This window comes from Thermobia domestica, chromosome 16 (assembly GCF_964235325.1).
Source record: "Thermobia domestica chromosome 16, izTheDome1.hap1.1, whole genome shotgun sequence".
NCBI classification, from domain to species: domain Eukaryota; kingdom Metazoa; phylum Arthropoda; class Insecta; order Zygentoma; family Lepismatidae; genus Thermobia; species Thermobia domestica.
Window position 1 is genome coordinate 36,155,970 of NC_137469.1, and position 72,089 is coordinate 36,228,058.

General features: G+C 36.9%; 2 protein-coding genes across 3 annotated transcripts in view; both read left to right on the plus strand.

Annotated features, from left to right (window-relative positions):
• Positions 1 to 520: 520 nt before the first annotated feature.
• LOC145673006 (uncharacterized) lies at positions 521 to 23,383 on the plus strand. Of its 2 annotated transcripts, none has more exons than XM_081742306.1 (5): positions 521 to 933; positions 5,741 to 6,013; positions 8,472 to 8,614; positions 13,078 to 13,317; positions 20,912 to 23,383. In XM_081742306.1, the coding sequence occupies exons 2-5, from the start codon at positions 5,741 to 5,743 to the stop codon at positions 22,503 to 22,505; spliced, it is 2,250 nt and encodes a 749-aa protein (XP_081598432.1). In that variant the 5' UTR covers positions 521 to 933; the 3' UTR covers positions 22,506 to 23,383. The 2 variants fall into 2 exon arrangements, with proteins under 2 accessions (XP_081598432.1, XP_081598433.1); XM_081742307.1 differs by having other exon boundaries at positions 521 to 812.
• Positions 23,384 to 46,007: 22,624 nt separating this feature from the next.
• Positions 46,008 to 72,089, plus strand: part of LOC145673007 (tax1-binding protein 3 homolog) — a 26,841-nt gene continuing 759 nt past the window's right edge. The window contains exons 1-4 of the mRNA XM_081742308.1: positions 46,008 to 46,230; positions 57,372 to 57,500; positions 60,289 to 60,366; positions 67,834 to 72,089. The exon at positions 67,834 to 72,089 is cut by the window's right edge and continues 759 nt beyond it. Of these exons, the coding sequence (XP_081598434.1) occupies positions 46,174 to 46,230; positions 57,372 to 57,500; positions 60,289 to 60,366; positions 67,834 to 67,944 (375 nt within the window). The 5' untranslated portion in view covers positions 46,008 to 46,173 and the 3' untranslated portion in view covers positions 67,945 to 72,089. The remainder of the gene's footprint in view (positions 46,231 to 57,371; positions 57,501 to 60,288; positions 60,367 to 67,833) is intronic.

Genomic DNA, 72,089 nt, shown 5'->3' on the forward strand with positions numbered 1-72,089 from the left:
GCAAAATTAGTAAAATACGTTGAATTGGATTTAATTTGGTAAATAAAATTGTAAGAATTTAATATTTGATTTTTCAGTAAATTTAAAAATTTATATAGAGAAGCAAATAATAATTTAGAGCGGACATTGTCGGCTCTAGTCGCTCCCTGGCTGAAGCATTCCAGGAGCGTCATTCTGTACCAACCTTTGCAAAAATGTCCGGCGTAACAAACGAAAATAATGCAAAATTCGATGAGTAACAAGTTCTGCGTGACGTTGACGCAAACCGTTAACGAAAGAGATACCTGGTATGTAGGTGGGTATGCATTGACAGGTGATTTAGGCTCTTTGTTTCAAACCTCATTTTGTTTCTTTTAATTATATGTTACTATATAAACTGATTGATTTGTTTCAGCGCTCTGAAGTATAGTTTAAAGCAAATAATGGCTCCTTTTAGCTTTCAATTTTAGTCACTTTTTTTCGTTGGAGTTTGGCAACTCTACAACGATGTTCCAATTATTGGTTTTGCGATTTAGCAACACTTTTACCTGATTTACATGGAGGAAGACAGGAGGAGGGTTGCTGTCGGTTGACGTGATTCTTATTATTAATTTCTGGAGGAAAAGGCAGAAATACATAGATATATATTTGATCATTAATAATAAAAGCTTGTACTTGGTGTTGTGCACATAATATTTTTTGTAACGTTAACGAAATAGAAATTGTGAATAGTGCTCTGTTTATAGAAGGAGGTGTTCTGAGAGTGTTGTGTATGAATGAAACTGCTAAACAATATCAGATATTAGTATGAAAGGATTTTTAGATGAAGTGACGTAAGTTTAATGTGTATTGTGCTCATGCAACAATGTGAGTGAAAATAATTTAGTGACAAATTTAAACATTCATAACGTTTTAGTGATGGGACTGTTTAAGTTGTGATAATATCTGTTGAAGGTTAGTTTTAAATTCAGTTATATGTGGATTGGTAACAAAATTGGGGAATTGTGTTTTTATAATGTTGCAAAGGAAGTAAACCAATTTTTATATTTCCGGCATATTTTATATACATGTGCTCTGTTTCGGGATGTACATAGCAAATTTTATTTATATATTGTTAAGAACAGCATTTCCTCCCTATCGACTTCACAGAAGCAGTGAAGTTTCGTCATTTCATGTTGATTTTTATCGTATTACTGTAGTAGATTAGTTACTGTCTTCATAGTTGCTTGTAAAATTTTGAGGTAGGCTTCGTCTTGAGATGTTAAGGAGTTTCCAAAGTTGAAAGACTCATGGAGATTTATACATGAAATTCGAAAGAAATTTTTAATTAACATTTGTTGATTTAAATTACCCCAAAGATATTCTTTCTTATTTTATTTGCCTTATTATTGGCATTTATTCCGAAGTTGGGCGTCCGCATTCGCCACGTTTTTTCACTGTTATCTCCTTTCCACACTTTCTGCAATTTGTTCTTCGGTTCATTAATCCGTGATCTTCACAAACTTTTAAAAAATGTTCCTCGTTATCAACGTATTGCTTCACAAATGTTAAAACTGTTAGTTCATTGCCCTTGTACATTCGCCATGTTGATAACATAAATGCTCGTTTCTTTCCCACAATGCAGCTGTTCGGTTACCTTGCGCCAAGTAGTTCCCTCCGCTCGCCGTATAGTCCCATGTTTATAACCGCTTATATATAACAAATAAACAGATTTTTCGATACTCTTATACATTATCAAGCACACAAACGATCAAATTATCTATATCTTTCCTATAAATTTTAAAAAAATTGCTGGAAACGGACGCCCAACTTTGGAATTTAACCCTGAGGTAGGCTTCGTCTTGAGATGTTAAGGAGTTTCCAAAGTTGAAAGACTCATGGAGATTTATACATGAAATTCGAAAGAAATTTTTAATTAACATTTGTTGATTTAAATTACCCCAAAGATATTCTTTCTTATTTTATTTGCCTTATTATTTTCTGGCGCATGCTCTAATGACTGCGTACAGTTTGATAATCTGCATCCTGGCAAAAACACATCCTGTAATTTCTTCGGTGCATATTTAATGTACAGATCCGCATATTTATAAAATTTGCAGAACAAATTAGGGATAATTTTGGAACTGGTAGGTCAAAATCAGGTTAAAAACCACCATATTTACAGGGGAAATGAGTTGATTTTGCGTAAGAGTAATTACTACGTACCGGTACTAACATAACCTAACCTAACCTAGCCTAAACCATCAACACAAGAAAATATGCAGGAACTATGAATTTTAAGCAAAGAATTCTGGTCCCCCAAATACCATGATCCCAACTTAACGTAGCCTAAACTGACCCAACTAATCTAAACCACCAAAAAATACAGAAAATATAGTAAGAAAGTGCGAATTTTAAGCAAATGTTCTGGCCCCCCAATTCCAAAAATATGCCTAATATTTTAATAATCCAGTATGTAAATGATCTAGATATGTTGTGTTGTTAACTGTGGGACGCGTATGTACGCAGATATAAATTAGTGAAAGTCAATCTTTCTAAGCACTGTTTCCCTTAATGGAATCATTAATGAAGTGAGGTAAAATTGATTATATCAAGGCAACGTGCTAACTCACAATGCGCAACTATAGAAGTGTCCGACAGTTAAGGGATAAACATATTTATGATATCTAAGTACCGGTAAGTAATATGTTGCAGTATTTTGGAACACCAGTGTGTAAGCAATCGAAACATCAAGATATTACCTCTAATGTCGATAATAACGGAAAAAAATAATCCAAGACGTACAGTACTTGTCTTTATGCCACACACTGTGTTTTGTCCTATCTTGTTTATGTGTATACCCACCATTGTTGACGCATCTTTTTATTAGGGACACCCGCACACTACCGCGCGGCCCCCTGCTTTTCATCTGCCCAGACTTGGTTAGATAGAATTGATGCTTTTGAGTGCCCACCTAGGATAAATTGGTTTGTTTCTTGCACAATGGGTTTTATTGCATGCGTACACTGAAGCTCTCCTAAAGTGAATCTGTACCAGGGAGTGCAAGTTCATACCCCTAGAATGATTGATTAAGATATAGAGAGTCGATTTAATGAAAAATGACTAATATATGCAGCAAATTTATGTATGGATCCGTGCATTAAATCTGCACTGTTTCATTATTTAGCGATTCTTCAGGATGATGTACTTATTCTACAAACTTCCTGATAAAACATAGAATTCATAGTTCTTCCAATGTAAAACACTGAAATTAACAGTTCCGTTTGACTGCTTGAAACCCTAGTGTGCAGTATTCACTGCCTAAGTAGAATAAGTGAAGTTCATTTGTCAATACCAAGGATAAAAAGGAAATCCGAATGAAAAAAAGCCGAAACTAATATGACTAAGTGGTCATAATCTCAAGATTGGTGCCGAAGAATGGCTAAATTCAGGCCGGTCTTGAGATAGCGTCAAAATATTTCTAAGTTGGGTCGCCTAACCTCCACCAAGTTCGAAGTAATTCCGCGCGCGGAAACTAACTCTCTTCTACATTTACTTCTGTAGTGAATATGTAGAGTTTGTCCGGAAAGTAGTAGGACTGAATTTTTTTCAAAAAGTGTATTCACAATTTTGGCACATCGACTTAATAGTTTTTCCAAATGTACTCCTTCTGCATGAGCACAGCGTTTCCAGCGACTCTGCGAAGCACTGAAGGCTCCGTGGAACGCAGAAACTGGAATGCTCTTGAGTGGTGCGGTCCTTTCATGACCCTTTTCGGTTGAGGGAAGAGAAGTCTGAAGGAGCGACTGTGGGCTGTAGGGGTGGCTGGGGAAGCTGTGTGATGCCATGTTGGTCAGGAAATCTATGACAGCAAAGCTGGTGTGGCTCGGCATGTCTTGACGAAGCTTGCGTGATCCAGTGATTGCTGGACGGAGGCGGACGACTCGTTTTCTTGAGTCTTTCAAGTACTTCTGCGTAGAATGCCGCAATTTCAGTCTGACCAGGCGGTACAAACAATTTGTACCACTCAAAAACACTTGATCGTCCATGGCATCACTCCCATAAGCAGTCGTGGTCATATCATGGGTCTCACTCACAGTTTTACCTAGTTTGACGGAAATCTTCAGCGGGTAACGCTGCTCTAACAAAAGATTCATTATGGAGATAACAAGGCACCCAGAAAGGGGTTCACGTTAAACTCGATCTACACTCCGTGAAGACTTGGGGACGACTATCGACTGGTGCGCTGGTACCTAATAGGGATGGCCAGAACCGGTTCTTGGTGGAACCGGTTTTCGGGTCTGAACGGATCCGGTTCTAGAAGATCCGGTTCCGGAACCGGTTCTTCGGATCCAGGTCTGGAACCGGTTCTTCGGATCCAGGTCTGGAACCGGTTCTTCGGATCCAGATCTGGAACCGGTTCTGAAAACAACCGGTTCCTCGCGGAACCGGTTCCGCTGCAACCGAAACTTTGTTACCATCCCTACCTAAACGCGAGCTGCTGGCAAGCTGTGAACAGTATGGTAGATGAAATGGTGGAAGCGACAAGCAGGCTCCCAGACGGCGGCAGCTTGTCTCATTTGGCTACATAAACTGGGTAACTGGCAAACTCATTGGCTAAACAGGCAAACTGGCCAACTCATTTGGCTAAACACCCACTGGTGGACCAAATTTTTTTTCTGGGGGCACAAGCGGGTCTGGGCGGGGAAGGCACAAGCGCATGGTCCTCTTTGCATTATTTTTGAAGGTGAACTTTGTGCCTCCTTTACGGGTCTTTGGAGGTTTTCGGATCCAGGTCTGGAACCGGTCCCTTAGATCCGGTTCTGGAACCGGGTTTTCAGATCCAGATCTGGAACCGGTTCCTAAGATCCGGTTCTGGAACCGGGTTTTCGGATCCAGGTCCGGAACCGGTTCCTAAGATCCGGTTCTGGAACCGGGTTTTCGGATCCAGGTCTGGAACCGGTTCCTAAGATCCGGTTCTGGAACCGGGTTTTCGGATCCAGGTCCGGAACCGGTTCCAGAACCGGTTCTGAAAACCGGACCTCCGAGAACCGGTTCCTCGCGGAACCGGTTCCGCCGGAACCGGAACTTTGTGGCCATCCCTAGTACCTAAGACCCCAATCACCCAACCAGCGCAGTAACATCCCCCTCCTTCACCACGTTTTGGCGGGAAGAAGTCAATCGTACAAACCCTGTATATAACGAGGTGTGCATCTCGAGAATATTTTGAATTTTGATATATCCAGCGTGTTTTCAAATGGTGGAGTGAATGGGTAGATAAAGAACTGGAATTATCAATATTAGGTATTCAGCTGTATATGGTTTCATTAACGGATGTTTATTGTTTTGTTGTTTGAAGTTTAATCTACTTTCATTACTAAATTATATAAGGCATGAACGTGTGAGCTTCCGCCGGAAAACACACCCGGGCTTCCCACGCCTAAGGCGAATATACTAAGTACATAATCACAAGTGTGCTCTAGATATTTATTTTCTTCGTCAGTTACTCTTTCTGTGATAAACGACACACACTTAGCCTCTTTATATTATGAAACCTACATCCTTCACTTTTGTTAATAATAACAGACAATAGTAAATTTATCTCCTAATAAGACTTCAACTGCGCTAAAAATGTAGATTGTGTATTTTTTCTTTCGTGTGTGTCAGGAGTGGAGTGCCGTGTTGAATATTACGTGTGTTGCAATAAAAAAATTTATTGATGATGAGTTGTGTTAGATGAAGGGTTGTAACATGTAGAAACTAATCTTTTTCCTCTTTGTAGATGGATGAAGTACAGTGCCCACCAACACCCCTTATCATTACCGACGTGCAAAGTCCGAAGACAGAACCGGCTTCTCCGCGTCCAGATTCGAGCCCAAAGCCTCCGCCTGAAGAGCAAGTAACACAACCCAAGAAAGAAGAAGAGACCAAGGATGTCAATCGTGAATCGCCGGAGCCCAACTGTGCCATATGTTTGGGGAAGCTGCAGAACAAATCGTTCACTGATAGTTGTTTTCATCAGTTCTGTTTTACGTGTCTCTTGGAGTGGTCAAAGGTAAGCATTTTTAAAAATATGTGTATATATAAGTTGAGCGAAGCTTTTGTGCATTCACTTGGACGTTTCTCTGAGTCTGACAATCGAGGCACAACTGATTTAATGGTGTATGTGTGTATGAAGGGGTATCTCAAAACAGGCTTTAGCGACTTTTACATTTTTGAGTACGAGAAAGCTACTTAGCTAGTAAGAGAAATTAGTAAGTACTGTACACGCTACTGTCTGGTATCGGTTGATTTTTTGACACTGATATTTTGAACACCATTTTTACTGTGTTATGATTTGGTTAAATGATATAGATTATGTAATATTTTGGAAGACTCCAAAATTTCCATAAGGATGGAGTACTAAGTACAGTTAGGAGATCGTTTAGGACTTCATAATGACCTTCCTGTTACTTCTTGACAATTTTGTAGAAGATGCGATAACGAAAGTTACAAATGACAACAGAAATATAGTGCTGAGTGATCTAGCCACTTGAGTACGCGGATGTGTTCATGTAATAGGAGAATATAAAGGATCAATGCATCAAAACAAGAATATCTACCTAACGGCTTATAAGTCGATCTGAAAGTAAATGTTGATAAGATGTAGTACATTCTGATAAGTCATGTCCCTATTTACGGAACGTTGTAATCAGTAATTATAATAATAATTCAGAAGGAATGAATTAAGCATAGTCGTAAGAAAACGGGAAGGAAAGCGAGGAAATAAAAGTAAGTTAGTATCAAGAAATTCTTATACTGCTCCGTACATGACTTTTTGTCACAGTGCATAACGCTGACGAAATTGGCCAATATCTTAGAAACAAATATACCTTACCTTGATACAGAAAAAACAGCTTTTTCCACAAACATAAATTTTAACTTAAGGAAACACTAATGAATTAAACGTCTGTTCATTACTTTCCATACATCATATCATCATATAAACGAATTTTCTACAAATGACCAGCTCTTTGTATTTCTATAAAAGTAATGAATTGTGCTATATAAAAAATTTCATATTTTGCTGCGTAGAGTCGGTCGTATAAAGACTAGCTTTTTGCTCACAGCAGAGATCGCCTGTAGTTCTTTGCCAACTCTAAGACTGACCAAAACGAAACATTCATTTAATTTTTTTTTTTTTTAAACGAATACGTCGAAAATTAAAACTACATCAAAAAGTATTCTTCTACCAACTTTTAAGTTTTTTTCAAGAACCTAGTTTTTCCTTCTCGTCCTCTTGCTGACTAACCTCTTCACTTCTCCCCAACTTTTCCGTTTTTTCACCCCCTTTGCCGTTCTTTTCTTGTTGCTCCTTGTGTGTTCCAGTGTAATGTCATTTACTCTATAGCTCCCTTAATGCATGATCTATTAACATTTTCGTTTTTTTAATATGGGCTTTTATTAGACGTCGGTTTGTTCTTTTCCATAGTTGTCTGTTGGTAATTATTTTCTGCAATTTTATCTTTAGAATTCTCCTTAGGCGTTGATTTGCAAATGTTTGTAGTTGTGTGTTGATAGTAGAACAGCAATACGTAGTATTAACTAAAAGATTTTACCTGCCAACAATGTAATAGTTTCACCTTTACTTTTTGTTATAACCAGAGTGTGCACAATTTAATAACAAGTTTTAGTCTTTGCCACAGCAGTTGTAGGAAAGTAAAAGGAAACAGGCTGCAACTGCTAAATCAATCTGTAGGAGTTAACATTATTGGTAATAGGAGAGGTGACTGTTATTAATTTGAGCGTGTGAAATAATTGTGGTTAGTATATGTGTTGAAGTCCTAGAAGAACATATGTAGTTGAATTCTCTAAACAGAGTAATACAGGAAGAGTTAGCGTTAATATATGTAAAACAAATATAATAATGATAATACAGTATTGATCATACAGAATTGCAGATACAGTTAAATGAAGTAATTATTTCTGGTAGTACCAGTACTGGTAATTGCACTTTCATAAATTTGCTGGTAGGTGGATAATTTGGTTGGTTGATCGTAAGGGGGGTGAGATTCTATCTTATTCTGTTTTATTTATTACATTATTCTGCATCTGACACTTGCAATCGTTTGAAAAAGAAGTCCTAAATTAAAGTTAAAGCCTAGTCTTTATTAGGTATCTCTTCCTTTATTTATGTTTGTATTATTATTATGTAGTGTACTTCGTCTACACAATATATTTATATATATCCCTTGTATTTACTCACACTAAGAAAATTGATTTCTTGGTTGTGCAGTGAGTGGGATAAGCGTCACTGTATGTGAACTAAATTGTTATTCTTATTGGAAAAATGACACTTAATAGATATTCATAAAGATATTTTATTTCAGAAAGAAGTCGAGTGTAACGAATAATATATAATTCTTTTACTGTGTGAATGCTATTTAAAAAATGTACTTTGTTGTGAAATGTGTAGATAACATGGATTTTGAATGAAAAGGTGTCCTAAGAAAATGTGTGTATTTATTTTCTAGATCAAAGCTGAGTGTCCACTGTGTAAGCAGAATTTTAAATCTATTATTCACAATGTGCGGTCCATTGAAGACTACGACCAATACCATCTTCAGGAACAGCCACCTTCATTATCTTCTAGTATAGATAGGAGGTTCCGTTACAGGTAGGTGTTGAACTTTTCTATGATTAAGTAATGAGTGATATTGTAGGGAGCATTGAATAAAAGAAGGAACCGGAATGTAGAGAACAAAAAAAAGTTTAATTAGAATTTACAGATATGAATTGATGCATGTTAATAATAATTTAGAAACTTACCTTTTTATCTACATATTTAGTGTACTGTTTCGATGTTCTCTATCATCTTTTTCAGCAGATCAGAGCAACTCATGTAATTGCTGAGGAAAGTGTCAGGGAACACCGATACATACATTAAATATTAGACATGGTAAATAAAAAAGTAGATTTACAAATTATCAGGTTTAATATTGTTCACCGACACCCAAGTAAAAGTTTGATTCCATAAGGCGATTGAGTAATTGTTTTATCCAGATAAGTAAGTGATTGATAGTGTTTCTTGAAGTTGAGGTTGACAATCTAGATGGAAAGTAGGAAATCAAAGAGCTGGGTAATACTAAGAAGATAGTAGTCTCGGATGTTCTAACATAGTAACGAGGTGTCCTGACAGTGGAAGAAGTAACATAGGTAAATTAATGAAAAGAATTATACAATTTATACATATTTCTGAAAAGAAATGAGACCATTTTTTTTCTTAAATGCATTGGATGCATTCTATGATGTTGATTGAAATTAAAATAATTATGAATTCGTTTTAGTTAGTATACTGTGATATTGGAGTTAGTCTTACTGGATATATAACAAGTAATATATTCCGGCTTCATTGTTTCTAATACTGATTTTGTATGTTATATGTATATATTTTTGTGCTTGTCTATTCAAACCAGAAATAATAGAAATTAGCCATTTCCGATTTCAACATTAGTCGCCGTAAAACAAAAACAGTAACAAATAGTGACAGGTGGTTTTTAGGATCGATTTAACGTCTCAAAAAAATGATAACATCTTCACCTGCATCTCTGTAGTAAAAGTGGAAGTGGTAGAAATTGTACTATTGTTTCCAGTTTGAGAATTAGTCTCCATAGAATAATAATAATAATTTTAATAAAATGTAAGAGATAGCAAAGCTTTTTTTCGGCATCGATTCAGCGTCCCGACAAACGACCGTTAACCATCTAGTCAAACCTGAAGTGGTAGGACTTAACCATTTCAACGTTGAGTGCTTTATAGTAGAATCAGTAAGAAGTAGCGAGAAGCGCCATCTAGAATCAATTCAACATCCCTACAATATGTGTGGTTTTCTTCTTTAACTCTCTATTCAAACCATAAGTGGTAAAAATTAACGATTTCTGGTTGCAATATTGATCGCTATAGAAGGAATACGGTAATATATAGCGATAAATGCTTGTTTTTGGAAACGAATTAGCATCACAAGCGATAGAAATTTACAACTATTTCGGGTTCAACTGAGACTTTTTTTTTTTTTAAATGGATGCAGCTTCCCAGCAACAGGTTCCATCTACTCCGTTAGCTCTCTGGTCAAACCGGAAGTGGTAAAAACTAACCCCTTCCTGTTTCGGTCGTAGATAGCAAGAAGCTGTTTTATGGAATCGATTGTGCATCCCAAGAATAACTTGGTCTCATCCGTAATCCCTTTTCAAACCGACAGTGGTAGTGATTTCTACGTTGATCATCACAGAACAAAAACGGTCACAGGTAGCAGCAAGCGGTTTCTTGGAATTGATTCAGCGTCTCAAGAAAATCACATTTCCATCTCTGACCTTAGTTTCTGTATTACAATGCGAAATTTCAGTATTGAGTTCAGTTTGCATAGTTTGGAAATTACCGTAGTTTTACAATCTGAAACGCAGCTCACTTGTTTCTCACCATTTACAGAAAGTACTACATGTATGTATGTGCTGTATGGTTCCAAAATATGGTCGCTTACTCAGGGAAGAATGCACACTGAATTTTTTTGAGGATTTGAGAAAAATCCTGAGACGAATATTCGGACGGGAATGGAGAATGGCGGAAACTTCATCACGAGGAACTGCAACTGCATAATTTGTACCATTTTACCAAACAGTGTTAGGGTCATCAAGTCTAGGAGCTCAGGTGGGCAGGTCATGTAGCCAGAATGGAAGAAAATAGGAACAATTCCGAAGATTTAACTTGAAATCCAGTTGGAAAATGGGAATTAGAAATACTTAGGAGCAGATGGGATGACAATATTAAGATGAATCTGGCAGAAATAGGAATACAAAGTAGAAATTGGATCCTTCATTGCTCCACGTACGAATTTTTATGAATCTATCCCCCAAGAGGGTATTGGTCCCAAAAAAACAACCAAAGAACACGATATTTACCCTCCTCTCGCCGCCTCGTGGTACCCCGACGTATATAAAATGCACGCCAACGGAAAGTTGCATCCTTCAGGAATAAATTGGTTCCAAAACCATCTTCCCGCCTTAATTAGGGACTGAGCCATTGAGGTTTAAATCCTGACACGGCAGTTCCGTCAATGGGCGTTTAAAGATTAAGAGTGCAGACGACCAGTAGAACGTAACACAAAGAAACTACATATTCAGTGAACGGAAATCGGGAAAATCCTGATTTCTTTCTCCGAAATTGAACATTTGGACGGATCGAGATTAGGGGAGTTCCTGAAATTTGATGTAACGGTTGAATATAGATGGCAAGCAGTACCTGTGAGCGTGTAAAAATGTAATATATATGCCTATTTAGATTATTGTTTTAAACAAAATAAACATTTTAAACGTTTTTTTAAAACAAAATACTTTATTTTAAACGTTAAAAACGTTTTAAACATAAAAAAAAACGTTCTTTTTTAAGTTTTTTTTTCCAACCTTGTCATATAGTCACTGGCAGTAATTAATCCTTTTTAGAGTAATAACAGGACATGAAATTTTGGCCGTAATAGTACATGTTGAATGATATAAGTAGTCACACACGTGCCAGAAAGAATTATACGAACTTATGGCATTCACTATATATAAACTAGGTGTTTTGAAAACAAAGAGAAAGATAACTCATCGGACCAAATTACTCTTCCAACCATCGGCAGTCCATTGTGTATGTTCTTGGCAGCACCTTTATCGTGCCGGTGAAAAAGATTTTGAAATTGTATTTCACCGCTTCTTGTTGTACTTTAATTGTAGATACAGATCGTTCCAGATATTGATTGAATTGTGTACTCAGGTGTGCACATTAATTTCTACGGTTGTTTGTAACGATTCTCATCCTTAGTTTCGTTTCTGCCTATTATTCCTCTTATTTAAAGATACCACGAGTTCTATATCCCATTGTCATTCTGTGCACAATTGCCCTCGATACACCTAATACACAGGCAATCTTGGATACAAATTCAAATTCAGAGAGATCTCTCATTTAGCACCACCAACGTTTCCGTATTGCACATACAAATCTACACTGAACTGCCTCATGGGTATATGATTAACGTTAGAGCATTTGGCGTGGAAGTCCCGAGTTCGATTCAGTGGTGTATTTTGTGGGCTACCGGGCAGATTCTTTGCACGGAGTCTTTCTCGCTCCTCTGGAGATCTTCGATTTGGCAACGTAGGAGAAACCTACTCTCTGTTTGCTTACTGCAGCAAATCGTGTAGTTCTCAAAGCGTTCTCCTCTGCTTCACTCCAACCACAGCTTACAAACAGGCTTCCAGGTAGCATCAGTTGCCTATAGAGTAATCGGTTTCTTGAGCTTGCGCGAAGGGTGAAGGGAAGTTATACGAGTAATGACAGCGCATTTTGATGGTCGCTGAGAATTTTCTTGGACATCTGTGAGCCTCGTTCGGTAGGGTTTGCGTCAACGCAGAACAAATTTTGTTTTACATTATTTTGCGATAGTGAGCATAGCTATGATAATTACCTTTCGCATTGTTTGCGTTACGTTGTGAAGTCTCTTACAAACTGAGAGCTTTCGTTGGCAAATAGCCTATTTTAGCGTTCTTTATTATTCACACGACTTCCATTTACTCTGATGTGTAGAGTTACCACCTATCCAAAGTAAAATGTAGGGACACATCACGCAGCACATAAAAGTGGAAATGTACAATTATTTTCCCATAATAACTAATAAGATAAAACAAGTCTTTCTAATAAAGAGCAAATCATATTTATCTACTTGATAAAAGGAATAATAATAATAATAATGTACATTTGTTATAAAGGTTAATGATAGCCCAAGCCATCAAACCAATATTCGCCACTTGTTCGATTCCTGATGGGAGCTCATGTGATTCGGATTCCCCGTTAAACTATAGAACCACGTGTCACATAGCCTTGATGCTGAAAGGGATGGTAAACCCTGATCCACTAGCACCACAAATTCGTATTACAATGTCTCGGATACTAATCACTATCACCCAACCAGTATTAATACATGCAGTGCACGATGTTGAAGATGTCTACAAGTGTAGTATATTAAATCTTTTTTAATTTTTTTTAAGTATTGTATATCTAAATGTCAAAGAGAGTCTGTTAATAATTGGCTGTGTATTTTGTAAATTGCAGATCAACATTGACACCAGAAAGAAGACAGGAAATCGCGTTAGAACAGTTGCTTTTATCTCATACTTATGCAAGCGATGCTATTATTCCACCACAGAGATTAAGTTCTCGTAGTTTGTGGAGGCGTCGGCGACAGGTCGCAACTAGTGAATTTCGACGCAATATCTATTTGCAGGATTTGTGGGTACAGCCCATCAGTGATGTTACAGGAAGATATAGAGAAACATCGCCAGAGTTCTTTAGGTAAACTAATAACCGTAGGATATTTTCTTTATGTGTTGGTTACTCAAATTTTAGTAATGGAGGGGGAATTTTAGTAATAGTGCAAAATATTTCAGTAGTAGTATGGGGTCCTCTAATGTGAAAGGTTCTTCTCAAAATGGGAAGTATTAGATAAATGTATGAAGGTATTTGTACCTTTCAAATTCTCTTCATCCACAACATGCAGCATCATGCAAACTTTTATTAGCGTCTCCCGTTAACGCAAGACTATGTAAGAATTACGGTAATCAGTCAGTAACACCAAAGTTCTTACGTACATTATGAACTGTCTTGCCTTGTGTCTCGAATTTGTGATTTATTCAAAGGGAAAAAGACTCCTTCTCTCCTCCCTCCCTCTTTCTCCATCTGACCTATCAAAAAAACCTTCAGGAATCGCATCACTATATTGAAAGCATTAAAATTCTACACCCGTGCTGCTCCATCACCGAAAGGAGTGTGTTCTTCGATTGTTCGTCAGTAGTAGGTAGCATCCCTCCTGCTAAATCTAGACAAAGGAAACTTACACCACAGGAGGGATGGCATTATTTCAGACTTAGAGGAACAAGACAAGTCTAGGTAATAACACTAATGTTATTACATATTAAGTTACAAAAATTGATATACAACAACTCAAATTCTTTTTCGTTCACAGCTCGAAAAACGTAACTGCAGGATAAAAACGCTCGTTATGGATGTCTCTTTTCGTTTGTTCATATCACATTGTTGCCATCTGTAAATATAGAAAAGAATATATATCGCTAACGTACTCTTCACAAATTAGTTTATATCTATAACCAACACAAATGAATTTGTAGTTATCTAGAGATTCATTGCATTTCAGCTCACAGGATCGACAAAGTTTTTAACTTCAGTTGCTGTCTTTTAATTTGTGCATCATACTTGTTCTAAAGAAACAAAATAAAATCTCTCAGTTTAACGTCTCACGTTTATGCCCTCTAGCCAAGGGAGACTATGATTAAGGCAAATGAATGATGATGGAACTATTGGTGAAATGAGAAAGTGGGAGAAAACGAGAATGCATGGACACGATGTTGTCCACCCCAAACTTTGCTGGGGATCGAACCAGCACCCCACGCACCAGAGGTAAGGCTCTATCACTGAACCACCATTCCACCTTCTTGTTCTAAAAAAGTCTGTTTCGTTTATGCAGTGGAAAGTAATCAACATTTGTCTGGAATTCCGAAACTATTTTACTCACAGGAAGGATGGAAGGATGGAACTAGTAATAACTGCATGAAACATGTTTGGTCAAAAATTAAAAATTTTCTTATAAATTTTTAGAAGTGAGGTTACCTATTTTTTCTCATAAGAGTTACAACGAAACGAGGAGCTAAATAATGCGTCTGTTTTAGCAATCGTCTCTGAAAAAAAGGTGTGAGAGAATACTGAAACCATATGAGTAAATCAAAATAAATTTTTAAAAAAATTAAAAATCCGACATACAAGGTAAGACTGTTCTTTCTGAATTATTTATCTGGCACTTATCAGCAAATATTCTTACCCCTACGTCATTTTTCAAACTCTTGGACAGCTTTTTTCAATATATCGACTTCGTTTGTAACTTCTTGGGCGGACCTTTGTAATTCTCACTTACATCGATTCTCAAAAGGATTTGAAACGTAATTTATAATGAAATTATATTAACTGAAGCACCCAACTGGTAACGGGAAATTAATTTTACGTTTCAGTGATTCCTTGACGTCCTCATCGAAAAAATTTGCATTTGTCAAGGACACTCGAGAAGGAGTTTATTTTTTTAAAAGAAAATATGTTCGTTGTAGATTTTAATCTGTTTCGTCAACTGTAGAGACAATTTAACCTTTAATCATCTCTAAAAATTCTTTTTCAAGAATCACTCCTTTCTTTTCTAACGTTTTTCAACAACTTATCGTAGTGTTAGTAAATACAGATGTTACTTTTCCTCAATTTTTTTCAAACTGTTATTTAACCAAATCGTTTACTGAACCGTGAATAGATTTTTCCCTTATAACTTAATTTTAAAATGGTAACATAGTTATCTCCACTTTTAATTAGCCTTTAATTCAGTGTGCCATTAAAAAAAAAAGAAAGAAAAAAAAACTGTTCCTTTTGTGCAAATTATTTAACTGTAAAACTAATATCTACGTGATATAATATGATCAGATCAATGCCTGTAAAACCCGTTGCAGAGGAATGGTATTCGACAAGGAATATTTACAGCTGTGATTCAAGGAATTCAGCTGTGATTCAAGCACTGAATAGTCTCTATAGTGGAAAAACTTGTTCAAATATGTAGTTCTTCTCAAAAGGCGTAACTTTGTAAAAATACACGCATTAAATTGATGATAAGGGGTCATTAAAACGTAGCGATAATTTGTCATCAATATTGAGATGCTTTAGTTAGTATAATTTCCACTTTAAGATATAAATATGCATTCTATTACATCAATAATATATTTTAAACGTAATTTTCTTGTATGCCAACCTCTTCTAAACAATTTCTACATTTTTTTTTATCTATTAAGCGGCTCATTTCTACAAATGTGTATCATAAATATAAGGTGGATTTTCGATTTACTGAAAAACGTGCAGAAATATATATCTGAAATTATATTATGTTTCGCACATAGTATCATACTAACATTCGACATAGGAACCATTGTGGTCTAAACATGGATTCCAACGTGACACAAAATCGTCCATGCTCTTTGCAAAGAAATGTTGCTCCAGGCTCCCTAACTAGGTAACTGTAGCTTGTTGTGCCTCTTCCAGTGTATTGAAACGCCACACACTTCTTTATGGGTTCAAACAAATGGTAGTCGAAAGGGACTAACTGCACTGTCAGTTCGTCACTGCAGTGTCAAGTACTTTGATTAGTTAATTATTCCAAGAACTAGACTTTTGTGCAGAGCATGACCCAAATTATCAGCAAATTTACAAAATGCTGCATGTGTCTGTCGGCATATCACAAATGCGTAAGAGCTGCTTCTCTTATTATGTGTGAAATATCTCTTCTCTCTCAGCACTGGTGTTTGTTTCTCACAATACTGTCATAACATATATTTAATAATACTTAAATGCCTAGACTGACTGCTGTCTTCCGAAAGTTAGGAAGATGAAATTGGGTATAATTAGAAATTTCTTACTAAAGACAAGTGGGCACGTATCCCAGCGCTTCCGGAAATACCTTTTAAATGGGGATGCTTTTTTAAATGTAAAAATTTCGTCGAGGTTATCTGTCTTATCGTGGGAAACATGGGTGACCCTCTTGAAACGAATTTCCGAACATAGGGAACACTTGACTCCGGCGAGCTTTTATCATGGTATTTTCATTAAAATGCATAGCGTGAGGTGTGAAAGGAGGATTGAAAGTGTACATCAAAATTAGAGTATCTCATGAACCGTCAAATAAACTTCTAATCAAATATGTGTAGCCACGTATTTCATTGTTTCCGAGAATTCTGTTTCTGAAGAGCTGGGGGAAATAATTCTAAATTTGGTTTCCTATGTTGTATTCATGAAATATCCAAAGCGAGGAAATGTTTCAGCTGTTTAAAGGGAATGTTTGAACATAGGGCCGACCTGGGTTTGGCATTTCATTTTGATTGAAATATGTTTTTTGAGAGGGGCAGAAGGAGATTTAAATTGTTTGCAAGTAATTCCATAAATTTGTTTTTCTTTTGGGACGAGCAGGCATTTCAGCCAGTAGTTAATAAATATGTGTACTCAAATTTTCAGTACAGAATGCAAAATGGAGGTGGAAACATTTATAAATAACTGATTTCTGATTGGAGCAATACACTATTTATTAAAACTGAAATAAAGTTAAAACATTCAACAGCTTAACGCTGCATCCCTCAGACATTCAATCAATTATTGGATTGAGTGTCTGACGAATGTGTAGTGTTAAGTTGCTGAAACTCTAACATTAGTATATTTTGGTATATTAATAAAGAACTTAAAAAGACAATACAGAATACCAATATATATATATATATATATATATATATATATATATATATATATATATATATCTCAAGAAGTAAACAGTATGGTATCTACAAAATGTTATTAAAGAAAATACGGAGGGTGATCAGAAAGTAAGGTTACAAAGACTGCAGTGAAGCATATATATATATTATTTCATACAACCAATACAGCCAACAAGTAGTACATACATTAGGATAGTTTTCAACATAGTCCTCCATTTCGGTTGAGGCACTTTTACTCGCATCGTGGGATGGGTTTAAAGATTCCCTCCTGGTAAAAATCCTGCCCGTGCGTGTTTAGCCATGTTGTCATTTTACGGTACTTCAGAATATCGTGCACAATATGACGAACGCTTTCGAACGACATTCCCAATTCTGCCATCAGTGATCTTCCTGTTGTTCTCGGTCAATCAGTTCCTCCACGCGAGCTTTGTTCAAATCTGTTTATGCTTGCTGGGTCGGCCACTGCACTCCTCGTCGGTGACGTTTTCTCTACCAGCCGCAAAACTTCAACATCATTTTATTATATGCTGACGAGACATTACAGTCTCTCCGTAATTGCCGGTGAATTTCAGCCGCGATTATATGTTTCGCCCACAGAAATCGAATAACTGAGCGAACTTCTTCGCGAGACCAGTTTTCTAAACGATTCGCCGTATGTGTTTACATTCAATGAGCGCCGTAAATGGCGGGTGGCTGAAACTGTGCACAGTTCCTAATTCTATGTATTAAAATTACCCACACCTCTCATTTCTTTATATGACAGACGAGAGTCCAGAAATATTTGCCGGCCTTGTAACTTTAGTTTCTGATCCCCCTCGTAGTAACAGTTTTTCCGAGTCTTGAGTCCGGAAATGTAAATACTAAGTTTATGACGTAATAGTTTTGGGGCATTTAAATGCTATATTGTTTGTTGTTATTAGTAGAAATAAAACGTGACGAGGTCATAGTGGAGATCCATAATTAGATGAGCCTAAAGACATAAAGGCCAGAATCCCGAAGATGTTATTTGATTCAAGTTCAATAAAAAGAAGTCTAATAAAACTTTGCCGGTGAAAATTCCAAACGTGAGAACAACACCATTAAAAATTCGGTATGTCGTTGTGTGATTAAAGGAAATATCGAAGGTTAAAGATGGAATGAGTAGGGAAGGACGAAACTAATGTATATAGTTAATTTTTAACTCTAAGTAATGCGTCTAAAGCTCATTTCCTACCACTCCTGTGCAATTCAAGGCATTAATTTCGTCACTTATATATATATTAAACTTGACTAATGTCACTTGTTATCTGAAGAAACCACGATTTTTTAGGTTTATTAATCTTGATGTTAGAATTATGTCAAGACATGCAAATGGCTTCTGTGATTGAAAGAGCCACCAGCAATGGTAGAAAATGTAATTGAAAGTAAAATTACACTTTGATTCGCATCTTCATAGAAGTCAAACTGGGATTGCCTATTTCCTACAAAATGAAAGTTAGTCTCTCTAGGACACTGTTTCTCAAACTTTTTTCGAGTGAGAACCATTTTTTTTAGAATGTTTTAGAGCCCCTACTCTTGTCGTGCTCTATTTTTTTTTTTTTTTTGCATATATTTTTAAAATACTATTACGTAATTATAATTCTCTTAATTTTATATTAGTATTAGTATAATAATATAGAGCTCCTTCGTGGCTAAACGGTTAGCGTACGCGCCTTTGGCGTGGGAAATCCGACTTAGATTCCCGGCGGGAGCTCATCAGTAGGTAGGTCCGTACATCCTCGCTGCTGAACGGGACATTAAACTCAAAATCGACTCAACTCAATATAATAATATACAAATCAGTTTTTTAATATACATATATATGTATAAGATATCAGGAATATTTTGCAATAATACATCTGTGTTAGCTATTAGCATTTAACACTTAACCTTATTAAATTATATAATAAATTATACATGTAATCCACATCTATTGATCAACTACAGGGTGTCCAATATACAACGCAACCCGGAGTTTGGAATAGTAGAACTTTTGAACCTGAAGTGATACACGAATAATGGTTATACCAAAATGAAGCCTTGTTCATACATACATTTTTAAAGTAGGAAGCAACGATGGAAATACACTAGGAACCACATAGTGTTGCCAGATGTAACTTTGAAATTATCATGATCGTGTACTTACATGCACCCGGCAACACTGCTACTATCAGAAACGAGTTACCAGCTCTACAGCGGATGCTGGGAGTGTCCCCTGTTTTGATCGAAACCTGGTTCACACGTTTCATCAGGTTGGCAGCAACTTTACGAAGATTAGAAGTGTTAATGTTCTCTGTGGCACTGCGAATGTTCGTTTCCAGGTCTTGAATAGTTCGAGAATTGTTCTTGTATACCTTTTGCTTTAAATAGTCCCATAGAAATGAATAGCAGTGTTGCCGGATGCATGTATGTAAAAATTTTATCGTGATAATTTCAAAGTTTGTTTTTCATTGTTTTCAGGAATTACATAATGTAGACAGATCCTTAACATACCTTTTGATGCACTGAAACATCAGCAAAGTTGCCAATTCAGAGTGTTAATTTATGAAAACTACGATTTCTCTAGTTCCCCCTTACAGAGGCTTCATCTGATTAGTTATCGGTGGAAATGAAAAATGCTTTTTTCTGCTCCCTAGTTTCCAAGCTACTCCAACTAAACAAACTGAAAATTAACGACAGAACATCCATACGTATTATGAGTCAATTTACATGTTTTGCAAAAAAAAAAAAAAAAAATCTGGCAACACTGTGTGGTTCCTAGTGTACTTAAATCGTTGCTTCCTAGTTTAAAAATATATGCATGAACAAGGCTTCATTTTGGTATAACCATTATTTGTGTATCACTTCAGGTACAAAAGTTCTACTATCCCAAACTCCGGGTTGCATTGTATATTGGACACCCTGTATAATAATTACTATATAATTCACTTTAAAAAGTAATGCTCACTCTAAGAGAGCTACAAGGGCAGACCTCGAATACCACTTCGTGCCCGCTGACCACAGTTTGAGAAACTTTGCTCTAGAGGTTTAAAAAAATTGAGCTGTACTTCGTATGCCAAATTTCGTCATTTTCAATAAATTCTGCTAAAATTGTAAAGTGGATCACGCAAAATGTACATTTATGAAGGAATGAATTGGCCTGCGTTTATAATAAGGATTGTAATAAACCTAAATATTTTAGGAACCCATAACTCTAAAATGTTTTGAGGTTTGCATATTTGTGAGAAACGTACATTTATGAATAGGTTAGATATGGATAACCATCCCTATGGTTGCCGTTACCATAAAGACATTAATATATTAACTCTGTTAACTAACTCGGCCCAGATAATCGCTTTAGTTTTCTTCACAACAAAGGCGCTTTTGTTCGTGTTCTCGTGTGGAGTAACGGACGGACGTACTAACATTACAGTCTTATAAAGCCCATTAGCATGATCATAATAAAAATAGGACATGTCCGAAATTGAAAACCTTTAATCACTTATTGTTCAATGTAGTATAAGATGTTTTCTTTTTAAATAGAAAATATATATGACTAATGTATATTTTTCCTTATTTGTTTTCAGGAACAACCCCGCTACAACCCATCGTCTGGTGCCCTGGCTGAATCGAGAGCTTAACATTCTTCTGTACAACCATTCTACGCATGTGGCATATGTATTAGACCTTATAATGGATCTTATTACTCGATACGACATTAATAGTGCGGAATTCCGTCAACATTTAATTCCCTATTTCGGCTTACACACAAACCATTTTATCCATGAATTCTATCAGTTTGCTCGTTCTCCTTTTGATATGATAGGATACGACCAGTATGCACAGTATGGACCGAATTTAGCAACAGAAGTCCAGGGAATATCTTCTGAGGCTTCTGACAATGAAATTGATGTGATTGTTATATCTTCAGATTCATCTCCGACACGTCAAGAAACAAGAAACTCCGAATCATCCTCAACGGCTGCAAAAAAGAAGAAAGGAACTTTGTCCCGCCTCTTTGGTCAAGGCTCGTCTCAAAATAAAGATGCCAGAAAAAAGTCAAGTCAGACAACGGCGTCGACAACAAGAAGCGATCTACCACGTCCATTATCCCCAATGCCAGGACCTTCTGGTTTAAACCGACGTCCCGATTCTTCAAGTTCGAGTTCCAGTGATTCTGATGACTCTGATGACAGTAGTAGTGATCCTACAGGAAAAAGGAAAACTCGAGGATATGTCATGCCTAAGAAAGAACCAGTAGAGAAGAAAGATGATGATTCTGATGATTGTCTTATTGTTGGGTATGTGAAGCCTCGTCATGAACGAACCCCAGAGATCATCACGCTTTCTTCTGAAGTAGAATCGGATCTTGATGTGGAAAGAGAAGAGGAAGTGCCGTTTGTATACGATACGACGACGGAAGGCCATTATACTGAAACTGATAACACAGCCATTCAGAGTTCGGGAAGTGAGTGGACGCCAGTTAGCGAACTCAAGAAGAAAAAGTCCAAAAGGGCAAGAATTAGGCGACTTTTCTCGACATCGGAGAGCTCTGATGATAATGACAACCGTAGTTCAGGGAAGTCGAAATCAAAAGTGACCAATTGGGAATCCGAGGACCATACTTACTGGAAGAAGGCGCTAAGACTTAAGTTTGACAACCGGAACCGTTCATTACCTTCAAGGTCATTGTCCACATCTTCAGATGACGATAGCGAAGTGCAAAAGAGGGTGAAACACAGAAGAAAGCCTAGAAAACCACGAGAAAAGGAAACCCGAAAACACGTGAGAAGTACAGAAACTTTGCGTGATCATGATTATATTGGAAGTGAACCCCAGCCAACATATAACCCCCCGTATTCGGCATCTGAAATAATAAGTTTTATGGATGGTGACCGGCCAAAGCTACGCATTCGTAGTATAGTGTTGCCCAAAAACTCAAGTGGTAATGGTGACAATAGTTCAGTGAATTCTGACACGCTCACTACTTCTTCCCATTCGTCACGGAAGAAGAACGATCGTAGCAGTAGCCAAAGCAAAAGGCACAGGCATAGCAGTTCCCATCATAAACACAAGCATAAGAAGAAGAAGCATAAAAGGAGAAAAAGCACAGACTCTCATTCCAAACATCGGAAAAAGCGTAAAGTAAAGAAACAGCGAAGTGATGACTCCTCTTCGTGATCCAGTGAAAGTCCAGTGCGTCACACAGTTTCCCTCAAAGTACAAGAAAACACGTAAATAACCGTACACAGATCGAAATGAAGATATGTAATGGTCAGGAAAAGTGTATTCTGATTAATACAAATAGTGATATTTTTAAATATTAACTTATATATTTAGTGCTTGTTAACGTGAGAGAAGTTAATATATGGGTTTTTGATCAAAGTTGTGATTGACATCTTTTGGGTTTTTAATGAAAGTTGTTGCTGACATCTATTAGGTTGTGGATGTAATTTATTAGTTTTCTTTACCCATCGACGTAAAAGAAATGGCTTCATCACATTTTTTTTTATATGTATGTAGATATAACTATATAATGGCAGCAAGAAGACCTGTTATAATGATAATTCAGCATTAGCCGAAATAATTGTGTACTTTCCTAGAAGAGTTTTAGTAGTATCAAATCGTTAGATCCGTAATTTATATCCCTAGGGAAGTATAATGACTATATGAGTAATGAAAGAAAAAGTAATTTGGAAATCTAGAAAAGCATAATACGCATGTTTCAAAAGACAGCTCCTAACGTCTTATCGCAGCAATGTTTATGTGTGAATGTTTGATGAGTCAATATTTTAAGAACAACATAGCTGTGTAAGTGAACATTCCAAAAAAAAATCAAGTGCGACAAATACTTGTGAACTATCCTCATATTCTTTTTACGTCGTAAAAGAAAAAGACGGCACTGCTTGCAAATTAGTTCAGCTACTTATTTTGTGTCTCACTCACTATCCGTCTCTTTCAGCAAGATAAGTTTTTAGAGTATGGGGAGTTTTCATTTCTCGTAAATGTAAAGAAATTCTATTATCGATAATGCATATAAAAGCCTTAAATAAAAACAACTCGTTATTGATTATTATTTTTTCAAGTAAGAATTAAAAAAAAAAAAAATTAGCGAAAATGTGAGGTGTACAAGAAAAAAAAAAAATACAGATGCGATAACAAAAATTACAGTTGTGTATTCAGGTATCAACACCCCAAGAACGGTTAGTATGGAAAATCATTCCACGATAGCTTCGTTAATTGGAGTGCGAAGCTATATAATGAGTATATCGAAAAGTAGCTATCAACACTTATGCTGAACATAAATAAAAATGTAAGATGTACAGGAAGAAGCTACTTTTTATTACTTTACAACGCCTGTTCAATACAGAGACAAAAAAAAAAAAAAAAAAAAAAAAAAAAAAAAAAGTTACAGTGTCTGATGAATAAACGAAGCTTTCGTCTGACACCACTCATAAGCTTCTGCATATTATCTGCAGTGCGGCAGACCAGTACTTTTTGAATTCAGCTGTGTTTGGGGCAGCTTTACCACCCTGTTTGACAACATTCTTCACAATTGCCCAATATCGTTCAAGTGGTCGGAACTATGGGCATTTGGGTGGGTTCATATATTTTTCAACAAAATCAAACCTGTGTTTAAAGTACCTGTTTACCGTAGATTTTAGCGTGGCAGGCACTGCAAAACAAGGGGGAGCAGGGGAGCAACTGTGTTTTGTATGCAGAGGGAGCTATCTTTTCTGCAGACATTCCTTGTCATAAATTTCTGCATTAATAGTTCCATTTGTATAGAAAATATCCGGTTGTAGGCTACACGAACCAATTGCTTGCCATACGAACACTTTTGCTCCACAAAATTTTCCACTGATACATATTCATTTGATTCATGTACATCTTCACCTTTGTTTTTTGTATAATATTGCGAGGCAGGAAGTATTTTGAAGGCCTCTTTCACGTACATTTCATCATTCATCGAAAAACATTGCCCTTTCTTTATCTTATAATTCGTTCCATACAATTTTCGAACTCTTGATTGTGCTCTCATTTTATGAATAGATAATTTGTCTATTTTTTGCTTTTTGTAGGTCTTTAAATTGCGTCTAGTTTTGAGTTTTTGTAAAGCCAAATCGCGAACAGATGATCGATTTTATTTGATTAACCTCACCTCTTTTTGGTCTAGTTTTAGGTTACGCACATCCTTCTTTTCCCCAGAGCTCTTCCGTGGCTAAGCGGTTAGCGTACGCGCCTTTGGCGCGGGAGACCCGGGTTCGTTTCCCGGCGGGAGCTCATGTGGTTCGGATTCCACGTTAATCAGTAGGTTCACGTCTCATATAGCCTCGCTGATGAAAAGGGACGTTAAACTCAAAATCAACTCAACTCAACCTTCTTTTCCCCAGATTTCGGCAAATCTGCAAAACTGTAATGTTCACTGAATTTTTCAATAATAGACTTCTCACTTTCATAGTGAACTCTTACCTGTTTTGGTATCTGTTTGTAGATCATTTCTTTCTTGGAACACCGCATATGCACAATATCAGATCTCATCTGTGAATTCATTCCATTTGCTGTTCGACTGGCAACACAGCACTCAACACGCTACAGCCCCTACATAGGACTCGTCAACTGACCCGAGGACTGCGTGGCTTTGTCTTGAGCTGCCTGGCGCGTGCACTACAGCGCCATCAATGTTGATAGTTACTTTTCGATACACTCCTTACCTATTGAATTCGTTTTTATTTAATCAAGTTTAGTATCTTGTTAGACATGCACAATGTGAAGCAAGTGGTAATTCCGAATAGTGACCACAAGTAATCCGCGAGGTCTGCCCTTGACCTCTTAGGTTGAATATTAGTCCCAAAAAGACAGATAAAATAGAATTTATTAATGGAATTTTGTGTTATGTACACTAGTTATGAATCATAGAATTTAGAAATTAGTAAGCATTTTTTTAAACCTTTCTCTCTCAAAACTGACGATGAAATGTATTACCCTTTCTTATCAAATATTCTTCATTGGATTTAATAATGAAACTAATGTTTATTTTCTTCTATTAATACCAAAATAAAATTAAGGGCATTTAATTAGTAGTACTTTAAATACTTCAGAAATGACGTACAATATTTCAGGAATGAAAAGGGATACAGATGTGAGACAAATACCAGTAGAAAGGTTATGAAGTGGCCTTTACTGCAGTGTTGAACTTTTTTTTTCACACCAAGTTCAAATGCCTCAGAATCATAAGTGACCACAAGCCAAATTATAATTTTTAAGCCCCGAAAACTCTGAGGAGGAGTTGAGCCAAAAATTTCCTGCATGAACTTCATATTTGTCTCCACACAGTATGCAGCTGGACGAAATAGGAGATTATAGAAATGAGTAATCAAATATGTCCACAAACGGAATTTCGCCAATGCACTTTTAATAGATCTGGTGGGGGGAAGTGTGGAAATTCTGAAACTTACGCTAAATGACTTTTTTTTTTTTTCTAAAGAGTTGGAAACTATACAAACTGTTATGTAGCAAAGTTATGTATAAAATGATGTCAAGATACAGGGCACTGACATGTATTTCTTTCAGCTATAACACATACAATACATTAATGTAATTATGTAATTACATTAAACTAAATATTAATAATTAAACCAAATATTACTAAAACAGTAAAATACTATGTTATTACCAGAACATGAACAAAAAACAGGTCTTAAAAAGCACGTGTGATGGTCTAATAACGATGCATTTGTAACAGAAATTTCGTTGCACATTTTTTCTGTAATACGATAGCCTCTCCCTGTGGGTGTTATCAGTTGCAAAGGTATAAGAATTCGCAGAACATGTAACAGAGGGACCCAGGATGCATCAGACGACTTCGCAAATGATTTTCTTGGTCTCGCTGGTTTAAAGAACCTAACGTACAAATCATTATACTCCAGATTGAAATCTTCAACCATTCACGCACCAAAGTCCTGGATGTGAAAATCAGTACATGGGAATCCGTGGGTGTTGATGTTATCTGTTCATCATCATATTCACTTGGATATGATGTTCTGTAACATTGCAGTACAATGTGGTAAGCGGTACAAATCTCTGTTTTAATCTTATGTGACGTACAGGTTTGCATTTGGCAAACTTTCGAGGGAAAGAAGCATTAGCTTGTACAACTTCCGTGGACACATATATGTAGTTAATTCCTGTGATACGTTTTTCACAAAAGTCATACAAATGTTGAGCGGTCATAATCTGGTTTATGTATACTTTTTTGAAGTCTAGCTTTTGACGCTTCTCCTTTGTTTGTACCTACACCGTCGGAGGGCCTTTAAGGGGCCGCGATGGCTCAGTGGTAGAGCATTCACCTCTGGTGCATGGGGTCCCGGGTTCGATTCCGGCTCCCACCAAGTGAACTTTGTGGTGGACAAACACCGTGTGCGTGGGTTTCCTCGGGGTTCTCCCGTTTCCTCCCATTTACTTCATTCCAACAATTCATTCATTTCTCATCATCACCGACTCCTTGAACGTAGCCGGCATACTGTGGGACGTAAAACTCAAAGATTTCATTTCGCAGGCCTTTGCCGTGAGCAAACACTAAACAGAGAAACCAAAGTCAGATTCGTGACGACAGAGGTTTTGTAGATTCTTTTTGTTTTTGTACTGGGCAACTGTACCATCACTGAGATAAATCAAAGTGTTGCTTCATTCAAGTGCGTGCAGTGCGATGTCATGTACTGACTTGCAATGACGTTCATGTCATTAGACTTACCACCCGTGCTTGTTAGGACTTTTGTTCATGCTTTGTTAGTAACGTGGCGTTGTACTGTTCTAATCGTATGTAATTCCATATTTACGTATTGTGTATTATAGCTGAAAGAAATACATTTCATTGCCCTGTATCTTGATATAATTTTAAACGTAATTTTCCAATATTGCAGTTTGTGGGCGTATACCTTATAACCGTCACCAGGCTATATAAGTAATTCTTGTGGACGCTCTGTATAGTTTGGAAAGACAGAAATCATTCTTCAATTTATACTTTATTTTTGCGATGCAAATAACTTCTTTCCTTCGGTGGGAGCTGCAAGTAATTAAATTTCTTTCATACGGATCAAAAACAAAGGAGTCTTTCATCGTTCGCGAGCTCCCTCGTGGCTGAGCGGTTAGCGTATGCGCCTTTGGCGGGAGACCCGGGTTCGATTCCCAGCTCACGTGGTTCGGATTCCACGTTAATCAGTAGATCGACGTCTCATATAGCCTCGCTGCTGAAAGGGACGCTAAACTAAAATCAACTCAACTCTTTCATCGTTCTTTCATATACATATATGTGGAACGTTGTTTTGCCGTGAGAAGATTTTAGTGCGTAACACAGACCACATTCATTATCTGAATTACATATATGATAATTGTATTTTGCTTACTTGGTCCTCAGTGTTTCTTCCTTAATTATTAATATGCAAAGACTACATACTGTAGTTTTCTGGAACTAAATTAAATGCGTTCTTCAATTGTTTATGGAAATACTGCGCCAGGGGAGAGCCGACCAGCTGCAAGCTAGTCAGACCGTCGACAAGCAATGCCGTTCAGCCAGTTTTATTTAGAAGTTCTCATGCTCGGAAATGTTATTTGATGTCTTAACCGGGTAAGTTCAGATCTCCTGAAAGTACTCGTTCGTGAGACAGCAGGGGGGAAGGGGCGGAAAGCGGTTACAATCTAACCTAGAAAACTTTTTTTTTCCCTCCATAACTACGGTATGAACTAAAAGTCATTATCCAAGTTTTATAATTTTCACACACCACTAGATATATTAAAGTGCAAGTATTGGCAAAATTCCGTTTATGGTCATATTTGATGCCCTATAAAATCATTATTCATTTCTACGATCTCCTATTTCGTCCAGCTGTAGATTGTGTGGAGACAAATATGAAATCCATATAGGACATTTTAACTCCTTTCCAGAATTTTCGGGGCTTAAAAATGGTAAAATGGGTAATGCTTACTTACGATTTTGTGACATGATTTTAGACATTTGAAAATAAGATAGTAAACAGTTTTTAGAACTGCATCAAAAGCCAGTCTTTAACCTTTTGACTGGAGTTTGTCTCACATTTGTACCGTTTTTTCATTTTTAAGATATTGTATTTCGTGTGCATCCTGCGCTATCATGTTTTGCTACACGTTATATTGGAAATATAGCAGCTATGGATATACGGATTTCGATATTTCTTATCCGATTGTACGAAACGTACCGTAAGACACGGTTACTTTGCACACGATTTAAGCAATTATAAAGAAAATCGCATGTAGCTTACAAACGTAAAGATTTAGAACACTGTATTTTAAACATATAATAGCTAGATATATATAAGGAAAACATTAGTGCAAGTTCATTAGCAAACATTCAGCATGACCATAGTTATTGAAATATAAACTTTGGTGCAAAGTAACCTTATAGGTAGGGTTACTTTGCACAACGTACAAAAAGTATGTTCAACATACGAACATAACGTTTCTGTGCAATGCTTTCCCTTCAGTATTTATACATTTTACTTTCTATACAAAACTGCATGAGTCTACAAATATTGATATTAGAATGATAGTACTGGTGTCAGTACTTAGTTTGAATTATCAATATTTGTAAAGAAAATTATGTATTTTTTGGTACCGGCACAGGAGCCACATTCTAATAGTTTAGTATATGCCTCACAAAAATGCCAACTCAGGAACAGAAAAAAATCCCCGTGAACTGATTTTCCTTGGTTATTCCTTATATCCAAGAATATCATACCAACCGTAATCAGTGGAAGATTTACAGGGTTTGGAACTTTCAGGCTGAAGCCCACGCAAATTGCATGATTTCTTTTTTTTTTTTTTTTTTTTTTTTTTTTAAATCTAATGTTAGTCATTCCTATGTGTATAAGCTGCAATCCCCCCCCCCCCAAAAAAAGTTTGTGATTTCTAAAAGAAACGAAGCCCCTTTCAACCACCACTTTTCTGGATCCGCCACTGTTCATAATTTATATTCCAACAAGAAATTCATTCCGGCATCTACTTAAATAGGAAATTTACCTAAATTTAAAATGTAGAAGGTTCCAGTAGTAATAATTTCCTATCTAAGCGTTATTTTGGACCGGTGCAAAGTAACCCCGAGTATTAGCTGAAACCACCTTCTCCCAGTTTTACTTTTTCTTATGACTTTAAAACGTTTCACATTTCGATTTCAACTATTGTATCGAAGTACCATTATACACAGTAGTATTCTACCTAACCGACTTAACTTTGACGGAAATTCTTGTATGTGATATCTTTCAAATTTTGTCGGCCTTTACAGTGACTGGTTTCCATACCTCTACAACAACGAACTCTCCTGGCAATTAGAACTGATACTAACCGCCAACATTATAGCAAAAATACAGTTAGATGTTCTATCTTACGGTGGCAGTTGAAACTTCCTCTTTACTGTTCATGGTTTTGCCGATAGAGAACTGTGAAACTCTTTTCATATTTTGTGCAAAGTAACCCCGTCTTACGGTACCAATATATATGCAAATCGTCAGAATTTTAAAAATTGTCGTGGAACCAATTTGTGATAAATAATGCGATTTTCGATGGAAAAACCCAAAGAGTAAAGAATATTGTGATCTGCTGGATATATATTAAATGGTTCTCGCTTCAAAAATGTGTGAGGAAGTCTGCTCTGTGGTACTCTACATGCTAAGAAAAATCACAGTATTTTTTTTTTCCTTTTTTTGAATGTGGTTCAAATTCCAAGCATAGAGGTGAGATGAAACGGCTCCGCTGCAAACACAGGTGATTTTTTTAAAACAATCGTACACATTCAAGAAATTGAAAGCATGGATCACACAAGCCGTACCTAAAATTAGTCGTACTGTATTAACAGAAGAATTACTTTACTGGAAGCTTCGACTGAGGCACACTGTCAAACAGGTTCTTGTCGTATTGAACATATTTAAATATTATTCTTGTTATTTAAATTTGACTTTTGTTTTATCCTATAGAAATGATGTTTAAAAAATGAATAGGTATATTGTCATTTAAAAATAAATTGCATCACTTGTGGTTTTGTATGCTGTGTTTACTTCTTGTCAGAAAAATCTAGACTACCTTCCAGAGGCTAAATCCGAGGAAACGACCCTAGATCCTTATGTCTGATGTATTTTCCCTCTAGTACAGGGCCGAAATGGAAAGATAATATCATGTGCATATATAATATTTAGTTAACTATGATGTACGATCAAAACGTAGCTACTATAAAGGAAAATACTGTCATTTTAAATAGCAAATTTGATGCATGATCTGAATTTCAAATCTAGAATAATTAAAAAAAAAAAAAAAAAAAAAAGAGAGAGAGAGAGAGAGAGAGAAAGAGAGAGGGACTGAGATAGTAGCAAGGTCATAAAGAGATACGCGCGAGCACCTGGAATCTAGAGACCCCTTCCCCCAATTATGTTGAGGTGACTGAGCACCTCTAATGTTTCAGTGCCTTTTATATATATATATACAAAACAATGTTCATGAATACTATTAAAAATGACCATTCAAATACATTTTCATTTTGGGAACATACCTGTAGTTGACATATACTTCAATATAGTTGGGACTAATTAAAAATGTCAACCGTCTCATCCATAATAACAACAAATGGTGACTTTTCTACTTCCTTTACAATTTCTTTGTTCTTTGTGCAATATTTTAGCAATCGAATCGATGGGGTAATTTTGAATCGCTTTTTTTTTCAATAAATGGAAAATTTCTAGGCCATAGCCATATATACAACGACATGATTATTTAAAGGAAAAGTACCAAGATTCCTGGGAATGATGAGTGTAGCTCTTGGTTTCTGTACTTAGGACAGGAAGTTGTGGCGTGAGTCTCTGCTGTTTTGTATATCACATTTGCTGCTGTAAATATCGCCGTCCAATGTTTCTAATAGACTTTTCAGCACACAATTACCGTACGATGATCCCCCATTTCCTCCATTATAAGGTAACTGACTGTCAGTCTTTGTTCATTACACGGACAATGCTGACACAAACTACAACATATTTAAGTACAACTAATTATTATACAGAGTCGAATAAATATGAACCTCATAATCAATCATATATATTGAACAACGCAGTATACAGCATATTATGTCAGATAACTAACTGGATTCAGGATAAACGTTATAGTAGATAACGATTGCACTGGAGATGGTTGCGCATGTTATTTTTCCACCTTATCAGTTTGCTGTTGACGAGGGAAATAATGCGTGTGCAGGTAGCTTTCAACCGTTACAATTTCTACGAGTGATGTAAGTTTATTGTTTTTTAAATCGCTGTTCCTAACAAGGTGTGAGATGTAAACCGAGTGCTGTTTGTAAGTAATAAATAAATTGTAATAATAAATAGTAAAACGATATTTTTTTTTCTTTTTCAATGGAAAGTGTAAGTGATGATCGTCTCGCTACTGCTAAGAACATTGGCTTACCAAAGACATCACAACTGCCTCAAAATTATGAACAACATTCCGTAACGGTCATTTTGCAAAATTTGTGGATCGCAACACAATCCATATAATGCAATTTCTGCGATGGGAACAAGGATGTTATAAAATAGAGGTTCTGACCTTACAACAAAATCTTGAAGCCATACGTCACAGTTTCGCCACCCCTACTCTGCCCACTCCGCCCAATAAGATCGCAATGTCTTGAGCCAACAATCATGGCGGAAACGAAAGTAGCCAATCAGGACTAGCTCGGGAGAGTAATGCTCCCGGAAGTAGAAACGAGAAACACAGTTCTGATTGGTTGGCGTTATCCACTTCTTGCCACGTTGCTTTAAAATTGCAGAAATTAAACGCTTCTTGCTGTCAGCCTTCGTGACCGAGTGGGCTAGCGCTATGTGCTAGTAATAAAATTCTCTTTTGGCGTGAGTTCAAACCCGGCCCGAAGAAAGTTTTTTTTTTTTTTTTTTTTTTTTTTACATTTTTTATAACACTTATTAAATTAAAATAATATGAAAATAATACTTTAAAAAGTGATTTATTTACTTCTGTGCAGATAAGTAGTTGTAGTATTTATGCCCTTGTACTCCATGATATAGGGCTCGTTCTTTCCCCTTCTACTTCATGATAAATTGTGACCAACTTAAAACTGGCTAGGATAGGGCGTAAAACAGCTGGCTAGAGTAACGCGCGGAAAAACGTACTTCCGGGAGTATTACTCTCCCGAGCGGGTCGTAGCCAATCAGGTGCCGATGCTCAGTTGTTTTTTGGCTTCATTGATTTAATAGGATGAAGATACATATGGACAAATCTTGTATTTTATAACATCCATGGGAACTATCTAGGGTTGCCAACTCTGGAAAATAAAAAACCCGGCACACACTTAAAATTCCATATGATATATAGGTCTCTCTTCGGACCCATCCATAGAAAGGAAATGTACTATCGTGAACAAAAGTGCATTAGCACCTATATTCTGCATATCCATAATACATTCATTAACAAGCTTAATAGATACATTGGGTGATATGCATAAAAGTGAAATCTTACTCTTTGCTCAAGATTTTGAGATTATGGGGCGTTTATACTTAGTCGATTTAGTCGCACGACTAAATCGACTTGCTGCATTTGCCACTAAATCGAAGCAACTAGGCCGAATCAGATTGATGGATGTGTTCAATTATTTCAAGCACAGAAAATAGAACGTCTTTCAATTCAGTTGCCAGTCGATTAGTCGCCTTCGATCAACAAGCGATTAAGTTGAAGTCCCGTTTCACGGTCGATTAAGTTGAAAGTGACGTCAGTTCAACTGAATCGAACGCAAATCGACTAAGTGTAAACGCCCCATTAATCTCAAAGTTGTATGCATAAAAAGCGAGACAACGTGACGTCATTTGAGTTTAATCTCAGGTACCTGACTAAATGCTCAGAACTGATGAATCAAACTGTGATTTTTCACTTTTCGTATGCATAAAGTTGAGTATAATCTCAGTTAGCTGAGATTAATCTCCAAATTTTGTGAACCACCTCAGTACCTAGTTCACTTGTCTCTCAGTGTGTTAGAGTGGGTAGAAATTGCTGAATTTATGGATGCGTATCCAAGAAAAAAAGTGTACAAAGTTCGAAGAGACTATGATGTGCATAACTATAAAAGTCTATATAGATTTGAAAAACAAAATGTACAATGGATGGCACATCGTTTGCTTGGAAATTTACTGGAAACCAGAAAATGAAATGAAATCTTTAAGTTTTACGTCCCACGGTTATGCCGATTAGGCTAAACGAGACGGTGATTATGAGAGATGAGTGAAATGGTGGAATGAAGAAAGTGGGAGGAAACGGGAGAACCCCGAGAAAACCTACGAGCACAGTGTTTGTCCACCACAAAGTCCACACGGGGCGAGCTGGGATCGAACCAGAGACCCCAAGCACCGGATACTGAAACCGCTTCAAGACACTACTAAGATGACATACCACTGGAATGTCATAGTTTTTGTATTGCAAGGATCCCCACATCATAACAGAAGCACATGTCAATACAACACGTGTTATTGATTGTAAACAGTGTAGCAGACAAGAAACCGACACTGAAGACACCGAGGGAAGCCGAAAGAAGACGGACCTCACGAAAGGACCCGAAGAGGACAAATAAAACCCCAACCAACGAGGGACCTGGCATCAGTCGACCAACTGATCAACTAACCAACACCTACCCTGAGGTCGCATTGGTCTAGGGGTACACCTATCCTTATTCGAGGTGGCATTGGACCAGGGATCCTCACTACAACTAAGCCTCGCGAAGCTGCCTTGGGCTGAGGGGGCTTTCCTACAAAGACTCACCAGAACCTGCAGGCGCCTTGGAGACTGCCTTGAGAGAAGGGGCACCGTGCAAAACACCTATTTCCTCTCATCAGGTCAATAACAAGATAGACACTATTTTATTCTTTGTAATCAAAGACATTTGTAATTATCAATTTTTATAATAAATTGGTGAAGGGGAAAAGACTAGCTCGGACCGTCATTTAGCCTCTACCTATAAAATCATTACAGTATTCATGTTAAAGCAGAAATGAATTAACTTGAAATAGTGTTAAGATATATAAATAAGATTGGAAACCTCTACGAAAGAGGAATGAAGCCGGCAATGGAAATATTCTTGTAGTACTAAATTCATTTCACAAAACTGTTTTTCGGGCTGCGGTGGCTTGGTGGTTGTACGTTCACCTCTGGTGCGTATGGTTCCTGGTTCGATCCCAGCTTACGCCAAGTGAGTTTTTTGGTGGATAAATACCGTGTTCATGGGTTTTCTCGCATTTCTTTTCATTTCATTCCACCATCTCATCATCAACGCCTGCCTTAGCCTTGATTCATAACCGTGGGGCGTTAAACTAAGAAGCTCTTTCTCAATATCGCCATTTTTCGCTGTGGCGATCAGTGCTGAAACTAGAAAGTAGATTTCCATTGCTTCTGATTTCCATGGTGGGAGAAAGATTGAAATGAAAGTTATTCTTAGGACGCTCAGTCCAAATCAAACTGTTTTTGATCTATGGAGACCAACAATAAAACAAGAAATAGTTTATTTCTACCATGACCATGACTCGATTTTTTTTTTTCGAGCACTCTTCTGAATTGCCCTTTGCTTATTTTGTCTAAGCCTAAATTGTAAGTTTTCCTCAGCGGAGAACTGGGCAAATTACTTTAATATATATATATATATACAGTGGCGTATTTACGATTTTGTTTCGGGAGGGGCTTCGCTAACTTTCGGGGGGGGGCTTTGCCTGGAAATGTGAAAATTCTGCAAGATATTTCATTTACTTTACTATACTAAGTAAGATTTCGGGGGGGGGCTTAAGCCCGGAAGCCCCCCCCCCTAAATACGCCAAGGAGTGATGATATAGAATTCAGTATAGGGTTAACAGAGAAGATTTAACCTCTCTGGATCGATAGATCGATGGATAGTGAATCGATTCCAAAAGGCCGCCTCTCGTTATCTCTTACCACTGTTGCCCTATTGAGATTAATCTATAAATCGGACCTAGTAGAGACAAGGGACGCTTCCGTTTTAGTAGAGAGATGCTACCTTTTCTTGACACTCGAAAATTATTAAAAACGTTTGTAGCTATCTTTTACCGTTTTTATTATATGGCGATCAACGTTTTGAAAACGAGAATGGTTGTTTTCTACCACTTTCGGTTTGAATAGAGTTAACGAATTAGATGATAGCCAGCCTCGGAGTGAGGGATATAGTAGAGACCTGCACGGGCCGAATTTTTCGGCCCGAGCCCAATCCGGCCCGAACGTACCTAGGCCCGGCCCAGCCCGGGCCCGAAAAGTTTTGGAGATTTTCGGCCCGGCCCGGCCCGATAAGTTTTTTAAAATTCTTGGGCCAAGCCCGGCCCGGGCCCGATAAATTTTAAAAGTTTTGGGCCCGGCCCGATAAATTTTTTAAAAAATTAGCTCGAGCCCCAATCTTTCTCAAAATTTAGTACTAAATTTGACCTAACCCTCAGAAACATTTTCTAAACTCTGGTTCACAACCTGACGCTTGCCTCCCGAATGGTACCATTGCCTCCTAGAACTTTGCCTGTCATAGAGAGAACAAAAACTCCATTCCCTGTAACAAAAATCTAACTTAATTGATTTTTAGCATAAAGTGAAAATGGCAATATTGTTTAGCGACAGGCAAAGCATTCCCACCCCTTCTTGTTATATTTTGAGTTCAGTGAAGGTCAAGGTCAGAGCTCGATTTACCGCATAATGCCTGCAATCCTCTATAGTGAAAGTGGATTCGCTAAGCAACACAAACTGTAAATAGCTATTGCATCCTTTGTAACATTTTTTACGGACACACTTCTTCAACGTTTGGATTTATTCCAATTATCGTTTAACGAAAGTCAATAATTATTAAAGAATTGCAATTGATCGGCCCCAGCCCGGCCCGACCTGAAGAGAAATCAGTGTCGGCCAGCCCAAGCCCGGCCCGGCCCAAAGAAATAACAGTGTCGGCCCGCCCAAGCCCGGCCCGGCCCAAAGAAATAGCAGAGTCGGCCCGCCCAAGCCCGGCCCGTGCAGGTCTCTAGGATATAGGGCCCCAGCAGGAGCCTCACAAAATATCCTACGTTATTATTAGTAGTACAAGTTAAACAGTCTTGTAAATTCGTTGCGATGGGGGCGGGCTTTTATTCATTAAGCTTTCAACTTCATTAATGTGTTGTAATGGGGCCCCACCGTGAGAACTTGTTCGGTTTCTTTATGGTGGTGTAATAACTTGTCAAACGACTAAAAGGGGACCCCAGCAGTACGTATAAAAGTCACTCTCATTTTGGTATTCATGAGACCCCAATACACAATGAGACAATATGATGCTGTTACCAGTGATTGTGGTTTCGGATGTTGCAGTACGAATGATCGGAGGCAGAAAATATAAACTGGACTCATTGACTAATCAGCATAACTTTAGATGCAAATGCTATGTGACATGTGAAATTAAATAAAATTATATTTATAAAAAATAAAAAAATAATGCACAATACTATCCGATTAGTCACGTTATTTAATTACTAAGTTTATTCTCCTCTCTTTGATTGGAGTAAATTTAACTAATACAGGCTGGTTAAACTCTGGTATTCCCATTATCAGGTCTTTTTCGATGGAAAACATAAACAATATTAATAACCTTTCTTCGAACATTCAATTCCTTGAAAGTGTCATTTTTTTCGATGTGGTAAAACGCCTGACTCCTTTTGCTGACGTCATAATTAATTTCAGAAGCTTTGTAGATTCACTACATATTTTTTTTTAGATTATTGCGAACAATTCATTCTTGCAAACTCAGTTCCTGACAGTGATCCAAATTGCTCTGCAGCGTAGACTGAAGACAATTCGTGACAGAGATTAGTGTTATAAAAAATGTAAATTGAACACTTTATTCACAGTTTATCAAGGAAATTTTAAAACAAACTATATCTAAGGCACACAACATTGCTGTCATAAGAAAAGAAAGAAGAAAGAAAATAAAGTTATTTGCAGGAGTCATGGTATAGAATTCATCCAGAATTTGTAGGTTATTTACAGAATTAGAGCACACACACAACTCAAGTAAATTTAATAACTAAAAACCAAAACTGATTAAAAAAAAAAAAAAAAACAGCTGATACAAAAGAAGTACAGATGTGAATCGCGAATGTCACATATACACCAACCTACACATCTCCGTAAAAGGAAAACTACATTCCAAGTAATCCGTCTTGGTTGTAAGTAATGTTTGATGAACACAATATACTTCCACGCGAAAGAAAATAATGCTTATCAATGTGATACGTTCTGGAAATCAAACTTTGAAACCCGCAAGATGTAGGATGAGTATTTAACCGAAGCCAAAAGTCAAAGATCGTCAAAACTAACCGCATTGCCAGTTTTACACCCAGAAATCTTTGCTGAGAGGAGTCCAAAGAATTTGAGGGGGTCCAATACGTCTATGTAATAACGAACATATCTTATTTTGCACCCGAAACGGTGATAAGTAATTAATTACTGTCATCTATATTTTTAGAAGAAATTATAGAACTATTATTTTTATAAGAAAGGAAAGATTAGGCGTAAAATAAAATATTTAGTCTACATCAATCATTTCTCTGTTAAACAAGGTAGTTCGTTAAGAAAGTCTAAACATGCTAATCGAGTTTCGAAATTTTTGAGAGGTCCGGACCCGGTGGACCTTCTTTGTGGCTGACCCCTGAACATTGCTAACTAGTACCAAATTCGATGAGGCGTTTCAAATCATACAGTCTTATGTGGAAATTTTCAAGAGTATAAAATACATTTGTTTTATAAAACAAATATGTATATACTAAAATATTATTCACAGAGGGGGGATTCTATATATTGACTTATTAATATTTGGTTCACAAATTACTGTACAAGAAGCCTTCGTTATCTATATAGCTAAGAATGAACTTGTAAATGCGTGTTTACTTTCATTTGATTTCTAGCCTATTACATATTTTCTTTCGTATTTTGTAATTTTGCGATCACTTTTTATTTTTTTAAATGTCATGATATTGGTTTCCTTCAGTATAGTACAATAATTTAAAAATGTGAATACATAAAAATAAATTCCACTTGTAATTGGTAGTGAAAAAAAATTCAGAAATCTTATTCAGCGCGTAAAACCTTCTCGTTCAATGGATACCGTGCCGCGTTGTTGCAGAAGCACTGCAACGACCAGAGCCTTTATCTTCTGAGATAGGAGAAAGGAGACTTAACATTCGCTCCAATTGCCGCGCTGTAGTAATCTGGTCACTGGCGCAAATCCCGGGGGGGACGAGGGGGACATGTCCCCCCAATGTTTGACCTGGGGGGGACAGTCCCCCCCAATAATCTGAGTTAAAAAGTGCTTTTTGGGATAAGCTTGATGATTTGTGTCCGATTGTCACAAAGAAATGTAAGATGAAATTGATTTCTCTTGGCTTTTCCATTTTAAAAAAAGAATCGTAATCTGTAGTATTTCAAACTGAACTCCGTGCTGTAGTGCGTTTAGTAGTCTCATCAATATGCATTAATTCCACTTCTACTACTTGGGCACAAATTGCAATAAATGCCAGAGGAGGATATACCTCTCTCCTCATGCTGAAAAGTTGTCTCAGCTGTAGGTACGGGCACAAATTCAGGGGAAATGGGGATACATGTCCCCCCCAACATCGGAACTGGAGGCTCTCCCAATAATCCGATTTGAAAAGTGCTTTTTGCAGAAAAGTGTGATGATTTGTGTCCGACTGTCACAAAGGAATGTAAGATGAAATTTGTTTCTCTTGGCTTTTACATTTTTAATGAAAATGAAGGCGTGCGACTGTGCGTGACGTAACCTGATATGAAATCTTATCTCCTTTTCTCCCCTAGGCCCCAGAAAATGAAGAATATACAGACTATCCACTGTCAGTAGAACCATCTTTTCAGTAAATGGGAATTTAATCTATTTGTATTATCAGCCTAGGCATCTACTCATGCTTCGTAAGCTAATTAACTCTGTAGCCTATGGAACCCGGAGGTTCAATGCCGCGTTCACAAAAGCTCTTCACTGACTTCTATCCTTAGCCAACTGGATCCAGTTTCTACTTTGTATTCCTATTTTTGCGAGATTCATCTTAATATTGTCTTCCCATCTGCGCCTAGGTCTTCCCCCTAGTTTCTCGTTATGAAGTTGTGCGTGGGTTTTCTCGGAGTTTTCCCGTTTCCTCCCACTTTCTTCATTCCACCATTTCATTCATTTCTCATTATCACCGTCTCCTTTAGCCTAACCGGCATAAGCGTGGGACGTAAAACTCAAAGATTTCATTTCATTTTTTTTTTCGTTATGAAGTTCCGCCATTCTCCATTCGCGTTCCTCTTGGGTCCGAATACTCATCTCAGGATCTTGTTCTCAAATACTTTCAGTCTATGTTCTTCCTTTAGAGTAAGCGACCATGTTTCGCAACCATACAGAACAACAGGTATGATTATCGTTTTATATATTTTAGGCTTCAAATTCCTCGACAGAATTTGCGACGACATGAGATTTGAACCGAATAGTAACACGAATTCCCTGCTTTTAGCCGATATTTAATTTCTTCGTGAATATGATTTTCGTCTGTTAATATTGATCCTAGATATTTGATACTATCCACTTTATCAAAAGAGTTATTTAATATTTTAACGCATCTATAATTTACCGTATTACGGTCCCGACTAATACTTCCTTGTATTTAGTTTTCTCTGCATTTGCTTCTAAACCCATACCCCTGCAAGCGTTTAATAAGATCTCTGCATTTCTTTCTATTGTTCTCCTGTCATCCCCTATTAAATTTACATCATCAGCATATGCCATAACCTGGTGAATACCGTTCAATTGTAGGCCCTGGTTGCCTAGGCAATCTTTGATTTTCCTTATAGCGTATTACGGCACAAACTTAAATAATAATGGCGACAACGCATCACCTTGTTTCAGGCCATTCTCGACGTGAAAGCTCGTGGCCAAAAATTTTCCTACTCGGACTTTACTTTGGAATTCATTTAAACATGCCTTAATTCATCTAATTAGTTTTTTCGGTATTCCAAATTCTGTAAGAACGTTGTACAATGTTTCTCTTCTAACAGAGTCGTAAGCCTTTCTAAAATCAATAAATAGTTGATGACGGCCGACTTGAATCACAACTGACAATGGTCGATAAAGTATGATAGACGAAATGAAAGAAAGTAACGTCAAGAAAAAGAAACAGAAAAGTAGAAAGGACGAAAGAAAGAACAAAAGGACTCAGTTCTTACATGGAATGAAATTTGAGAAATACAGCATTATTTCTGAACAAATAGCATAAGAAAATGGAAAGTCAATGACATTCGTAGGAATGGTTAGAAGGATTATTGTTGTACGTGGAATGCGAAAAAATAACAAATTTATTTCAGTGGGAGCTTGAGCCTGAGATATATACAGTGTTCGAAGTGGAAAAAAAGCAGACGCGGTATGTTTCACTATGATTTTGACTCAACATACCGGCTATTTAAATATTGTCTTGATCACAGAAAAACCAGAGGCGGTATGGCATACCACTTTATACTGTCTCACTTCGACCACTATATATATATAATATGGGAACAGTCTTACCCGTCCCCCCCAATGTTGAAGACAGATTTGCGCCAATGAATCTGGTCATTATATACTCGCTGCAATGCAATATGAATTAGAGACTGTCTGATGGTTTGTTTTTCGCTTTATGAAACGGATTTATGGATTTTACAGTTATAGAAGTAAAAAAATATGTTATTTAAAGTATATAGAAGTATTAGAAAGTATTTTCTCCCTGTTCTTTACTACCGCTGCTAATAATATTTTTCCTTGAAATACTTTGGTCATTGAGCAACGCTGCAACACTTACATTAGCCGCTATTGGTTGGGATCCAATTCTTCATATTTTTGAGATATATTCTTCCTAGGCCACAAACAAAGGGCTCAAAACAGGATTTTATAATACTGTTAGTTTCATTCCAATAATGAGACCCCAAGACTACATTTAATGCTGGGGTCCCCTAACATGCCTTCAATGCAATAATGGGGCCAATAATAACCGAACTCTGCGAACGGAACAAACTAAAACGAGTAACTATGCTGCAATACAGCAGACAAGTTTTATCTTACTTTCCATGTTATTCCACATTCATTACACTGGGTAACAAATTTTGACCAACTTTATGTTTATCTGATTTATTTTCTTTTTTAATATCGTTGGGTGGTACTAATAACGTGCATAACATTAGTTTTCCCGAAATGTCAAAAATCGCCTTAAAATTCGTCTTTAACCCTTAGAAATCGGGTAATTTGTCGAATTTTTCCTCCATTTTTACTTAAAACGTAATAACTAAGAAACCATTTGCCCTAACACAACCGGTTATGCCTTGTTTTTTAAGCAAAGGAATACGCTTTTAAACTGTGTAAGTTTATTTGCAATATTACATGCGAAAGATCAACAAATTTTGAAAAAAAAATCTTATTTTTCCCTCAAAATTAAGTAATTTTTATTTATGGAGTTGGCAACCCTGTTTGTACAGTTGGTCAAATTACTTTTTTTTAAATCAGAAATTGACTGTAAGTTTTAAATTGGTATTCACAAGACGACACAAATGTTGGGGACAAAATTTAGAAATTTGATTATGAAATAAAGTGGAACTTGGCAAAGAAAAATGAAAAAAGTCATTTTTCATTTTCTTGTAATAGTTCCTACCTCTATTTTCAACTAAAATATATTACATTTCTAACACTTTTCGTACGTAGAAGAAGTGAATATTAAATGGCTAGTCTATATAAGCCGCAGTTTTGGCCCGGTTTTGATTTTTATCGAGAAATTTAGAGCTAATTGCTATCTTACAATATGATTCACTGAAGAAATTATGCAGAATTAACTTTGTCACTACGGAGTACGAACACAGCGTACAAAATTTAAAAAAAAAAAAAAAAAAAACTTAGCAAAAATATATCCACTTTCACTACAAGCACACAATGCAGAACACTTTAAAAATGAGCACACTTGCTTTTTCGCTTGTGCGAAGCTGATTTGTCATCAGAAATCAATGTCCAAATGTAATCTCCCATCATCGCGGTGTCCCAGCACCCTTAGTATCTTCTTTCCATTTGTTCAATGTCTTGATGAAAGCGTTCACCATGTTCTTCACTCACATCTGCTAACTTTGGACGGAAAAAATCAAGATGGGAAAACAAAAAATGCAATTTCAACGACATTCTACAACCCAAATTGCGATATAGGTCAATCAAAGAATCTATTAACTCCCTATAATTTTCACTCCTATTTTTACCAAGAAAACCTTGCACTACCGCCCTAAAAGCTTTCCAAGCACTTCTTTCCTCTCGAGTCATTCTATTCTGAAGTTTTTCAGACTAAAGCATCACACGTATCTGTGGGCCAGTAAATACGCCAGCTGTGATTTTAGCGTCAGTTAACTGTGGAAATATTTGTCTTATGTAAGAAAGAGCTGCAGAATGTGGATCTAATGCTCTAACAAAGTGTTTTACAAGTCCTAATTTTATCTGGAGTGGTGACAGTAAGATTATTTTCTCTTTCAACTATGGTTCATGTAGAGGTTCATGTATGACATTGTGAGTGCCAGGAAGTAAATGTTTCCTTTCTGGCCACACCTTAAGTGTAAAATGAAGGTCAGTAACTCTGCTATCCCAAAGCCAAAGAAAACATGAATTTTTAGTATAGCTACTCTGCAAACCTAGAAGAAAACTGATCATCTTAAAATCTCCCCAAATATCCCATTTATATTTTTGGTACTCAATCTTCCCAACAATAATTTCACGTTTTCGTAGTCTTCCTTCATGTGGACTGAATGTGCAACTGGTACAGAAGGATTCACATTTCCATTGTACAGAACAACTGCCTTCAAACTTCTAGATGAACTGTTTATGAAAAGACGCCACTCCTCTGGTTGATGTGGGAAACAGATGGCTTCAAATAGACCACTAATGTCATGACAATAACAAAACTTCCTTCCAGTTTGAAGAATTGTGAAAAAGTCTTATGTCTTTTCCTATATTTTGATATTTTACATGTTGGAAGGAGAAAATTCCACTCATTTAAACGTGAAGCAAGAAGTTCTGCCTTTGATTTGGGAAGATCTAAATCTCTTATCAAGTCATCAAGTTCTTGCTGATTAAGCAAATGAGGTTCATTTTTCCTGGTTTCATGCGAGAAACTAATATCAAGATCGGAAGATTCCTCTGGTTCTCCTTCCGATGACAATATCTCTGGTAGTTTGGGTACAGGAAGTTAGTCACTGTGTGGAACTGGAGCAATGGATGTAGGTAAACTGGGATATTCTATTTTTCTCCTATTCTTTTTGTTTTTATAGTGTGTCACGTCAACTGAACAGAAGTAGCAGTCATTATGGTGATTAGTAGGCTCTCTCTAAATTCGAGGAATACCAAATGGCATACACTTTCTGGTTCCCCGTGACCAACCTTCTAATATAGAGCGGGAACTATCTCATCACACATGCGGAGCCTAATGTTTGTCTTGATCACCTACGGGCACTCGAAAGTAAACTTCATATGCAACACAGAACTTTGTTCCAAGCACAATGTTATGTTTAAGTTGTTTGGGGCTTATGTAATATCCACAAACATAACAAAATGAGTCTGCTGACATTTTACAACGCCTACTTGTAGACATTTTATCTTCCACACAACACCTAGTGAAATTAAATCAAATACCACTGATATAATATAGTTACCACTATAGTTACTCAATACTGTATGCAGCTGGCTATCCAAGTAGAATCATATAGAAATTTACTGACTTTACTTAAGTAAAAGTTAATATTTTTTGTAAAAGTAAATGGAAAAAATAAGAAATTATATTTTTCTAGACAGTTATTTTCATTCAAAATAAATGCTGTATTCAAAATTTGTAATCATAGAACGGATATGTTACGAAATGGAGCTTGCTAATTAATCCACAAGAGTTGTTCTGTGTTGACGTCTACGAACAGCCGAAGTAAAGGCTGAAATTCTTCCTCTAAAATGGCGTTCTTAAACAAGGACGATTTTGTAAAATTCCTTCCAAACAATCGATATTTGAGGAAAACTAATACCAGATTCGTAATTAGCACGTCAAAATCATTCGGTAAATGTAAAAACATTAAGATAAACAATTTCTTGTTGAGCAGTGTTATAGGAATCCCTGCCCTCCTGCCCTCCTGCCCTGGCCAGTCCGAGCCTCATGATAGCTGAATCGATTTAAAAAGCCGCTTCTCGACATTTCCTAGCGTTTTCGCTCTGATATATGTCAAGAGACGGATGGACACAGCGACACAACCCTTCTACAAAAAATAAAATAAATATGCTTGAACCGTTCTGCAATTATAAAACTGTCGATTGTTTATACATAGTCTAGTTTGGAAGTCTAATACTTATGTTAAAAGGGATGCATAGGGTGTCCCGTGAGGAAAGTCAAAAATTTTGGGATGTGATAGAGGTCATTCTAAGCAAAAATGCTTATGTGAACATAGGGTCTATTCCCCTTTGTTCCGGAGATAGGGATGTGGGGAAACTTTTTGCCTCTTGTACTTGCTGATTTTCGTTTGAAACATTGTAGCACATCCTGTAGTTGGGGTTATGTTACATATTATACCTAGGGATGCACACGAGACAAGATTTGAGACTGTCTCGTCTCGAAAATGTGCTATACCAAAGATCCAGGTGAGATGTCAAGTTTTTAGCTTCATTAGGAGCCATAATAAAAGTATTCTCCCTAACTATTTACTCTAATAACATAACGATGTTCTAACTTTCCATATATGACAATGGTTACGAATATTAATAAACAAATGTTTTTATGCAAAACTGGAAGGGGACTTTTGAGGCATCCTGTATATATATAGTGTTCGAAGTGGGAAAAAGCAGAGGCGGCATGTTTTATTATGATTTTGACTCAACATACCGGCTATTTAAATATTGTCTTGATCACTAAAAACAGAGACGGCATGTGGTTATAACTGAAAAACCAGAGGCGTTATGGCATACCGCCGCAAACCGTCTCACTTCGACCACTATATATATATATATATATATATATATATATATATATATATATATATATATATATATATATATATATATATATATATATATATATATATATATAATTCTATAAAACAGTAAAAATGACACTCATTAATATAAAGGCCATATTACTACAACAGACACATAAATAAATACATTTATACATTTGTCAGGAAATTCCCTTTTGCTATGAAAACAAAGAATAAGATTTTCTTAAAAATATATGTATATTCTAAAAGAGGTTAAAGGAGTGTTCAATTTCTTCTCCAACAATGAAATGTCTCATGTTAGGAAGATAAAACTTGGTAAGAGTCCTCAAAAATATGACGAAGTTTTGAGCTTCGTACGACGCAATTAGATGTGACCTATTCATCCATTTTCCTCTACAAAGCTGCTGAAATTTTCTTTCTTACCCCTCTTTTATTTGCAATAACAAAATTGAACCATAAACGTACAATTCTTTGACAACTGCTTGTAAATCTATTTATTATTATTATTATTATTAACGTTGTGGATTGAATATGTTCATATACTGATTAATTATGTGAAATTTCGTTATATTGTGGGAATTTCCCATCCATTGACTTGCATCACTGACAGGTAGAACAGAAACCGGAAGCTCGCAGGAAAGAGAGCAGAGGCATGGTGATAGTTTCCCATGAGAAAAATTTATGTCAGACAAGTCTTCTAATATGGAGTGAAATAGTTCTTTAAACTTTTACAGGGTAATAATATTGGCATGTCATGTGTGCGAAGATGGCATTTCAACATCAGGCCGGTACAGCCATGGAATGCTTAAGCGTAAGTAAAATTGTGCCAATAGTGAATTTGTAGCAAAGTGGGTGTATCAGTTAAAAGCAGAGGTGCACAGTTTTTTATGTGTTACAGGTTTAACCAAATTATTTTTTGGTCTAAGAAAATGAAAATCACATTTTGTTACTTAAAAACATTGTTTATTGGTAGACATTGAATTCTCTCTTTTTCCTGAAATGTAATGTGATAACTCCATATACGGGTGGAGCTTTTTTCATCTTAAATAATGGCATACTAAGTAAGAACAGATCCCAAGGCATTACTGCTGTATCGCCGGACCACACGAAAATCGAGAAAAAAAAAAATATTTAGTTTCTCCCCAGAAATACTAGGTTGTGACCCTGAGTCACTTGGTAGTGAGTGTTGTTCTCAAATACAGTGCGAAAGTATTGCTAAAAACTCGTGCATAAAACCCGAACCAACTTGGTAAGTGGCCACTAAAAAAATACGAATGCTATCTAGCCAAGTCAGAGCAAGAGACCAGCAGGGAGCCCTAGCGTTAGCAAGCGATTGGTTCATTAGGGAACAGGCGCGATAGAGGCGGTGGGTATACGCATATACGAGGATAGTGAAAAAACGCTTTATATGTCAAAATGCATGGCTTATATGTTGCACAGCTTTGGGGGAGATAGTAAATACCATCCAAAAAAAGTACCAAAATGTATTAAATTAGATTTGGTTAGATGTTCTTTATTTTCTGTAGTGTCAGGTCGTTTCCACCAGTGTTGGGCAAATTTCAATTGAATTAACAATTAACAATTAATCTGTAAATTTAATTGTTAATTGCAATTAACAATTGAAATAAGTAATGGTTAATTGTTAATTGCAGTTGGCCATTAAAAAAGGAGAATCAATTGCAATTGATCAATTGATTGAAAGTAATTGCAGTGGAAAGTAATTGCAATTGAATTCTGTAATTCAATTGCAATTGAAATTAATTGCCAATTGATTCAATTGCAATTGATTTCCACAGCAATTACTTTCAATTGATTGATCAATTGCAATTGATTTTCACTGATTAATTTTCAACACTGTAGTTCAGAGAGGGCGTGGGGCAATGAAAACTTTAGCCACGACCAATTGACTCACCACCCGTCGTGACCCACGACCCACCGTGACCCACTCTGACCCACCACCCACCATAAATCACTCTTACCCACTGTGACCCACAGACCCGCCAAAACCCATTGTCATCAACTCTGACCCATGATTCACGCCCTCTTCTCTACTGACTAAAGAGTTTAAACTTGTAATAAAACAAGCCTATAAAATTATCACTCATCGGAGTTTGAATTTCTACGATCAATCGCTCAAGCATCGCACTAATACAATAACGGCGGATCTGACCTTTCTAATATAAATAAAATAGTTTGTTCGTGTGTCTGTGTGTCTATCTTTGTGCGGCCTGTGGATGAGTTTTTTTAATTCCTTACTATGGGGTCTCCAGGAGACGTTTACCGGGACCGGCCTGGGGACCAGACAAGTCGACCGAGAGTTACCAAATTTTGGTCAAAGATACCTTGGTCCAGGTCCCACACCAAGGCAAAGCTTTTTCGAAAAAATTCGAACCAGGGGGTCTCAGGGGGGCGTTTACCGGGACATGTAAAAGTAGTAGAAAATGACCGATATCAGTGTCGATTTCATAGTTTTCGCGGTCGCTGAGATCAATGGTGAAACTCCGATCGCATTAACTTCCAAATTCACCGTATTCTGCTACGGGCCGTGGGTCAATGGGGGTGGGATACCGAAACGTATAAGTAATCCAAAATGACCGATATTAGTGTGAAATCCATAGTTTTCGGTGACAATCTATGGTGACACTACCATTAGCGATGACTTTCAAATTCATCCACCGTTGTATGCGAGCCTTGGGTCACCAGAGGGGGGAATTCCGAGACATGTAAAAAAATAATCGAAAATGACCGATATTAATGTCAAATTCATAGTTTTCGGGGTAGCTGAGCTCATTGGTGAAACTCAAGACCGCGTTTACTTTCACATTTAGCCCCCATCAGATAAGAAACGGGGGCATTATTAAGGGGATCACGAGACATGTAAAAATAATCCACAATGACCGATGTCAAATCCGTAGTTTTCGCGGTGGCTGAGATCAATGGTGATACTTTCATTAGCGATGATTTTCAAATTTAGCCACCATTGTATGCGGGCCAGGAGTCACCGGGGGTGGGGAATTGCGAGACATGTAAAACTAATGGAAAGTGACCGATATTAGTGTCAAATCCATAGTTTTCGCTGTCGCTGAGATGAATGGTGATACTTCCACAGGCGTTGACTTCCAAATACAGCCCCCATCGGCTGCGGACCAGAGGCATTGTTTTTTTCAAAATTGGAACCAGAGGATTATAGGGATTTTTACCGGCATATGTAAAAGGTAGTAGAAAATGGCAGATGTTAGTGTCACATTCATAGTTTTCGTGGTATTAGTTGGAGGTTGGTGGGGGCCAGAGGAGATTGTTTTACAATACGAACCAAGGGGGTCTGAGGGGGCGTTCACCGGGACATGTAAAAGTAGTAGAATTTGTGTCGAATCCATATTTATCGGGGTTGCTCAGACGTATAGTGACACCCCCGATAGTGTTTACGTTCAAATTCAGCCCCATCGGCCTTCCCAATGAAAACACATGTACGTTGTTGGATATATATTCACACAAAATATATCCAATGTTAGAAATGTTTCTTAATTGTTCTCCCGTTGTTCAGTTTGTTTACATTGATATTTTATCTGATCCGTGCGAAGAACGGGCATAACAGCTAGTACGAAATGGTAAAGTGTTTGTTATGGACCAAATTACAATGAATTCAATTATATAGATAATTATTATAATTATAACTAATAAATATTTCCTTGTTGAATCATAGAGCTCCTCCGTGGCTAAGCGGTTAGCGTACGCGCCTTTGGCGTGGGAAACCCGGGTTCGATTCCCGGCGGGAGCTCATGTGGTTCGGATTCCACGTTAATCAGTAGGTCCATGTCTCATATAGCCTCGCTGCTGACCGGGACGTTAAACCCCAAAAGCAATTCAAAATCAAATCAACTTGTTGAATTATACATATTTTTCAGTGGAAAAATGAATACAAGTCCCAAATCAACGTAAAGTAGACCAACGTGAAGGAAAAATGTATAAAATTTTCCATATAATTAAGCTTACAAACTTAAAATTTCCATGTAATTAAGCAAAATTTCCATTTTTGTGTCGTTTTGTGCGCCTATTTCCTCGTTTTCTGCGTCACCGGAAATGGAAATGAAATGAAATCTTTGAGTTTTACGTCCCACGGTTATGCCGGTTATGCTAAAGGAGACGGTGATTATGAGAAATGAATGAAATGGTAGAATGAAGAAAGTGGGAGGAAACGGGAGAACTCCGAGAAAACCCACGCACACGGTGTTTGTCCACCACAAAGTTCACTTGGCGGGGTCTGGGATCGAACCCGGGACCCCAAATCATCGGAAATGGGTCAATGCTTTCCTACAAATATGGCGGAACAATTTAATGCTGTTCCGTCAGGAACGATTTCGAGGTCGTTTCCTTCACATCGTCTTGTGCGTGTTTTCTACCGTTTTGTAAGCCTATTTCCACGTTTTGTGAATCAATGGTAGTGGGTCAAAATGGGCATTCAATGTGGGAAGAAAACTGATCCACTCTCCCACCAGTATCGAATTTCAAGGTAGCTTTTTTCGCATTGTTTAGTGCATATTTATACCATTTCTGCGCATACTTTCACGTTTTGTAGGCCAACGAAAGTGGGTCAAAGGTGACCTACAAATATGGCAGAGAAAGACATATTCATTCCACTTTCAAGGCCCATTTTGACCCTCTTCCACTGATGCACAAAGCGACACAAATTATGTATAAAAAGTGTGAAGGAAACGACCTCATTTGATGGTGACGGAACAGCATTAAGTTATTCCGCTATACTTGTAGGCCATTTTGACCCATTTTTGTTGTCGTACTAAAGTGGAAATAGAAGCACTAAAGTAGAAATAGGAGCACAAAACGGTACAAAGCAGGTACTATACGATGCAAAAGAAACGACCCCCCAAATTCGATAGTGGCGGAACAATGGCTCTATTTTCTCACACATTGATGGACCATTTTGACGCATTTTTGGTGATGCTCAAAAGGTGGAAGTAGGCGAACAGAACGGTACAAAATACACACTAAACGATGCGAAAGAACCAACCCCGAAATTCGATAGTGGCGGAATAGTGAGCCATTTAACTCCCACTTTAAAGGCCCGTTTAACTCACTTCCGGTGACGCACAAGACGAGGAAGTAGGCACAGAAAACTTTTTAAAAAATAATCACTAAACGATGCGAAAGAAACGACCTAGAAATTCGATAGTGTCGGAACAATGGGTCATTTTGGTCACACTTTGGACGTCCATTTTCACACACTTCTGGTGACGCGCAAAAAATGAAAATAAGAGCACGAAACGGCACGAAACATTCGCTACTCGACGCGAAAGGAAGGACCATGAAATTCGTTAGGTATAGTGGCGGAGCAGTGGGTCATTTTCGTCCCACCTTCGAGGCCCATTTTGACCGTCTTCCAGTGACGCACAAAACGTCGAAATACGCGCACAAAAGGGTATGCAATGTGAAATTAACGACCTCGAAATTCGATAGTAGCGGAACTCTTGGTCATTTTCGTCCCATCTTGGAAGCCCATTTTGACCCACTTACGGTGACGCACAAAACGTGGAAATAAGGGCACGAAACGGCACGAAAATCCACTAGTCGATGCAAAAGGAAGGATATCGAAATTCAGTAGTGGCGGAACTCTTGGTCATTTTCATCCCACCTTCGAGGCCCATTTTGACCATCTTCCAATGACGTACAAAACGTCGAAATAGGCGCATAAAAGGGTACACGATGTGAAATTAACGACCTCGAAATTCGATAGTGGCGGAACAGTGTGTCATTTTCGTCCTACCTTGGAAGCCCATTTTGACCCATTTCTGGTGACGCACGAAACGTGGAAATGGGGGCACGAAACAGCACGAAAATTCAGTAGTCGATGCGAAAGGAAGGATATCGAAATTCGGTAGTGGCGGAGCAGTGGGTCATTTTCGTCCCACCTTCGAGGCCCATTTTGACCGTCTTCCAGTGACGCACAAAACATCGAAAGAGACGGACAAAAGGGTACGCGATGTGAAATTAACGACCTCGAGATTTAATAGTGGCGGAATTCTCGGTCATTTTCGTCCCATCTTGCAAGCCCATTTTGAGCCACTTCCGGTGACGCACTAAACGTGGAAATAAGGGCACGAAACGGCACGAAAATCCACTAGTCGATGCAAAACGAAGGATATCGAAATTCTTTAGTGGCGGAGCAGTGGGTCATTTTCGTCCCACCTTCGAGGCCCATTTTGACCGTCTTCCAGTGACGCACAAAACGTCGAAATAGACGTACAAAAGGGTACGCGATGTGAAATTAACGACCTCGAAATTCGATAGTGGCGGAACAGTGTGTCATTTTCGTCCCATCTTGGAAGCCCATTTTGACCCACTTCCGGTGACGCACGAAACGTGGAAATAAGGGCACGAAACGGCACGAAAATCCACTAGTCGATGCAAAACGAAGGATATCGAAATTCTTTAGTGGCGGAGCAGTGGGTCATTTTCGTCCCACCTTCGAGACCCATTTTGACCGTCTTCCAGTGACGCACAAAACGTCGAAATAGACGTACAAAAGGGTACGCGATGTGAAATTAACGACCTCGAGATTTAATAGTGGCGGAACTCTTGATCGTTTTCGTCCCACCTTGGGGACTCATTTTAACCCACTTCCCACGACGTACAAAACGGAAGTAGACGCACAAAACGGCACAAAACGATGTGAAGGAAACAATCTCGAAATTCATTGGTGGCAGAAGAGCAATAACTTGTTCCGCCATATTTGTAGGCCCATTTTGACCCACTTCCGGTAATGCACAAAATGTGGGAATAGGCATAAAGCGACACAAAACACGCACAAAAAATGCAAAACAAAGTACCTTGAAATTCGTTGGTGGCGGAACAAGTTAATGACGCCGTGAGCACCAATATACTGTAGTTCTTACCAGTTGGCGCGGTGGGTCAGTGGTAGAGCGTTCACCTCCGATGCTTGAGGTCCCTGGTTCGATCCCAGCTCGCGGTTTGTACTTTGTGGTGGACAAATACCGTGCTCGTGGATTTTCTCGGGGTTCTCCCGTTCCTACCACTTTCTTCATTTCATTCATTTCCTATCATCACCGTCTCCTTTAGCCTATCCGGCATAAGCGTGAGACGTAAAACTAAAGATTTCTTATTTTTTGTAGTTCTTACCATCAAGGCTGAGAACTGCACGGTCCAATTTTTTAGCCAAAGTAGAAGCCCAACCGGAATAGTGATGTCAACCGACTCGGCTTGGTTCAACTGAGCGTACAGCTTGAGCTGGCTTGGTTGGGATTACCCATCGACTGGGCTCAATTGAGCCAATGGCTTGAACCGGCTCGGTAAAAACGAGTCATCGGCTCGGCTCGATTGGAGCCAATGGCTCGAACCAGCTCCGTTGAAACGAGTCCATAGGCTGGGTTCGAGTCAGCTCAACTGAGCCGATGGCTCGAACTGGCTCGGTTGGGGTAAGCAATCAGCTCAATTCGGCTCGGCTCGTGTGAGCCATCGGCTGGAGCTGGCTCGGTTGGATGAGCTGTTGGCTCGGCTCACTTCTCGGTTCGGCTCGATAAGTGAATAAGCTGTGAGCGAGCCGCTTGAGCTGTTGACAACCCTAAACCCGAGTCGAGCAGTTTTGAACATGTTTGGCTGGAGTCCCATAACTTCTAACAATTTTTGGCTCGAGCCCGAATACTTGCTCCTCCTGAACTCAAACCAAGAACCTCGTGACCGATGTCCTTGCCTCCTGAAGATTTCTTGACGACCGAGATCGACAGTCAACTAATTTTTAGTATTCCGATACAAACCGCCTATATTCCATGTTTATGCAGGTACACGGTGTTATAATGATAATTAATTATAGTAGTAGTAGTAGTATCATTGATTATTATATTGTCTGTGTAGGATACTTGAAGATAGTAGTACTTGGAACTACACAAAGGATTTAGCTCGAATTGGCTCGACTCGACTGGAAACTCGATCCGAATTCGAGTCGAGTTGGGGGAAATTTTTCGAGCCGAGATCTCAAGTCGAGCTCAAAGATGTCTGCTTCGAGTCGAGTCGAGTTTTAAAGAAAACTCGCTCGAACTCGCTGGTGCCCATTCCTATTGTATGCATGACGGGCATATAGAGTTCTTTCGAGGGGGATAGAACCATAAACATAATATATTTTAAAAAATACTTAGTTTCCTGGCTTTCTTCCTAGGGGGGGGGGGAAGGGATGGTAGGTATCCAGCATTTCTTATAAGTACCTTATTTGAAATATGTGAAACAGTAACAAGTGGACAACACAATACACACACATCTTCTTATCTTCAGTTTTAATTGCTGATTTCAATTGCAATTAACAATTACAATTAATAATTACAAGTTTCAATTGTCAATTGCAATTAACAATTAAATGTTTCAATTGCACCCTTTGCAATTGACAATTAAAAGTTTCAATTGCCTGGTGACCAATTAACAATTAACAATTGACGAAAATTTAATTGCAAATTTTATGATTGAATTCAATTGCAATTGAAATTAATTGTCAATTACAAATTGAAATCAATTGCAATTGAAATCAATTGCAATTGATTTTCAGAGCAATTACTTTCAATTGATTGATCAATTGCAATTGATTTCAATTGATTTTGCCCAACACTGGTTTCCACACACGATAAACTGTTAGCCTGTATATTAGACCATGTCTTTCACACAATTTCATCAACTGACATTCTTTCGATAAAAGTCGAACCCGATATGACAGTCCTGTCATGTACGTACCATTTGCACACTGCCTTTTCCATAAATCATAACAAGTGTACCCCGCCGCCAGATAGTTCCTTCCGCTTCCACATTCAACAGGTCCCATTTCGCTGTAATAAAGACAGAAAACATTGTGCCCTGCGAAGCTCTAACCCACCTTCACTCGCTAACGCTCGCTCGGCAATACTATGTGAATTAAATATTAAACTTTATTACAGAAAGAAACCAACCTAGCTATTAACCTATATGGGGGACCTGTGTTCTAGAACCTTCCCCCTTACTTTCATTCACTCTTCCTCACACACTAAATAAATCCTCCAATTCATCTGGTAAATTTTGTAAAATTAGTCCGGCGATACAGCAGTTAACCCGCTGTGCAGCACAAGCCATGCGTTTTTTTTTTTTTGGACCGTTTTTCCTCTATCCTTATTTATGTGTATACTCTCCGCCGCTGACGCAGCTATTCCCTACGCTGGCATTGTAGTTTTTATGTCATACATCCGGGACGCCGTATATATACGTAAATCCGTAAAAGCATTGTAACTTTTCGATAATTTGAACCTCCTTCAATTTTATCTATGCCAGGTGAAATGTTTTCATATCGCCCAGCGCAAATTATTTAGGAGCCAATGAGAAGAAAAATATTGAAAGAATTATAATTTCTCAACAATTATTTCGAGCCGTGTGTCAAAAGTAAATCTGCTCGGCTGGACCCTTCTATAGGCAATACACTATCATAAATATTTAGAGAGGGAAAGATGGTTCAGTTTGAGTGCAGATTTACTATTTGGATCCACACATTTGTAAAATTTAGGGAACAAATTTGTAATGGTTAATAATTTACCAGTGTGTAAGTAATCGAAGTAGCGTGTGTTGTACTCTTATCTGTGAAATGCGTATTTACGTAGAAATGCATTAATTAAAGTAACGTGTTAAGCACGGATTCGGCTATAAGGTAGCCACTAGTCATAGTAAACGAAGTGAAGTGTCAGAAGTATTTTAACTCATGACCGTAACCATAAAAGTTAAAGGATCCACATATCTGTGAAATTTATTTAGTAATGTGTTATGGTGAAAAGGTATCGGGATATTATCTGCAACCATTACTGGTTTCCGGAGAAAGATTTAAAGTTTTGTTGAATTTTTGGGACAGAAATATTTCTCCCACATGTGTGCCAATTAAGTGAACAGAAGTTTGGCATTTAACACGCATATTTTGCTATTTTGTCTTCCAGATAAATATTTTTATTTACTTACTAGCTGAACCTACGTTCTCTATACAGCGCATCATTTACATATGAGCATGAATCTCTTTGTTATTCCTCATATCTATACATATCGCTTTACAGACACAAATGAAAGACGTCTGGATAAAAATCAGCAAGATATACCGTAAAAGGGGAGATTTTTTTCGATTACTTTTTTAATATCTTTCACCGTTTAAAGATTTGAACCTATTTCCGGTTGGAGTTTTTAATTCATGTATGATAAGTGTTTTCTTTCTTCTTGCATGCAGTATGTAATAAACAATTACATTACATACACAATTAATTATAATGTCAGTGATATATGGTATTAATTGAACAAAACGCTCCAAAGAATAAAGTGGAAAAATGGTTATCCATCGTTTTTCATTATAATTTGATTATGAAATAAACGCCTGAGCGATATGCAACCCCTGTATACAATAATGTGATGTTGGAATGTATAATTCGTAGGATATGCTTTATTTAAAAAAAAAAAATTAACAGTTCCACTGCACCCGTAAAAATGTAGTAAAGTAATATTGGCCATGTTTTTTAAATATTCAATCAGAACTGGACAATCTACGCGAAATTTGCAATCGATCAGTGAAAACCTTATCTTTCTAGAGTCTGTAGTTTCCGGGATCTCACTGTCGAAGGGATTTGCCGCAAACATATAAACGTCCAGAAACGTATAGTTTAAAAAACTCCAGAGATGGCAGCACAATTCATTTGCATTTATTTCGGAGAAGGCTTATTAAAATGCAAAGGCTTTGAACAATAATTTAAAAGGATAAACTTTGTGAAAAAAAAATCTCTTTAGGAAATGTATTTAAAGAACACCTTTTAAAAAATATTTGTCTTTGTTATAAATGTAAAATCACAGATAAGCGTAAATCAAAGGTTTGAAAGCTAAAGTTATAGGTTGGAGCTCAGTCGCTCTTCATTGCTATTGTAGCATTTTAATAGATAGATTTTTTTTTTAAGCGTACTTCGACTTATCACCTTTTGCCTATTAGGATTCAAATATTTTAATTAAGTTAGGCTGCATGTCGCACTACGAACAAACTTTATTGTTAAGATTTTTTTTTACATACACAAAGAAGGTTTTACTAGTGGATTTGACATGAAACTAAACAATTTTCTGGTCCACAAAATTATTATTATAATATGAAAGGAGAGTAATACAAAACTTTCTTACAACAAAAATAATTTTGTTTCTAATATTGTCTTTCGTGTTAAAAATCACTCAGTGGTATATGAAACACTGTAAAGATGCTATCATAAGAGAATAACATCGTTACCACTGTGTTAATCTGCATCTTCGTAATCAGCATAATCAATAAGAGTAGCTCGTGGATCAACAAAATGTACACTTTTTGATGTTCTCAAGTTCCTGTAAAATGGATGATGGATTGGATCTATAAGCAGTAGGAGTGAAATGAAATCTCCATATTTAGCCTGATTCGTACAAAAGAACACGAATGCTTAAATTATAATTTTGGTACGAATACGGCTTTAAATGTACGTACGGAATGTATTAAAATCTCATTTTGCCTAGTGAAACCTAACTTCGACGACTGATTGATTAAAAAGAAAAAGTAGTATTTTCACCACCATCATCTCTATCCGAACTAGAGGCTATGCTGCATGAGTAGTGGTTTCAGATTAATTTATCCACAATTCAAACTGTTCTAAAGGTTGTCTAACATCATATTATTGTACGAAGTTCCTACTTCCGGAAGTGTTTCCACTTCTGTCTATTATCTGTATATGTCATTTCTGCGAAAGAAATATCTGGCAACGAACTGTGAATGATCGGTTCTATCACATTTTGATTATAATATTTATTTTGTATTGATATTGCATAGTATGTTTTTTGCCCTTGGTTATATATAAATATATTTTTATTTATTTATTTTTTTTTTTCGTTATGAAATGCGTGCAAGAAATTGAAGTTATTTATTTTGTGTTACAGATTCCCATAACATTGCGCAAAGAACCAGGCTTAGACTCAGAAGGAAGAGAAGTTTTAAAATGCGGTTTTAAGATTGGCGGTGGAATAGACCAAGACTATAGGAAGAGCCCGCAAGGCTACACTGATTATGTAAGTTACACGTATTAGTAATGCATTATAAAATTTTAAAAATAGGTGTTTTCCGTTGGTAATCCATTTATACAACAACAATGGTAATCCATTTTTCCTTACAATGCAATACAATCAAAATTGATAAAAATTACAATTTTTTAGTATTTGGACACGTAGTTTGTGATGTTATGATTGAGAAATGTACCAGAAGTTAACTGGGTCTTTTAATATATGGAAAATAGATAGTTACCTATTTAGAATTAAGTTTTCAAGCAGATACTCAAAGGGATCTCGTAATAGGTTCATACTTAGAATTTTATTCGGACGAGGGGAATTCCATTACTCATCCGTGACTCCGCGTAGCGTAGTCGCTAACGCTCTCGCCTTCGGTTCGAGCGGTCCCGGGTTCGATTCCCGGTAGGACCACTCGGTCGAAAACGTGTACAACGATTTTTCAGGTCAGCCATCCTGAATGAGGTTTTCCTGGATTGTCCTCATTCACACTAGGCAAATGCCGGGGTGGTACCTAACTTATTGGTCCCAGACCGCCTCCTTCCTTACCTTTCCCCGGATAATGTGCTCGCCGAGGGACGTCATCCCTCAAAACGTGACGGGCTAAATGGCCTTAGATGCCGAAAGCCCAGAAATCTAAAATCCTAAATCCTAATCCATTATTAATCAAGTCAAGGATTCGCGGTAAAGCATGTAATTCTAATAGTAACTAAAATGAAGAAAATTTTACCTTGCTTCCAGGGAATTAGCTAATTTATTGCATACAAGATAAGATTTTCTCTATCTTAATTATTTCATGCATTCTGTAACACTTATGAATAATTATTTAGAAGGTAATTGTAGTGAGTCTAAAATGTATTTCAGCGATGACGTAAATAGATATTAAGTTGTCCTTTATAAGTGTAGTTTTTGAGCTTTTCTTTTGTGTTTGTGGTTAATAAACCTCAATTTAATTTTCACTTCCGTGAGAGACATATACCGCAGATACATGTTTTCTTCAATGAATAGATTTGTTTATTTCGACTATAACTTTTCACTGGATGCTGAGTAGATTTAACGTTCAAGTAAATCAAATTTGTGCATAAAACTATTGATAGTACAACCAGTTCTTGTCAAGTCTATCGTCTAAATTTAACTTACACTTCGTAGTTCTTACGCGATAACAAATAGAGTCTTAATACAATTAAAGTTACTATATGTCAGAATTTATACATTTCACATGTCCGTCCCCATACAGTTTTCGCAACACTAATTTGTCCGTATTTTGTAAGTTTTAAGTGTGTTATCAGTTCAATTTCAGACATTTTACATGAAAAGTTACGTTTGGTGTTCACAGAAGGAATTGTTTTAAAAATCAGATCTACTGAAAAATATAGACATGACAGAGTCAGTATTATGCTGTGTAAGTAACCCATATTTAATTACTTATGACACATATGGAGGACATTATAATGTAACGAATTATCCTCCGTGTATTCCGATGTAATTGTTATGCATCCAGCATTTTGAATGCTTCACTTGGAACAAACATGAGCTTAAGCCATTTATTACAATAACTGAGCTATGCGTAAACTTGGAAATGTTAGGATTGATGGAAACAACAACAGTTTATATTCTATAATTTCCACTATGCTGATACAACTAAACATGTAAAGAAGATCTAATTGTAATAAATGACTTATGTATGTGTTTATTTCTGATGATGAGTACCCGAATGAAGCATTCGAAATATTGGCTATAACAGCTGACATACGAACAGTAGTAGTGAGCAATTCGTTATACTCTTGTTTAATTATTTTTCATATTTCAATATATTTTTGTTAATGTTTTAACAGCGAACTTAAAGAAGAAAAAATAAAATAAAATAAAACCAGTGTGTGTCGAAAGTTAATGTTTATATAACGAATTAGGAGTATGTCCTCATTTTTGCATTTCAGAATATTGTAACCCTATATACAATAAGACTCTATATTTACTTGGTTAACAATGTTTTATGTTGTGATCTATGTTATAATGTAGTATTAGATATGGGCAATTAGGTATTTGAATTCTTGGACTTCGGTATCTATCGAAGAACTAATGAAGGGAGCAGGAGCGGGTTTTGAATTGATCTTGCATTACCTATGGTAAATGCCATAGGTACAATGGGTCCAGTTATAACAATCATTAAGTTGAAAGAACAAACTCAGTGGAGTTAAGGTAGTTCATGTGGACGTTTGTCACTTTATGAAATAGCTCGTTCTTCGTGAGAAATCGAAAAGTTAATATCTCTCATTATGTGAACTAGTAATATAAGCTTATATTACTGTGATTTTACCAACAAATTACTGTTGGAATCATCAAATTTCGTGAAAATCGAATGACAAAACTCACAATCGATTGGATATAGTGAAATTTCTTCATTTCGCTAATTTCAAGCCCAAATTCGATGGTCAATAACTTGAAAATCAATGATCTGTACACCATATTTTGTACGTGTACTAAGTTCACAATTCCAGTTTTACTTAAGACCGGAGTTAATCTATCGCGTACAGTATATATTATCTTTGATTTTTTTTTTTTTTTTAAAGCATAAAGAAATACTTCGATCAATAATTTCACATTGTATCATATAATAGTTTAGAAAATTGTGTTAAAATAGACCAATCCAACAAAAAATAAATAAATAAATAAATAAAATAAATAAATTAAAATAAAAGAGAGTTTACGTTTTGGAAACGACTGGGCATTATTTTCAAATGTGATAACAGTGTTGGAAAATAAAGTAAGTGATTTGTGTTTTTATTTTTCTTAGGGAATCTACGTAACTGAAGTCCACGAAGGTAGTCCAGCTGCTAAATCCGGTCTTCGAATGCACGATAAAATTCTACAAGTGAGTTATTTCTTCATTTTTTCTTGGTTACATATAAAAGTAGTCTTATTTTCTTCCGTTTTAAAAACAAAGGGCTAAGCTTGAAATGTATTGATTTTTATCATGTTTATGTTAATGATTAATACCTTAAAAAAAATTACGATTAAATTAAATTTTGTAGTTATATATAGGTTTACAGGATGGACCCTTATCTTCGAACGACCTTGTAACTTTTAAAGTAATTGAATGAAAACGTTAAAATTTTTCAGGATGCAAATATCAGTACAGAGACAATCTGACATACTCTGCACTACAGTAGCACCAAATTAACAGTTGTTAACATAAGGTTATACAGGGTAATTATAAATGATCCATCGAGTTTGAAAGTGAAAAAAATATGTCGAGAACTATTAATAAAATGCGTTTGTGCTAATGAAGAAACGAAAGAACACATTTAAAAGTTTAATTTTTCATATTCACGATCGTAGTTTGTAGACAGAAATGGCAGTATAACAGGGTGTCTACTGATCATGAAAGTCATGAAAAAGTCATATATTTTGCTTAGTGGTCATGAAAGCCATGAAAAAGTCCTTTATTTACCCAACTGGTCATGAAAATCTGAAATCTCAGAGTATATTTTTATACTTCATACTTTTATACCTTATACTGCATGTACTGAAACAGTTGTATCAGGTCAGTAATTGTGAGAATTTCCCCCACCAGTTAGTGCTGGCTAACTGGTACTTTACTGTCTTCCTAGCTGCTCCCCATTTCATCTTCTAGTCTCTGTAATATAGTAACAACTTTTTACTGTCCAACTTTCTGATCTGCTATTTCTTTACTTCTAAGAAATGTAAATTGTGTATTTTTGGGCCTTTAGACTTATGCAAATAATATTATTCGTTTGAGTTTGCAGATTTTAAATTTGATGATCTATTTTTTTAAAACTAATTTCTTTTATAATTTGTTTTGTCTTTGGGAAGTTCTCTGAGTGCTTAATTTCAGACAAATTTCTGCTAGATGGATAATTATACTCAGAATTAAAACTTCAAATACAGTATAGAGTGATTCATTGGTAAGAGCAGGCCCGTATTTAGGTAAGTGCTATTCTGTGCTCGAGCACAACGCGGCAGAATTTTAGATTCTTTCTTTAAGATTCACAATAAGTGATATTTAAGACTAGCAACCCGCATAGTTCCGATGCACCACTGATGGTAGGGGTTTATTATTACTAATGGTAAATTTTTATCGCCATGGTCATGAAAATTTGAACAAAAAGGTCATGAAAAGTCATGAAAAAGTCATGAATTTACTTTCTGGTATTCCAGTAGACACCCTGTATAAGCCTACTTTCCAAAATGGCATGTATGCAGCAGAAAGCATTCTGTGTTTTGGAATATAAGAAATCCTTTTCCGTTGTTACTGTACTGGCTGCGTTCCATGGACAGTTTGTAACTACAGTGCCAGGCCACAAAAGCAATCTGAGGTAGTATCGACAGTTTAAGGACATTGGTTGTCTGTATTTAAAAAAAAAAAAAAAAAAAAAATCCCACGCCGTTGGATTAAGCAATGTGCTGAAGATGACTTAGTGCTTTTCCTATGGTCTCCTAGATCTGATTTAACAGTTTGTGATTTTTTTCTTTGGGTGTATGTGCTTCCACTGCCAACAACTTTGACTGGGCTCCTAGATCGCATTAGAGGTGCGTTTAGGCCATTAGTAGAGAGATACTAGAGCGCGTGTGGGGGCGAACGAGACAATTGCATTAGCAGAGATGTATGGCAAAAGGAAGCCACATCTAACATTTGTAATAGTATGTATGAAACTTGGAGCGGATATTTCTGTATATTTCCATGGATCATTCGTTATTGTGTGTGTAATATATGTTATAATACAGCCCTTTCAAACCCGATCAATCATACATAATCACTTTTTTCTTTCTTTCTTTCTTTTTTTTTTTTTTCCAAATGGCTCTACATCAGATTATTACGTATTTCATATTTACGAGGGTCAATCAAAAAATTCCCGGAATGCTGTTGTAGTTTAGGCATTTGTGACGCAATCACAATGAATCTTGTATAGTACAGTTCTTAGGGTTGCCTAATTCTGAATTTAACAAGTGTGAACACGTCTTAACATGCAGTGTACGAATCGTGTAGCTAAACGGAGTAGTGAGTAGTGATCAGCTGGTGCAATTTCGAGCAACGCGCAAACATCAAGTTCGTGTGCAAATTGGGGAATATCTGATTCAGAGAGTTTGATAGCCTTAAACACAGTTAAGCACCATCGAATATTTGTCTTTTCTCAAAGCTAAAAATGGTCCTTTCTCGTTTCGCCAGCGTAGAAGAGATCAAAACCAATGCGACGGCTGAACTTTGAAAGATACTAAAAAAGGCCTTTCGTTGGTGTTTCCATCAATCGAAGGAGCGGTAGAACAAATGTATGCTCCGTAGGTGCCTACTTTGAAGGCGATTAAATAAATGTGTACTTATATTTTGGTAGTAAAGAGCTACAACAGAATTCCGGGAACTTTTTGACTGCTCCTTGCATTATTCAGTGTTACAAACTAAGGATACTAGAGTATCACAAACATGCGAAGTTTGGAATCCTCTGCGATAGTAATGGCGCAATACGTGGCAATGCACACCAAAAGTATCATATTGTTGAATATTATGCTCATATGAAATATTTCTAATAAACGGAAACAAAGTTATATGAAATTAGGTGTACTTTTTTTCAAAATGTTTTATTTCGAAGAATGCTATTATAAAATTATCGCAAATAATTTTTCGTACCAGATTCTATAGTCTTAGATATTTGATCACATGACAACTGTCTTTAATTGAACGTCGAAATATTTATTGAATATCACAATTTAATTTCGATTAATTATTTGGAGGCTGGAAGAGTAAAATGGAAATGAATTGAATTTGCAAACATTCATAATCTCAATGTTGGAAGATGTCAAACTTCCATGGTTTGCCTGCGAAAATAAGTGTTCAACGTCTACAGATACCGAGGGAGCATACTTTGTTTTCACGGCAAACATCAGATCCTTCACATTAGTTGGATCTCCAACTTCCAAGAAGTCGGAGTTTTTCGCCAAACTGTTAAGTTTTGGTTTTACTGATCCCTGCAGACTACCCTTCGCAGCTTAAAGTTGTTCCATTTTTCCTGCTGGGAAATCCACTGTGTCCTGAGTAAGTGTGCGGGTAACGTACAGGTTAGAAATGCAAAATGAAATTTAAATTGATAGCTTCCACGAAAGTTTTTCTAACATTTGACTCAAGCTTTTTTATTCTATGTGAATGACAATTTGAGATTTTACTTGTTTTAGTCACGGAGCAATGTATGAGGTGTCATATGTGCACATGCATGTTGTATCCGTTGCTCGAAATGATCGGATCCATAATATTTTCACCATATGGGCAATAGTCCAATTGATGATAAATTAGGTGATCTGGGAGGCCATTCCACTAGCCTACGTCGACCAAGAAATTGTTCATCCAGACGAAATTGCAGTCCATAATGGGGTGGCGCCCCATCATGGTAAAATAAGGAAATCTGTCATCCGGGGCCGACACGGAGAAAAGAAGGAGTTGTAACATATCCACATAACGCTTTGCAGTTAAGATGCCAGGGATAATAAATGGACCATTGATACGTGTCGCTCAGGTTCCTGCACCAACCATTTTACATAAGTCTGTCTACTTGGGATTTTCTGGAGATCAGTATCGTAGATTTTGTTTGCGTACCTCCCCTGTAACATAAAAATATGCTTCATCGGTGTGTAAAATTTGGATTGCAGAGTTGGTGTGTTACTGCAATTATTCCACGGCTCACTCGCAAAATTGCACTCTCCGGTTTGGGTCATCCTCAGAAAGATGTTACTGCAGTTGCAGTTTGTAAAGATGCCACTTACACATCTGTAACACCCTGTAAATAGAGATTCGGCTGACGTGGCATTCCAGTGATAATCGACGTGTGCTGTGATGTGGAAAATTAACGAACGATGCGAGCACTGTCGTAGCTGTGCCTTCGTGAGACCTGATCGTGGTACAGCTCTTCGGCTGTACTTATCTCTTCGAGCGTGGTCAGTAACTGTGCCACTGCAACATGCGAAACTGGAGCATGTTGAGTACGTCTTTCATTGAAATCACGAGCTAGAGCACAGGCAACACCCCACTTCTTGACGATTTGGATGCGGTCGGCTTTGGCTAATTGCATAGATCATCGCCTGGAAATAAGAGAAAAATTTGAGTTTCATCTGATTATAACTTCAAATCTGTTTACACCATTGAGTTTCTTTTGAAATTCTAGCCCAGTTTGATATATCACATGATTCCCTACTCATTTACACTATTTGAGCGACATTCAAAATAGTGAACAGCAAGATGGCGACCGTTCACCTGACACGCACCATAAAGGATTCGCCTTGGCCTACCGTATCCCTACAATTACCAATTCCGGCTATCGAAGCTCGCTTTCATTTTATAATGGGTGTTTTTTTAACTCAACCTGTATAATAATTGTACTTGTCTTTAAGCACTTATAATCTCTCTTCAGTACCAAGACGGGACCTGGTATTCAAAGTGAAATCCGAACCACTAATCGGGTTTCTGAGGAAGTACGTCCCTGGAAATGGTACAGATAGCTATATTTCCTGCCATTTGCCCACGAAGAACCACATGAAATGTACGAGACTTGTCTTTTATAGCTCAATGTAGGATGCGAATCACACAAGCTCCCACTAATAGTAACGAGTCATCTACACAGTGGGCAATTAGGAGATGAGACTGATTTTTTATGCTGCGATTTTCGGCATAATAGTTTTGGCTTGGAGATTTTTCATAGAGGTTAATCTTGCTTGTTACCTTGAAATTTCCAGCTTGGTCGGTCGCCAGTGGGTTGACTAGGTACAGACTGGTGTTGTGATATCTCGTAACCGTTTCAACAATGGAACAAAGAAAAATATCAATTCGTGCGCGCTTACGGGAAGCTCCAGCGGAAACATTTGAAGTGTTGAAAAGATTTATGGATACAGTTGCCTTTTCTCTTTGCCGGCTTTTGAATGGCATATTAGGTTCAGTACTGGCAAGGAGTCTATGCAAGGTGATGAATGCCCAGATCTAAGCAGAATACTGATCGACAAAGTTAGGGATATCATTTCCAATGGCCGAAATGGAAGTCTTGAGATAATATCAATTCTGAGGGGTGAATAAGGAGACTGTATGCCAAACAATAACGAAAGATACAAAGAGACGGTGGCTCTGTGCACGTTTCGTGCTGCATTCCTTAGTTGAAGAACAGACAACGCTGTCATTATTTGCGAGCTTTTGATCCTAAAAATGTTTGTACATTACGACATTTTGCGTACCCGTAGAGGTTTTGTAAAATTAGAACTCACTACGCATCGTGATTACTGATTCAATAATCCTAATGCTATTAATAACATCTAATTATTGTAAATCCTTTTCATTACTTGTCATATTTATTATTATAAATATCTTGATTGTTATCGTAATGTTGTGAAATCACCGTGCATTTTAATTGTTACACGAATCAGAAACAACGTCAAAACAAACAACTTAACCATAATAAGCATTGGACGACACGACGAGGTGCAAGTGCTGTTTTCAAAATGCCAATCCCACAAAAACCCTTGGCACTGGCATCGGGTGACTTCACTGGCAAGTCCTGGAAGGAAATGGCCTGGATACCAGTATCTGGCGCAATCTGTTGGAGAAATCTCTGTGAAGAACGGGATGTATATGATAAGGCCTTATCCATATGCACACGGATTTGATTTTTGCATTTCCACACAAATGGGACAGACCTTCTGTATAAATTGGTGTGAGCATATATTGCTGATAAAATTCGGAGTTGATTTTGTAGTTTTTAGGCATTGCCGAATCGTTAACTTGCCTTCCAAGCAGTAATCTGGGACAACCAGAAATTTCTTTAAGAAACTTGCTTTGCACTGACAGATGAAATCATGATGGGTTTTTGCTTCTCGTAGGGTTTACGTTACGGCTCGAATTTTGCACAATCTGATAGATAAATCCATGCTTCATCGAGAATGGTAACAAACTTCCACTTTCCTGGGATAGATGGCGTTCATAGAGGCACCTACAGTGGGTCTTTCCCTCCGATGAGCCGCAGTAAGGACATGTCCATGACTTTTAGAACACCATCCGGAGCTTTAATTTGCCATGTAGTTTGCGGTTCACAGTTGACTGTGCCATGTGCAATCGTCTTGCCATCACATGTGTAGGAGAATTGCTGCAGGGCCATTCGGCACAACTTCCGAGCTACAGCTGGAGTCACAGCGGTACATGGTCGTTTCTTACTTTCCTTACTGAGTGAACAAAATGGTGGAACGTCATGGTGTTTATATGTCGATTAAGTGTTCTTAATGGTCGTTGACCGCAATGTACATCCATTTTTCCTGCACTGTTTTTGAATCTGCATAACAAAAAAACGTGGCGTGGAAGAGTGCTACGAGGTAGTTTTCACAAAATCGGTTTATCTTGAAAGCCATGATGCACACATCATACACACGCGAACTTGGCGCAATATTAAGGGCATTTGACTTTCTTAGCTGTTTGAATCATTTCGGATCGGTCGATTTTGTGAGCAGGGGTAAAGGTTTAAAATCACACACACAGACTGATGAATCTTCTATATTTATCCAATATAATACACTAATATAGTCAAGAACCAGTTCATTAAAAGATGTTTCTGTCTGAATGCGAGTAATGACACACACACACACAAATGATGTTCTCCAGAAATGTACTTTCAAAATTTCTGAACTTGTCTTTTTTCCCCTATTTTCTCCATCATAAAAATTGTGGATATTATTCAGTTTGATTTCTGTTTTCTGAAGTTTTGGCTATCTTTCTCTCCGAGGTTCCATTTTACTGATTTGATAGACGTTTCTTCAGATTTGAAAGTTCATGTGCAGCAGCACTACTGGCACGACTTACTTGAATTATATCTCGAAGCTGCTGCAAGTTGATTTTTTAAGGGCCGTACCAACTATATAAAGAGGGGCTAGGCATAAATTAGATAAACGTAAATGACAAAACTGAAAATAATATAACACGAAGAATCAAGTAAAACATGACTGACAATGTCTTGCTGCGTAGAACACACAGGAGAGAGGCTAGTGAGCGTACAAATTACAATATCGCTCTCTTTTTTTGTCAATTTACGAGGAAGACCATCCTTGTACTGAAGGAACTTTATGACATCTCTCTCTTATGTCAACGAAACGTGGATCATACCAATGGTATACCGCTATGAAACGGTTTGATTTTCCCAACTTTATTCATTTACTATACAGACCCAGTATCTTTTCCTAATTGCCGGACTATGTATGAAAAAGTCCCGTGAAAATTTGATCATGTTTATCTTTAATGCTAGCTTATTTTTGATGTCGATAAAATTGTTCTGAGACTTTTCATATTTATTATTTATTTTTACAGTGCAATGGATATGATTTTACGATGGTAACACACAAAAAAGCTGTGGACTACATAAAGAAACACCAAGTATTGAATTTATTAGTGGCTCGAAAAGGAGTAACTTCCACATAAAAAAAGGAAAAATACAAATATACAACTAGGTATTATGTATTTTGATAATGTATAAATAGCTGCGTACCTGCTTTAATTGCAATTATCGTAATTTATTTGTGATTTCAAATGATGCTGGGAATTCATATCTGTTCAAATTATGAGACTGTGTTAAGGCTTTTATTATGATGCTTTCAATACTGATTGTATATTTATGTAGCTCAGTACATAATGATTATTGGGAATATTTTTATGTTTACAGAAAGGTGTTTTCTGATTTTATATCCTCCTCCTATCTTCCTTATTTGATGATACGAGTATGAACAAAATAGAAATAGAACTATCGTGTTTTTTGTTATTTTTTATAACACATGTTAATGGTATATAAATTCTATGTATGTACCCTTGACACAAATTCAGTCTGGTGCAATGAGAATCCAGTCAACTGGGACCAAGATTAATTTTGTTCTGTACATTGCGTATATTGTTATACGCAGATATGCTCACCGATGTATTTAATTATACTTCCCTACTGGCAGTGTCAATGTAAACTCTTCCTATAGATATGTTCATCCAATGAATTTTTATAATAAATACTAATTATTGTATAATAGAAGACAAAAATGAAGTATAATGAAGTATATGGAAAGTTTAATAATTGAGCTTTGGCAACTTCCTTTATATTTTTGTTGGTATATTGCAAGTCAGAAGTTTAAAAAATCAGTGTGAATCCAGTTTAATTATTCTTTGTTGTTTATTTATAAACTAAAATAGCGACATAGTTGGGTGTAGTTTGTGTTCCTTGCTTGCGTTGTGGTCGAAGGTTCCGATTATTCTGACTGAGGTTTACTGGTTTTAACCTCAGACAAATGCTAGAATGAATTGATGCAGTCAGAACTATCATATTTGTTACTTGAGTAACAGTCAGGACTTTTAAACGAAGATGAGGAAACATTAAGAAAGGGTATCAGTGGCCCTTTTGTACTTCACACAACGGATTTATGATTCAAATTGCGTTTGTCAATAGTACAGCAATATTAGAGCAATCGATAGTTAATTACATTAGGAAAGGTCATGTTTGATGGTTGAGGTTTTGTATTGTCAATTAGTCTGCATGAAACTGTTCTAAATTAATGATGATATATAATGATCTATAACTTTTTAAATATCCATTCATCTATTGTATGTGGAACATAAGATTTTGATCATACTTGCAATTAATGACCAGGCTGAATAATGCAGTAAGCACGTGGGAATAAAGTTGATTAATTTTTAGCGTCTGTAAGACAACTTTTTTTTTTTCAATAAAGCTTAAATCGAAGTTAAATATACGTAGCATAAACAGTACAACAGACATGATTATTGCTGCAGAAAAAATACAAATAATAATAAAAAAGTAAAAGTTATTAAAGCACTGACATAAGTGATTTTTAAGTCATAGTGATGAGTATATGTTCTGTACATTGACGTAATGCTATTCTGTGGCCTTTTTTGGCCAGTAATTTCGAGCCAGTCGTATTTCTTTTCGTTTCTCGGTATTATATTTGTTCATCTGACTATTCTTAAAACTCATATAGCATTAAAAGTTAAATATTGGCATTATTTACATATTTACGTGCCATGTTCCAGTTTCTGGGTAATTTCAGTACATAACTGTCCTTCATATGTGTATTTTCACTCTTTTCAAGCTAAATAGATAATTAAGCTAATGAAAGATGTAAGTATTTGTCAGATTTATTCAAAATACCAAGTCACATTACTTATAGTAATGATAAATGTGTGTTGATGTCTTTATATAGTCATTTTCATTGTATCTTTGAGTAAAAATGAATATTGTGTATATCGTAAAAATTTGCTGTTCATATTCTGTGTGTATGGCAATACTGTGAAAGTTACAAAAACAGGAGTAACATATGAATGTATCCAAGTAACTTTTAATTAAAACATGAACATTAAAGTGATGTGTTTGACATACATTAAAATAAACATTATGGTACTACTATGAGTTCGCAACTGCAGATTTTCCTGAGTTTAACTTTCGAATATACTATTTTGTACCACTCTTCAGGCGGTGTATCTAATAAACTTTGAAATATTAATATTAACTGGAAATTGAATCAAGTATTATTTTTAAGGGAGGAAAATATGTAATACTTTGAAGATAAATTTTTAATCAAAATATTTTCTTCAGCAAATTCAAAATTGATATGAATGTTGTTAAGTGTTCTTGGAGGAAAGTCGTAGATACATTAAATATACGAAGGTTGATCAGAAATAAAATAAAGGTTACGACCACGTTTCATTACTGAAGATACACAATGTTGAAAATACTGTGAAATTACTACTCGTATAACAAACTTACAAATACTAATATAGTACATAAGTTTCAGTTTTTATGTTCCCAATGTGGAAATGATGACGTTTGTGTTAGTGCGTTAGGGTTGTAAGATTTTAAATTCTGAAAGGGGAAGGAAATGAAATTGTTCAAAATGATTGAGTAATATCGTCTCTAAAATTTGAGCCTTCTCCCAATTTGGACATCGGAAACTCCCTTCCGTGTGGTCAAGTGTGCATTGGACAGATACTTTGTTACCGCATTGCTTGGCTTTCCAATACTCTTATTTCCAATTAAAAAGTTCCCGATAAACTGCAGTCTAAGCTTACCGTATAACATTTCATATCTGTATTATACACGATTTACAAGCTTCTAAATATGGAACGTGTATCATGGATACACGTTTGATTTGTTGGTTTGCTTTTAACTACGCTGTTGTATTGGACACTGGATTCAACAGCAGCTAATAATCAAATATATCGAAAGGCGAAACACTTTTAATGAAATAAATGGATATATCTCCCACAAATGCGAAATTTGGATCCGAATAGCTAAATAATACCGGATCTCTCTTATTCAGATATAGTCATATTTTTAATACGTAACCATTTTTTCTCTGATCAATTTCCGTAGTTAAGAAAATGATTAAAACTCTCTTAAATGTCACTTTGTCTAATGGATCTCAGTGTTCATTGTACAGTAATGGAAAAATTAATAGCAACTCCATGTAGTTTTATGCGTTTACAAAGTTAAACAAGAGAAGTTTCTACGTAAGTAAGCATAAACATACAATTAAATATACATCAGTTTAAAGGAAGTTTTATGCAGAATGCAAATTAAGTTACAGAAGTTACCTATACCTGCAGTAGTGGGTGCTACTTTACAAAATGTGACTGTTATTGTAAACGGAAGGTAAATTTAGGTTTGTGTAACAATTAGGTTTGAATTGATCTAATACCTAACTCGATATCCACGCGATTTGATAGATTGCACCGCTTTTGCCACGAAGTTCACTAAGTTTTGTAGTGTCTCTACTTGAAAGCAATGTTGCCAAACGTCGTTTATTGCTTCAGTAGACTGATTTCTTGTAGGTGTCCTTGCAAGACCATAATTTTCAAATCACGCCGTAAATATTCATTAGAGTTTAAGTCTGGCGAATTACCGGGCCAAGGAAGTGATATAACATTAACTCTGCCATGTTGCCAGGGGGCAGAACAGTCTTGAAAATTGTAGTGTTCATCGGTGAGCAAATCTCTTAAAGGTATCTCAATCTATCGACCCCACTGGAAGAAAAAAAACCCAAATCATCACCCTTGTAGGGTATTCCGAGGTTTTTAACAGTACATGTAGGACTAGGTGCTTTACCAGACACGCGATACACACTGGCACATGAATCATTTCCATAAATGTTGATTTTTGTCTCATTAGTGAACAGGACTTTCCGCCATTGTTCACTAGTCCATCGAGACTTGGCCCACTGCACACGCATATATATATAATTGGATTTCAACTTGTCCCTCACTGTACCTAAATAAACTTTCACAACAGATATTTCCTCGTTGGAAGATCTTGTGGCGACTGATCTTTCTACAACACACAACTGCCGCAATACGCTGTTGTCTAGGAGAGGATCTCACTTTTCGACCACATCTGCCAATGCGGCAAACTTTTATACAGCCCGCTTCCAGCTGTCTACCTACTGTGCTTTTATGCACTTTCATAATCCGTACAGTTTCAATATTGATTTTGCCACTTACTTAAATGTTCGAAATTTATTGGCTTTTGTCGGTGTTGCGTCACACCTTTTTCCTATTCTATCTCCAATGTAAAT

Excerpts from the sequence above, each read along its gene's own strand:
- LOC145673006 (XM_081742306.1), top strand. The coding sequence starts at position 5,741 with ATGGATGAAGTACAGTGCCCACCAACACCCCTTATCATTACCGACGTG. Across the intron at positions 6,014-8,471 it reads GTCTCTTGGAGTGGTCAAAG|ATCAAAGCTGAGTGTCCACT; the intron begins GTAAGCATTTTT and ends TTTATTTTCTAG. Across the intron at positions 8,615-13,077 it reads GATAGGAGGTTCCGTTACAG|ATCAACATTGACACCAGAAA; the intron begins GTAGGTGTTGAA and ends TGTAAATTGCAG.